Here is a 72089-nt window from a genome sequence, read left to right as displayed (position 1 = left end):
CTTCTGACCTCATACATTAGGGGGCATCTGTTATAGCTCCAAATCTCACTCTTATGGTTTGTGATGCTGCACTTATGGCCTAGGGCAACCCCTCCTTCCAGACCTGGTCCAAAAATTTAAAAAACAGTGTTTTATTCCCTATACGCGACTTTGCCCTGTGTTAAACGCGTGTACACGCGGGTATGTCATACCCAACCCGCGTGTATCTATTAAAACACTTAAAAAAATATAATTTCCTCTTTTTCGGGCGGTGATCGCGGGTTTACCTGCTGGATCACCTGTTAGTGCCCGTGGCCCAACTGTTCCCAACCAACTCCTAACTAAAAAACTACTTTGGAGAGGGTATAAAAAGACATAAAAGGGAAGGGCAAGGGGAGAGAGAAAGGAGAGCAAGATTATTATGCTGAGATTTTTCCCTTAGACCAGGTCTGAAGTCCTTGGTGCATTCTGCACTTCCCCCATTTTGCATAGGAAACCCTTGTTTCCATGTGTATTGGTGATCATTCATCCTTGACATCATCATTGAGTAAGACTTGGAAGGAGCTCTTGTTGGAGGCTGGAGGCTGGAACGAATCCGGGAGGAAGCTTGCTTGGAGCCTGCTGAAGGTGTTCAGGTGATATCTTTCCGATATATGTACTTTATTTGCCTTTATATATAAAGAAACACGTCTTTGTTCCCGAATAATCTTTCTTTATGCTCATGAGATTCTTGTGTTGAATTCTTATGAAAGTGGTTACTTAAAGATTTTTTATAACTAACTTTATAGCATAAAGATGATTTATATATAAACTTCTATACATGTACTGTTGTGTTCTTTGATTTGTTTGTCTTGCAGGTCAAAGAAAGAAGAAGGGAACTCCAAGAAGGGTTTGCACCCTAACGGTCTTCTCGAACGTAGGACCTTAGGTATGTACCCTAAACATTAGAATTTGCTTAAAAGTAAAAAAGATGGCTGTGTGTGTGTGTTTCTTTGAATAAGCAATTTTCAGTCTGGTAGAGTCTTAGCCCAAAGGACCCTAGGGGTACTTTCCCTTCAACCACTAAGTCAATCAAACTATTTGGAATTTCTATCCCATTTATATGTGTCTTGACAATTGGACTATTTGGATCTACATATTTCTGCATGGTAATTTTTCCCATCATGATATCTGCAATTTTTCCTACCAGGTGGATTCTTCTTGTATCTCTTGGTTTCCTTCTTGGTCTTTTGAGACTCAAGTCCTTTATTGTTTTTGCTAGAATAGGAATCTCTCTAATGGCTTGTAGCAAGGGAATCTTGATACAGACATTCTTTAATTCATCTAGAAAATCATAGTTAGGCAACAAGATTTGTTTTTCCACCCCTTTGTCAATTTGTAATCTTTCTAGGAAAGGAGGTGTGGATGAAGATGCAAATTGCTCAACTATAGGAGTTGTGGGGGTTGACTCTTTTTATTTTTATTTTTGAATGTTTGGATTTTGAAGAGATGCTTCCTCGGAATCTTTGTTGGCTTTAAGACAATCCTCTTCAGAGGTATCTTGCTCTTGAACATCTATAGAAGGTTTTTCTAAAACTCTGCCAGACCTAAGCTGTACATCATTAAGAGGAACAATCATATAGGTAGGAAATTGTTGTCCTTCTACCATGTAAGCATTCTGAGGATTTTTATTGTTGGGATTTGGTAATGCCTGGGCTGGTAGTTGATTTGTCTTTTTTTGAAATGGAAGCAAGATTTGAGAATTTGGATTTTGTTGAGAAGGTTGTTGTTGCGGAAATGGTAATTAAAGTTGTGGGTTTTGATTTGGAAGTTGTGGATTTTGTTGATTTTGAAAAGATGGAGGATATTGATAAAATTGAGCAAATCTCCCATAAGGATTTTGCATCCCTTGTGCCCATGATTGGTATGGATTTTGCGATTGGGGCCAAGGTTTTTGCCAAGAATTCCAATTTGGTGGGAGCTGAAAGTTCATAGGATTGTTGACTCCTTGATTTTGTGGCCCGTGCCATGGTCTTCTTGAAACAAAACAAAGGGACTCTACTAAATTTGGATCTTCCTGAAATATAGCTTTGAGCCCAGGAATTGAAGGACAATTGTTGGTCTCATGGCTTTCTGAGAAAATCACACATGTTTCTACAACTTTTGCATCCAAGGGACATTCCCTTAAAGCATGTTTCTTTCTACATTTTGGACAAAAGATGGCTAAGGCTTCGGCTTCTACTTTCTATTTGTTTTGTATTTTAAGTCTGTCTAGTTGTTCACTAAGGCTCCCTAGAATATCAGTTTTGAACTCATCAAGCATATTGCCAATCTCTGCCCTACTTACTAATCCAGTTGCAGATTTGTTTGCTCTAATAAGAGAAGGATCTCTAGGCCCTTTTCCAGTTTTAGATTTTCCCCTTGAGAGATGGACACATAATTCTGCTATGTCATGGAGTGGAAGTTGAGAAATATCTCCCTTCCCCATCATGTTTAAAATATCTATCCATTCATCTCTAATGGCTTTTAATAGAAGGGCTTTCAAGGTTTCCTCATCTAAATTACTCATTTTTGCTCTCTTTAAGTTGTATTGAAATCTTTCAAGTAAATCCTCCAAGTTTTCATCTTCTTTTTGCATCATCTTGAATACCTCATCCTTATGATTGGTGGGCATACAATAATCCAGGTATCTATCCAAAAATGTTTGTTTCATATCATTCAAAGTCCTAATAGATTGAGTGACTAATGCCATGAACCATTTCAAAGCAGCTCCTTTCAATGTTGAAGGAAACAGTTTGAGTTTTTAAGAGTCTTCCATATAGTCATAGGTTCGGCACAAGACTTCAATCAAATAGAAATGTTTCAGGATCCTCACTTCGCAACCCATAAAATTTTGGGAGGATAGATGGTGAAATGTTTTTCATTGTTGTATGGGTTTCCTCATCGGCTATAGGGAATCCAAATGAGTTATCTCCATCCCTATTTCCCCCATTGTTACCTCTACCTCCTCCATTGTTTCCTCTTCCTCTACCTTGACCCCCTCCTCCAAATCCATTTACTACTTCCTCTATCATGATAGTTTCCTCAGAGTTCTCAGAGTCCTCTGGTTCTTCTATTAATGGCGAACGAGGAAGAATTTCTCCCTCCTCTTCTTCAGGTGATTCTACTTCTTTGATTACAATATGTTCCCCTGTAGAAGTGAAGAAAGGTTCTTCTCCTAGGTCAGATTTAATGGATAGTGTGGGAGAGTCTCCTAATTCGGTTGCTGCCCCTTGAATTCCAGGAATCCTAAGGCTAGGAGTGTGAGTCGAAGATGATGGAGGTGTATCTTGTCTATGCCTTGAAGTAGCTGGAGTTGTAAAAATCAAACTTTTGGCCCTAGCTATAAACCTTCCCCTAGAATCTCTTGCTCTATGCATGTCATTTTTTTTTATTCTTCAAGTCGGGCTAATAATTCTCTTTCTAATCTTCCAGGTCACACTAGGTGTAAGAAGAGAGCATAATCAAGAAATTATTGAACTAACAACTCTCTTTTCTGATCCTTCAGATCACACTAGGTGCAAGAGGAGAGCATACTTTAAGAAGTTATCAATTTTCCCTTCTTCTTTTTTTATGTAAGAGATCGGCTACCTAGTTACACTTCCCCGGAAATGGTGCCAAAATGTTTAGTTAATTTAGTGTGTCCTAAATTGCTACATTAATTATCAATCTGGGAGTCGTATACTGATGAAGTGTGGCGCACTATATGTGCAAGACAGCCCCTTTCTTACCTTTTTTTCATTTTCAATTTTTATTTTGTTTTGGGGGTTTTTATCTTCGTTTATCTCCTAATATGAATGGAAATCCTATCCCTGAGTTTGAAGAATACTCTAGAAGGCAAGTATGGATATAGAGTTTAAGACAATTATGTCTTCTATAATGATTTCCAAATTTTAACACTTCAGAGGGTCTTAAAACATATTAGTGGTTAAATTAATACTTGAACAAGAATAAAAATGTGCTACTATTCAAATCAAGAAAATAATGAACTATTGATCATGAAACCATTATCTCTGCTACTGTCTAAATATAGAAAAATGAATTAAGCTACTACACTCAAACAAATAAAAAATTGTGATCTAGTAAAAGTAAAATCAATTCACATCATTCATAATCCGATACCTCGCCAGGTAGTCTAAGCTATGGCTTTCAGAGATAACGTCAATGATATGAGCAAGTTGATGTCTAATTGTAGAAAAGTAAAACTAAAATCAAATCACATCATTCATAGCCTGATACCTCGCAAGGTAGTCTAGCTATGGCTTTTGGAGATAACGTCAATAATATGAGCAAGTTGATGTCTAATTACAGAAAAGTAAAACTAAAATCAAATCACATCATTCATAGTCTAATACCTCACCAGGTAGTCTAAGCTATGGCATTCGGAGATAACATCAATGATATGAGCAATTTGATATCTAAAACTAACAAAGCAAGTGAATAAGACTGAAATCAACAAAACAGAACTGGAATTAAAAAAAACTAAGAAAGTAAAGTCAGCAGAGAGCCTAATTCCATGTCACTAATTATTGCAAAAACTGTATGAAAATGCCCAGGCCTACTCTATCCTAAAACATACACACATTGATCAGTGTTAACAACAATATACAGAACTTGAAAAATCATGCACAGGAATGAAATGTTAATACCATAGCAAATGAAATATACACAGGTGGATAACTATGAAATATGTGCAATCGAAATAAAGAAACAATGCATAAAAAACTTTACAGCAATAAAGAAAATGAAACCTCAGCGTGCAGGGGCCCTCTGCACAGCCTTGGTCAATAGGCTATCAGTCCAAAATTATGCTTACGCAGTCATATAAAAATAGAGTCTTCTTTATAATTCAAAACAGAGGAAGAATCCTCTCGTTACCACAGTGGGATTAGTGTCACGGCACAATAGACTTAACAACAAAATTACATCAACAAAAGACTAACTCTATGCATTTGGAAACACGTTATTTATAACAAAAGCTTCATAACTATTTTCCTGTGAAACTACGTCAACAGAGGACACATAAAAGACAGCGTCCATGAATTTAGCATAATGGTTGCTGAGATTATTCAATCTATCAAAAGTGGTTGTTGGATTCACATCGTGGGGCAGTCTACAATTGTCAACATGACCCCAGGGATCTAAGAACGGCAACGAATCCTTCACATGTTTGAAAACAAAGTCCTGTTGCTGTAGGACTTCTCTGTTTGACCACCGCTTGACCACCGCTGACCATGGCTTTCCTTGATGAATCCGGCTGAACCAATAGGACCTGATCCATGTCTAGGTTATTTCTAACTTGCCCATGTGGCTTGTTTTGCTTGATAACACCTGCAACCTAGAGTTTAACAAAAACAGCTGCGGAAAGTTGAATCAGCTGTAGAAAGTGACTAGATTCTGCAGCTAATGAGCAAAATCTAGTTCAAACAGCAAACACAAAAAAATAGTTAGAAAACCACTTAAATGCTCTTTTAAAATCAATATGCAATGATTTTTATAGCTTATGAGGTCCAGGTGAGGGGAAAAAGTCTGGAAAAATGTGTGGGAGAGGTGTAATTTGAAAGCTCAACACCAATTTCATTGTTAATTCAGTCGTTTGGAAGCTCAGCAAATGAGTAGCACTACCTTGGCCAAAGCAATAAACACAGCAGCGACGACATCAGAAGTACTGCGAAGGCACAAACCCATGAACATCTATCGATGAGGAATTTTCTCATCTTGCGTCTATGTTTTATTTCTCTGATCTCAAACCGAGTCTTCACCTTCATATTTTGTGCTCATGTTCATTGCCAAATGTCACAGAGAGTTGTGGGGTCTACATAGATTTATTTTTTTGATGCCTTAGATCTTGACATTCAAAAATTTCTATATAAATAACATAATTGTCACTCAACTCCCATCGTTTGTGTGTTTTGTCTCCATTGCATCCTAAAGTTCCAAGAAATCAAAGCTAAGCACCAACTTGAATAAGGAACTAGTCTGCTTTGATGCATCCATATAGAGCCTTGACATACTTGAAGGCTCGAACAATGGAGTAGTTTTATCTTTAGTTGTGCATTGAATTCATTGAAAACTATGATTAAAATTGTTTGCTCTTAAAGCTTCACTTTGTTCAAAATATTTTATGTGTGTTTGAAGCGTTGAACTACCGACTGCGGAGCATGGAGTATCTTTGTCTTGAAAATTGAAATCATGTTTATTGTTGGTCTCTGCGATATATTTTGTAACAAATATTGTAACAAAGAATATTGTCAACGAGGCTACTAGTATCTGAAAGCTTCTTATGTTTCTGCTCATGTGGGAAGCTTGCTCCATTAATGAATAGTCGGCGAGGGTCATTGAATTTAGAACTATTTGAAGGCTTCTACTATGTCTGGACCATCAATTGTTGAATTTGGTCTTATAGATTGCAACCTAAGATATTAATTGTAAGTTGAAATGAGCTTGGCTTGGTTTTGATGTACTAAATACATTTGACTGCATCGAGAATTGTGGCAAGTTTTAGAGTGATAGCTGGTTATATTGCCAAATTTGAGTGTATTTTGGCCATTGTGTAAAATTATCTTTATTTATCATTGCAACCACTTTAGCCATCTAATTTGAGAGACTTGCCTGATTTGTTCAATGAAAATGACCAAAATTAATGCAGTATTGGAGTTCTTGAAAACTCCGATACTATGTTCTGTTGATGATATAGTCAAAATAAAAGAAACCACTCTTGTTGACATTCAAACAATTTTGCAACATACACATGAAAAGGTAGAATTTTTGGAGCTTGAATCTCAATTTCAGCAAGAAGAATTACAACAGTGGAGTCATCATTTTGAATCTGTTTCCATTCAAAACATTGAAACGGACTCCATAAGAAGCAAGTCAATAATGTTGTAGTTGATTCAAATCTAGTTCCCAATTAAGCAGCAAAGTTACATGCAAATGCTAACATTCAGTATGCACTTCCCAAGCCCATCATCAGACCTTGGGAAAAACTTGTCCATAACAAGCACAAAACAGGTATTGGATATAAAAGGATGTGTCCTTTTGTATTCCATATTACTCAAAGCCCATTCATTTCCATAGAGTTGAGTTACTTTATGATGGTTCACCTTCACCTGTTCCCGATTCTACTCCTCCACATTCGCAGACAAAAGTTGTTCAATGCCAACACTGTGACTGAGTTGGCCATATGAAAAATCATTATTTTGATCTTCATCTATGTAAGCATTGTGGTCAGTGTTCTAAGCATTCCAGTGTTGGTGGTCATCCTTAAACCACCCCCTTTATACCAACATTTCAAAGATCACATTCAGCCTAGCACCGCCATTCATTTTTTGCACATTTTGTATTACATCTGTCTTCTTGGACTCATATATACCCCTTTAGATTAGGGGTGGGAATGTTGGACACCTAATCCTCTATGGGTTGGTGTGGAATGTGAACAGCCACTAGAGTCCAAGAGACCACTTGGAATATGAATCCAAGTGTCACATCAATGTACTATAAATGTATATCATGTCAACAATATATGCAATTCAATGCTTATATTTTTCATTTGTTGTTTACATTCCATGTGAGTTTAACAATAGCTTTTATAGTTATTCACTATTTTAATAAAAAAATTATTGGTGGTTTTGTTTAAAATGTATTCTCCTATTTTCTTCTGGCATTTCAATTTTCAGACCTTGGTGACCTCCCTCCCTAAGATCCATTTCAGTATTTTAGATATTAGGGGCCTCCCCTAAGCTCTGGATCAATGGTATCAAAGCCAGGTCACGACTCCATGGGAATGAGGGTTTGACACATAATTCAGTTTCATAGTTTTGCAACAATCTTTAACAAACTTCATGCACGTGCTACGACCTCCACAAAGCACGTTCTTGAGCAAAGCAGGAAGATTTTTTTTTCATTTTTTTGCAAAATTTTTTGGGGGGCGAGTTTGCAGATAATATCTGAAACATTTGGTGCAAAATTATAAAACATATAACATATCTATATTCATTGTGAAAAAATACCCAAATTAAAAATAAATAAATAAATCTAGCTGAATCCGATTCCGAATGAGGGAAATATCGTTAATTTAAAATGCGCTGTATTGCAAAAATTTTTCTGATGGAAATTCGTGGACGATAGATCCCCTATAATTTTTTAAAGTTTTGTATATAATTTCAAAAAATTGATTGTTTATCTGATCTCCTCTTGAAAATTCACCCAATTTCAAAAACAAATTGGTCGAATTGGAGTCCGGATGAGAGAGATATCGCTGATTTAAAATCAGTTGTGTTGTAGAAATTTTTCTAATGACAATTCATCGACAACGACTCTCCTATCATTTTTTGTTGTCTTTGTACAAAATTTCAAAAAAATGATTGCAAATCTGAGCTCCTCTTGAAAAAACACCCAAATTTAAAAAAATAAATAAATTAAAATTTGGTCGAATCAAAGTTCAGATGAGGGAGATATCGTTGATTTAAAATTAACTAATTTTTCAGCATTTTTGTGATGACAAATTAATTGCAATGTGAATCTGAGTTTCTAGGGTGTCCAGATAGGGATTTCAAACACATGGGAAGATGCAAAAAGGTCATTCTATCTCCAAAAACATGTTATAATAAATATTCTGAGTTATATTGACTAGTTATGTCCATTTTATATCTAGAGCAGCAATCAGATCAAGTTCCCTTTGGAGATGTGCCCTCCCACCCTGCTTTAGCAGGTACCTGCTTCACATTCATCAATTTCAACATAAAAGCATTCAGCTTGGGTTCCATTAGGGGATTTTTGAGGTCTAAAATGGGTCTCCTAAGAAAATTGTACAACCAAAATAAACTTTATAAGAACCAATAGGATTCAAGATAATGATGTCAACCATGGGGGATGATTCACCATTTTTTGAGTAAAAAAGTAAAAAAATCAATAAAATAATAAAACTACTTTTTCAATTTGTATTTTCAACTTATCTCCCTAAAGTTTTACTCAAATTTCGAGCGGGAGCACTCATTGGATGAAAAATTTAATTCCTCATCCAAGGAGTACCCATGTTACATACTTTTGATGGACCCTAGTACACAGAAAATGAGAAATACATGAAAAAATGTGATTGCAATCACACTTTTCATTTATTTCTCATTTTTCATGTAGTAGGGCCCATCAAAAGTATGCAACATGGGTACTCCTTGGATGAGAAATTAAATTTTGCATCCAACAAGATTTTCTGCTTGAAATGTGAGTAAACCCATAGGGAGATAAATTGAAAAAATAGTTTTTCTTTTTTCTCTCTAAAATTTCATGATGTATTCTAATCTTATTTTATTATTTCCACTATTATTTTATAATTTCTTAGGAGGCCCATTTTAGACCTCAAAACTCCCCTAATGTTTGGAGACATGCCCTCCCAGCCTAAGCTATGTAGGCACCTGCTACTTCATCAACAATCAGCATCACATTTATGGGTCAACAGCACAAAGTCCTTGTCATCGAAGTCCATTTGCTAGGTCACACATTGTTAGTATCACAGTTGGTCACAAGCATTATAGGGTATCTTTATCCTCAGATCTTTGTTATTCATGGTTATGGGTCATCCACAAACCCACACTTCATCGAAGTCCATTTGCTAGGTCGCACATTGTTAGTATCACAGTTGGTCACAAGCATTATAAAGTATCTCTATCCTCGGATCTTCGTTTGTCATGGTTATGGGTCTTCCACAAACCCACACTTTATCGAAGTCCATTTTCTAGGTCGCACATTGTTAGTATCACAGTTTTTCACAAGCATTATAGGGTATCTATATCCTTGGATCTTCGTTCATCACGGTTATGGGCTAACCACACAAAAACCTTCTCTTTAGTGGCTCTTCATATTCAAAAAAGTCTTATCAGGAGGGAACTTAACTTAATGGAGGCCATTGCTTCTTAAGGAGGGAGGGATGATCTGAATGGAAAATGGCATCCACCCATGGTATTCATCCACTCATAGTATTCTTTCACCCATGGTATTGTAAGTGGAATCCACCCATGGAATTTACCCATGATATTGTAAGTGGAATCCTCCCATGGTATTCATTCACCCATGGTATTTTCCCATGCTATTGTAAGTGGCATCAACCCTTAGTATTCATCCTCCCATGGTATTTATCCACTCATAGAATTTACCCATGGTATTGTAAGTGGCATCCACCCATGGTATTCATTCACCCATGGTATTTACTAACCCATGGAATTTACCTGTGGTATTGTGACCAAAAAAGGCTATAAGTAACAAGTTGCATTCTGTAAAAAGACATATTGTCCACCACAATGTAGCTTTTACATTTATTCGCTATTTTAATATAAAAAATCTTGGCGGTTTTTTTTAATGTGTGTTCTCTTATTTTCTTCTGGCATTTCAATTTTCAAACCTTAGGGGCTCCATCCCCAAGATCCATTTCAATTTTTTAGATCTTAGGGGCCTCCCCCAAGCTCCAGATCACCAAGTCTCAGCTAGCCTTATAAAAATTGTCAAAAAAAAAATTCAATGATGGATTTTCTTTATCGTTTCTTCCAAATTCTATACCCTCGAAAGTGCTTCATTCTCAGTTGCACTTTCTTGCTGTAAACTCCATATTTATTCACTTGTTGTTGCTGCAATTTTTCTTTGAATTAACTTTTATTTGTTCTAAGTTTGTCTTCTATAGCTTCCTCTTCAATGATTCTTTCACTGATATACTGCTGCCACAACTCTTCATCTCCAAATTGTGAGCTTTTCTTTGCTTCTTGTGCTTCATATTGCTGATCTTATTTCTCTTATATTTTTTGATAGTAGAATCTGATCTCTTCTTGACTCCATTGTTGAAAGATTACTTCAACATTTTCTTCTTCTTCTCCACAGATTTCCATGTCTTTCTCTTCACTTTCATAATCAGGTATTGTTGCCTTTTGCATGTAATCTGCACACTCGAGATCATCATTAGGCTTACATGTAAAATTATAATCACTCATTTATTGGTGGATTCCTCTTGTAGGTTATGTGCTAAGAGACATTGTTTTCCGGGAGATGTATTGATGGATTCCTCTTGTAGGTCGTGCGCTAAGATACATTGTTTTTCGGGATATGTATTGATGGTTTACTCCTATAGGCTATGTGTTAAGAGACATTTTTGTCCAAGAGATGTAATGATGGATTCCTCTTGTAGGTTGCGTGTTGAGAGACATTGTTGTCCAAGATATGTATTGATGGTTTCCTCCTATAGGCTATGTGTTGAGAGACAATGTTTTCTTGGAGATGTATTGATGGTTTCCTTCTCTCATATTTGTGTCGAAAGACAATGTTGTATGAGAGATGTATTGATGGATTCCTCCTATACGTTGTTCTTTGAGAGACATTTTGGTCCAGGATATGTATTGATGGATTCCTCCTGTAGGTTGTGCTGAGAGAACTTGTTGTCTGGAAGATGCTTTGATATGGATGTTATGTATACTTCCTTATGTTGAGTTTGAAAGAGAGAGAAGCTTATATTGTGTTATCTTCCTTAGGTTGCGGGCATAGAGACCTATAGATTGGTCAGCAAAATGAATCTTGAGAGAGAATGAAAAACTACATCCCTAGCTAAGAGGGAGTGTTGAAATATAAGGTAGTTATGGTCGGCATTTTTCATCAAAGCGAGGAGAAGAAATGAAATTTTGGATATCTACAAGTCGGCCCATCCTAACTTTACAAGTGAGCTCAATCATCTCTTCAAGTTGGCTTCAAGATGGACATCATGTCGAACCTACTAGGGCTAGTTACCCCTCACATGATTCCTATTAATAGGAGGTCATTGGCATTCATTTTACACACCTTCAACACGAAAATTTGGTTTCCAATTGCAAAATGAATTCGGCCTTCTATTACAGGGATATTCACACGTGCGAAGAAGATAAAGAGGTCTCGTTTTGACTGTGATTGGATCTCCTTATAGTGCTCATTGGGACAGTGACTTGGATCAACCACACTTCTAATTTGGTACTTCTTTTGTCGCTGAAAATTGGATAGAGGCTTTCTCTCCTTTCATGATATACTTCTGAAGTTGACTTAGGACTTTTTCAGTATATATTCTAGGTTATTCATTGCTTATTGTAGTGGTGGCTTTGACCTCCCATCACAGTGACTTCAGGACTACAATTTGGCCTCCTTATGCAGACCCTCTCATTGGACAGAAATGGAATCTCTCACTTTATTTGTGCATGCCTTGATTGGGTAACTCATTGTTGACCACTTTGCTTTTGTTGGAACAATTTTGATGTACTATGGATGGACATAATATCTCTCTCATAAGGAAAGAATTTTTGGGTTTTCCTCGTGTGGGTTTTTCCCTGGTTTTGAACCTAATCTCGATGTCTCTTGTCTCACGCTTATTGACTATTGTTCATTATCTACTGTGATCTCTATTTACTTCTCTTGTTGAAGGTTTATTGGTTGAAGTTTTGCATGTATAACTACTTGTTGACTAAAGCATAAAGAAGGAACGATTTATATAAACAGAAGTAGTTATCAATTGTGAAAAACTATTTTAGTCATAGCAACACTAGAAAATCAACATTGTATCAGAGCTAAGATCAAGATTTTCAGTAACTTGAAGATAATTGTTTGCTCCAAGGTTTACACATTTATGAAGTGATCATAGTAAAGAACAAGGAATTGTTTGTACTAGTGTTAAAGGCAGAGACAGCTCGATCAAGAGCCAAATTAGAAGAGATATTTTTATTGGCTACTTTTATGCAAATCACAATAAGATCAAACCTTTGAAATAAGGTCACAGTCTTGGGCTTGGGATTCGAGTTTTTTGATATGTATAGAAGGGTCGAATATGCACACTTTAGGTAGACACGTCATTCTTCAAGATGTTTGAGGTGCATAAGTACAAGGAAGAATGAAACATGTAATTACAAGTTTTGTGGACTAGTAGCATTTATCCTAGCCAGCAAAGAAAAGCACCTTATAGAAGGATCTATACCGCAATAATCAGAGGCATTTTAGGCCTAGTATAAAAATATTCTTACAATCATCAATGCATATTTTATATGGACATCTTGAAGGATGGGTAGTAGCTTCAAGTGAAGCCTTGAAAGCATAAAAAAAAGAAATAGAATAAGGAAAATATACTTACAAGTTCAAGAGAAATTGAGGAATTCATACAATATTGGGAAGACCATCCAAGTAAGAGACAAAGTTTGGTTGCATCTTAGTAAAGAAAGGATATAGATACCAAGGAAGGGAATAAAAGTCCTAAGACATGGACATTTCAAAATATTGGAGAAGTAGGAAACAATATTTGTATACTCAATTTTACAAAAAAAAAAAGAGATAGAAGTATATTGTAGAGGATAATAGAATATCTAACTGTCACTAGCTTCAAAATAAGCTTGGAGATTATTGTAATATGCATTGTACTCAAAAAAAAATAAAAAAAAATGAAAAGTACAATCCTTCATTGAATGATAGATTTAACATATGGTTTCCAAGGTAAATATTTTTTCCTAATTTAATGGCTTTATTATAATATATTCAATATATCATAGCAATTAAGAAAAATTCAATAATATATTTTGATTTATGTGAAAACATTAAAATACAAAATTTGACAAATCAAACATTAAAATATCGAGAGATATTTCCAAATTAGTCACCATAGATAAACTAATAAAATGGTGAAATTTAAATAACCATACAAACTAAACTAAAAGAAACAAACAATACCAATGCATATAATCAAGATTTATAGTAACTTAACAAACAAACAATACCAATGCATATAATCAAGATTTATAGTAACTTAACAAATTGAAAAAATATATTATTTTACAATCCCCTATTAAGAAATTGTAATATCTATCCCATGTAATGTGCGTCCCTTTTACCCCTTCAAATTAAATAAATACAATGCCCAAACATATATTCATAGTTTATTAAAAAAAATAACAAAATAGAAAAAGTATATCCTACCAGGACAAAGAGACACTATCATTAAAATTTTGGAAAATATGTGAAAAAGTATATCCTACCAGGACAAAGAGACACTATCATTAAAAATTTGGAAAATATGTGAACGCGGGTTATAAGTGTCAATAAAAAACCACTTTTAATTAGAATATTCTCATCACTTTCAAGTTCAAACAAGAGTTTCCTTTTCTTTTAAAATGTAAAATAAAAAATTGATATATGTTTTAAGGAGTTGTCTATAATGCGACTTTTTGGAGATTCTGGTTACGGAATCCGATGGAAGAAATTGAGGTTAAATCTTGATTTGTTGTAGTTAAAATGGTTTTTTAACTGCATATTTGGATTCAGCACCCTGAAAAACCCCTGGGACGCTTTCATTATGCAGAAACTAGCTATCAAACTTGCGATTCCAATAAATTCCTACCGGATTTCGACCGGAAAAACCCGCCGGAAAGGCTTTCAAAAAGTCGCGTTATAGACAACTGCATGTTTTAAAACGTTTTTAAGAAATAAAAAATAATAATTTTATAAAAAATTATATTATTATTTTAAAAATAAAATGATTTTTTTAAATTATAAAATAAAATTGTAATTATGGTGAATTATGTTGGTTAAAGTTATTATGCTTTAAGTATGTTTATTTTGGAATATAGCTTCTAGAATTTTAATTTAATTATTAAGTGGATGGTATGCATTTTTTTTTGTAAGTTTGGTAATACATTTCTATTACTTTTTCAAAAATGAGTACGAGAAAACAACATCAGCGTCCATCACCATATGGTCTCAACCTACCCATAGGGAAACCAAGTTTGTTGATCATCTGATAGTGTTATAAGCCATCGAAAATCTAGATAGCTTGAAATTGCCCATATATGAAATTATAGCATGCCATCCAAAATCTAAATAGTTTGAAATTGTCCATCCATGCAATTATAACTTTAGAATCATTTCCCCTCCTTTGACTAATAAACTATACCATATATATCAAAAATCATTTCTATAAATCTATATACTATTGAACCTGGACACCAAAACATCATAATTATCACAAATAGACTAGTCATCAGAAGATTCTACAGGAGTTGGGTCCTTAGCACTGGAACCTGGAAGCTCAATCTAAGGCGGGCAGGGGATATTCTTTTCGATGTGGGTCAAACGCGCATTCTATTGCCGGATCTCGTATTGGAAAAGTTGAAATTCCCCATGTATTTCTTGAATCTCTTCTTTGGCACCTAAGCTACCCTCATTCCTCATCATCATAGCCTTTGCTATGAGGATTTTCACTATCCAATATGTAAACAACGATTGTTGACACTGTGAACAATGACCATGGGTGTAGCCTAGATCCGGGACTGAATTTCCCAGTTCCTCTACCAACTCCTAGTCACTTATGTTTCCATGAGTAATGTTATATGTTTCAATTTACTCCTTGGTTTGACAAGCCCTTGGATGGGTTGATGTTTTGTAAGATCCGACAACTGCTAAGCTAGACTACGACTGAGACTCATTTCCATTAGAGGTTGGAGTGCATGCTCTGCCACCCCCACGATCGTGGCCTCAGCCTTGTCCTCTACTAGCCGGAGGAATACTACAACAACAAGAAGTCGCACAAGCCATATCACACAAAATTGTACAAAATCTTTGAGAAACAGAAGTCCTTGAGTCGTTTCTTGTATTGAAACCCGCACAAAGATGGTTTGGGTGTCTCCTGCAGAGACCTTTAAAACCCCTTAGCTTATTTGATGCACCCACATAGGCTACAGGAGCATGTGAATAGTAAAAGCTTCTATTTAACCATAAACAAAGGAAACTTTCCTCTTTTTCTTCCTGGTCACTAATTAGACCCCCTCGTTCCCCCCTTCAATCATTTGAGATATCATAACATGAAAGTTTTTACATTCTCCCTGCCAAGTGGACAACATATTATTAGACCCAGTCGAATCCAATTTTCCATTAGTTAACATAACATTATAAGTTATAGACCTGGAATTTAACTGATCTTCGAAAACACGACATAGGGTATCATCCTCCCAGGTTGGGCAGGAGACAGTATTGTTAACAATCCCCATGGTTAGGCGGTTCTTGGTATACCCATCTCTAGAGATGGAATTAAATGAGTCAGCTCCGACCCCACCCTTTAGCATGGGACCCAAGGGGGCATAGTGCCACAGAACTAAGAACAAACCGAGTAAACCCAACCAAGCACAAAGTTTAGACTTATCAATGATTAAAGGGCTCATGGTACTACTAGGATTCACGTACCATAATAACGTGATATGGCTGCGATGGTATCCCTCCTCTATTATTGGCGTTGGATCAGTATTGTCTTTGTGAAGAGCGGCCCTGGGCTGGTGCTTTTTGTCTCAAAAGACCCCTGTTGGGTCGTTAATATGCCATTATTATTATCACTTTTGAACACTTATCCCACCCATTTCCACTATTCTTCATCATATCATTTGTTATAATCTATCATTTAAATCCATTTTATAAATGATTTATGCTCTCATGGATGAATATTATTTATTCTCCTTTATTTCTAATAAATTGATGATTATGCATTATTTTATCAATGGCAGTTCTAATAAGTCGGTTATAACATTATTCACCATTTTTAGCCTCCAAGGTAACTTCCAGATTGAAGATTTGATTTTTAAATCTGCCAACTCAGAAATTCGCTGGTTTAAGGAGTGACAGTTTTGCGGTTGAGATTCTGAGCAAATGAAGACGAATTTGAGAAATCTGGAACATGGGTTTTGTCCAGAACGGGCCCAATTAACTTTTAGAAAGAACGGTTTGCCAAAATTCGGCTTGTACAGAGAGAAACGTAGGGTTCTTTGAGCACGATTTTATCAGATTTGCTGTTGCAGCCGTCCTCCAAATCTCAGCTGCAAACCCAAATTCGTCTTGATTTTGTTGAGAGATGAAAGGAAATATATTTTCTTGTTGATCATCTGGTTAGAATCAACCCAAATTTGTAAAAGAAATCATGTTGTAATTATCTATGTTATAACTGCTCTCTGATCTTTCTCTATTTAAATGAAAACAAAGATCAGAGAGAGTGAGACTTCAGGATGACTTTGGGGATTCGAATGATGGCGAATTGATGATTTGAATTAGAGATTTAGAAGCAAGGATTCATGATAGGATAGGAGGAAGGAAGGATTGTTTTATGTTGTAAGTCTCAAAGCTTCAACTATTGTAATGATTTCACTATTTAATGACTAATACATAATTTGGGCGTTGCTGTTCACTCTTTTCCTTCTGAAGTAACCCAGCAGCGTCCGCTGGTGGCTAAGGGCCCAGCCTCTGGTGGAGTACGCTGCTACTGCTACTGTATATTATATTCTTTTGTTTTAGGCGTGGTTTGCTTATCAGTTTTATTTGGTAATCTGATATGTTATGTTATTTTACATCACAGCTCCGTTACATTTGATTTACTGAGTAATATCATTTTTGAAGACAGAACCGTTATATTAACTTTGCAACGCATTGCTGTTTCTTTAAGTGCTGATATAAATGGTTTTTACAGGATACCATTGCTATTCAATTATGGAATGACTGTGTTGTAACATTTGACCATTGGTATTATTGAATTCATCTTAGAAATTATATTTCCTTGCGATTGTTGAATCTATGAACGTTGCTGTTACATTCTAAAAGACAATCGTATTATTTATAACTAAGAATGACAAGTGGATTACCAAGATCAGATTACTATATTCGCGTGTTGCGTGTATATATGATTGATCCCTGTTGTTCCATAAAGTATATTCCATCCAGTTTGCTTGAGGAGTGAAGAATGTTATTTCATAGCAGAGTGTAAGTAAGTTGGTTTTGACTCGCGAGATTTAGTTCTTTTGATTGTTGTTTCATTTACTGCTGTTCTATTTCCTTTTTCTATTTCATTTTACTTGCTGCCATTCCATTTCCTTGCAATTGCTGCTTTGGTGTGAGAGAAGGTCTAAAGCTGTAGTGAGTCAGCAAGTCGCTGCTTAGCTCCCAGATCTTTGGTCCATACTCTATTTTCCTTTCCATCAATTTCTAGAGGAATGAGTTATTGCTACCGTATCCTCGATTGATGGTTGTTTGAATGAATGATTTAGTTTAGAACATTTCAGTTTCTTGTTGTTCCAATTAGATTTCTTTTTCAAGCATTCATTTACTTTTGGGTTTTAAGCACTATACTGCAAAACATTACTCTTAAGTAAATAGCCGCCTCAGACTGAGTACACTCTTGAAATACAAAGTCGTCCCTGGGTTGATAATTGATGTGAAGGTAATTAGGAGTTCAAAAGACACCTTTTTATCGCTCCACATTTTGGCGCCGTTGCCGGGGAGATTGTAGCCATTTCTAAAGAGTAGTGTGAATCTGATGAGTGCCTGCTAGGGAAGAGTTGGATCTTAAAAACGGAAGGTAAGAACCTGCGTACAGAGCATGTAAAAGCCCTGCTCCCCCGTCTGCTTTCCAGCATGACTGTTAAAGAACCTAGAGTAGAAATAGATGTTTGAATTTTTGTGTGAATAATTAGGAAAAAGATAGAAATTTTTAAAAAATGAATCACATGATCTCACGCAAGTGGTGATGTAAGCACCACCCATTTCACTAACCAATTGACAGGAACATTTGAAGAAGGAGCCTTGAAGAAACACATGAAGAACATCTTATATTATGGTAAGAAATGGCTCATGTTTCTACTTTTGAATTTCCTATCAAAGATCTAGGAGAAGTGACACAAATGCACATAATTCCCCCATCTTTACCAAATTTTCATGGTTTAGCAAATGAAGATCCAGATACATTTTTATTTGAGTTCGAAATACTTTGTAGAGGATATGATTATTGTACTAATGATCAAAGATTGAAAGTGTTTCCTCTTACTCTAAAAGGAGCAGCTCTCCGATGGTTCATGAGCCTAGGTGGGAATTGCATCCAATCATGGGAGGACATGGAGAACATATTCTTGAAGAAGTACCAAGACTATTGCAAATCCAATGAAGATATTTTCAGTATGATACAAGGGGAAGATGAAAGTTTGGAGGATTATGTAGATCGATTTCATTATAACCTTCAAAAATCAAAGCATAAGCATTTGGAAAAAGAGATCTTAAAAACACTCATTCTTAGAGGAATTAAAGATAAATTTTTAGAACTTTTAAATCTGATAGGAAAAGGTGATGTTTTTCAGTTGTCATATGATGATGTTTGTGAATTGTGCATAAGGTATTCAAGAGGAATCTCCAAGGCTGGTAAGAATTCTAGAGAAGTTTGTTCCTTATTTTCTAAATCTGCTACAAGAATAGGAAACATAAAAGCTGAAATCAATGCTTTATTTGAAAATTTTAAAGTTGATTTTATTAGCTCTCTAAACGGAAAATTGGATGTTTTGCAGGTTCATAAAAATCAAGAATTGGATGAAGTGTTTTACCCTCAGGACCGAAAGGAGCATCTCATAGATACTCACCCTTCCTTATCTAGGATGGAAGTAGCATATCAAAGAGGTAAGAAAGCTGCAACAAGGCCTACAGGTATGGTTCAAAACACTTTTTCTCCATTGTCATACTTGCATAATCCATTATGGAATGCTAATGTGTTAGGGCAGCCATGTCAATTTCAATATAACCACCTATCTTGTTTACAAGTTGGGCATGGTTCATCTTATGATGGCATGACTACTCTCCCTCATCTTGTAGCACAAGCACATTCTCCATATTCTCCACCAGCTCTTTCACAACACCTTGCTTGCCCATCAAAACCATTCACACAACCCAATCAACCACATCATCAAAATGCTCCATTCCTTACACATTTTCCTGCTCAACTAATTCCACACCCTCACCATAATAAACCAGTACAACATACTTACAATGTTGAACTGGCAAATTTACCCACCCTTCCCACCCATTCTATCTCACATGTGCCATTAAAGAAAACCTACAGTGAGATTCAGAATGTTTCAAATGCAAAAATTGTAGAAGCTATGGAAGAAAATGAGGTTTCTTTTACTATGCATCAACAAACCATTTTAAAAGCTCAAGAATTTCATGATATGATGGATATGGGAAATCAAGAAAATAAAGGATACATTGAAGATTGGTTTCACTCCATCATTTGTTTGCAACATCACTCCATGCTTCAACAATTTTTGATATCATTTTTTCAAGGGAAGTTGGCTTCTCATACCCTAATTTTTATCAACATGCATTTTTCGAATTTGAGTATGTGCATACATGAGGCCTTATTTCTAACATGGTTCCACTAGAAATACTCTTATACATAAACATATTCAATTCTCAAAGAAGAGTAGGATAGTGGAGAAAATAAAATAAATAAAGAAATAAAACAAACACATTTTTTTTTTTATTTTTTTTTGTAAAACTAGTTGTTTTTGTTGCAACATGCTATCGAAATCAACATCGGTGATAATTTTTTTCTTTTCTAATAATTTGTGTATGTAGATGAATCATAATGGAAATAATAAGTTCTACAAACACTCATTTTCATTTTTATCACCAATTTGAAAAAATGCTTGAATTTCATTTTTTTTGGCTTGCGGGCTTGATGAACTTTCTGGAAAAACAGTCGGGACAGTCATGTTTTGAGGGACCAAAAGTGAATATTTTTAAAACCCGTTTCTACCCCAAGTAGCCCTTGATGTCTAATTTCTAACCCAATTTGAATCACTCAATTTGGATTTGAAACGAAAAAGTTAGAACCAAAACATTGACAGGGTGTCTAGCGGGCAGCTCAGGAACAGAGTTGGGACAGTCAGCTTTTGGAGGCCTAAATGACCATATTTTTAAAACCTGTTTCTATGGTAGATTCTCCTATGAATCTATTTTGCAATGCAATTGGAATCACTCATTTTCGATATCGTATGGGGAAGTTATGATCACAATACTGACTGTCTATCGTAAATCAGCACTCTTAAAACTCTGTCTTTCCGGCTGTTCCTTACAATATTTGACCTATCAATTCTTCTTGTCTTCAAAACCTGTTTCTATTGGAGATAAATAAATGAATATATTTTCATTTCCAATTCGAATCATTCAAATCCGACATCAAACGAAAAAGTTACGCTTGAAATATCAACTGTTGGTCTAAGCCGAGTAATCGACAATGACTCTATTATGCAGGTTGTTCTAACTAAAATTGACATATCATATCATTGAATCTTTAAAACATGTTTCTAATGGAGATAAAGCGTTGAATTAGCTCTCATTTAGCTTTGGAATCACTCAATTTCGACGAAAAACAAAGAAGTTGTGATTAAAACACTGCAGGTTAGTATGATTGGCCACTGCTCTCCCGCAAGTAACAAATAAACTTTACTTTGTTATTTTCTCCAAGGATTTGTTCTAAAGAGTAACTACTTGTTAGTTTTTTACATAATTCTTGGATTAGGGGAGCCCGCGCACCTCTCTTTCTCCATGATTTAATGTTTTATTGCAGGTAGATACTCGTTTTTTGCAGGTCTTGGGAAAATAAAGAAGGTCAATTTATGGACGAGTGATTTTTGAAAGAAATTTTAAATGAAACAAAGGAATTTCATCCAACTCATTACCCAACGGATTCATAATAGAAGAAATGAAGAATTGATTTCCATTTGAAAATTCATGTCTTGTCACTGTTGCCAAAACATTTTTCAAATAGATCATTTTTTTGACATAACATCATAGCTGTTGTAACTCAATTTATTTATTTACATACTGCTTTTTGTTGTTTTTTTTCTAATTTCTCTTATATTTTATGTTCCAGGTGTTGCTTCATTCAAAGTGCAACTCATCCTCAGCATCAATGCAGTGAACAGCTAATTCATTCTTTGCGTGTTTGCATTTTATGGTTGTATATTTTGCTGTTCCTTTTCTGAAGGGACAACATTTGTATGCATTTTTGTCGTTCCGGCTGTTCCTTTTTCAAAGGGACATTATTTTTGTTTTGCTATTTATTTTCTAAAGGAATAGCACTTTTTGATTCAGCCATTCATTTTGCTGTTCCTTTTTCACAGTTCATTTTGCTGTTCCTTTTCGAAATGGAACAGATGTTGTTCCTTTTCGAAATGGAACAACACTTTTTCACTTTCACATTTTGCTGTTCCATTTCGAAATGGAACAGCTGCTGTTCCTTTTCGAAATGGAACAACACTTCTGCACTTTCACTTTTTGCTGTTCCTTTTCGAAATGGAACAGCACTTCTTCACTTTCACGTTTTGCTGTTCCTTTTTGAAATGGAACAGCGCTTTTGCACTTTCACATTTTGCTGTTCCTTTTCGAAATGGAACAGCTGCTGTTCCTTTTCGAAATGGAACAACACTTTTGCACTTTCACGTTTTGCTGTTCCTTTTCGAAATGGAACAGCTGTTGTTCCTTTTCGAAATGGAACAACACTTTTGCACTTTCACGTTTTGCTGTTCCTTTTCGAAATGGAACAGCACTTTTTCACTTTCACATTTTGCTGTTCCTTTTCGAAATGGAACAGCTGTTGTTCCTTTTCGAAATGGAACAGCACTTTTTCACTTTCACATTTTGTTGTTCCTTTTCGAAATGGAACAGCTGCTGTTCCTTTTCGAAATGGAACAGCACTTTTGCACTTTCACGTTTTGATGTTCCTTTTCGAAATGGAACAGCACTTTTTCACTTTCACATTTTGCTGTTCCTTTTCGAAATGGAACAGCTGCCGTTCCTTTTCGAAATGGAATAGCACTTTTTCACTTTCACATTTTGTTGTTCCTTTTCGAAATGGAACAGCTGCTGTTCCTTTTCGAAATGGAACAACACTTTTGCACTTTCACGTTTTGCTGTTCCTTTTCGAAATGGAACAACACTTTTTCACTTTCACATTTTGCTGTTCCTTTTCGAAATGGAACAGCTGTTGTTCCTTTTCGAAATGGAACAACACTTTTGCACTTTCACGTTTTGCTGTTCCTTTTCGAAAGGGACAGCACTTCGACACTTTTCATTTTTGATGTTCCTTTTTCAAAGGAACGGTACTTTTGCTTTTTGCTGTTCCTTTTTCCAAAGGAACGGCATTCGCATTCTCACATTTTTTTGTGTGTATTTTTGCTTGTTGGTGTGCATTTCATTTGTTGTTCCCTACGGGGAATAACAATTTTTTTAGTGTTTTTGTTGTTCATTCAAAAAAGCAACACTTTGGGAGTATTTTTGAGAGCAACCATTTTCTTCCTCTTGTAGGATTACTCTTAGTTCATCCTAACCACATTTTACTGATCCCCTTTTATGGCAGGAAGTACACTACTTTTATGAGGACAAGAATTATGGATTTTTTTAAAGCAAAGTTAATATCATTCATGTTATGATCTTTAACAGGACAGCTCCTTGATGATAGATTCTTTTCAAAAGGCACATAATTATTTATATATCACTTTACTGCATTGTTTTCTGTTGAACATGATATTGATTGATCATCTTAATACCATGCTGGTTCCACCCTTCCTGGTTATAATTTTCTCTGTCTGTAATAAATGAGATTATGGGTATATTTTTTTTTCTATTGACATGTTCAACTTCTTCCACTATCCCTGCTCTTAAGGAGTACTGAGCCTCCCTCTTTTTATCATCAAAATGTGTAATAATAACAAAATTTTGTTCGCAGATGGAGGATAGGGGGTCTCATTACGAGCCAGTCTACCATGTTCATAAGGCCGTAACAGAGTGACATTCCCGTTATGGCCATCACACCAGGGTTATGATCCATTGGATAGCCAAATTATCCATGGAACAGGAGGTCTCATCACGAGCCGGCCTGATCACTTTTGCTACATCCCAGTGAATGGCAGTGTGATTATCTGGTTACCACGCCAGCACACTGATCTCTTCTGTAGAACAACACTGTAACTCTCCATTTATAAATTGAGGATCCTGGCTCATATGAGTTAAAAAGCAACCCTGCCGAGGCTATGGACGCCTGCTGGCAGCAGCGGCTCTGCTTATGGTATTGAAGTTATATCTTATCGTCAATTATTATTATAATACCCTTTTCTTATTTTTCTTTTTATCAGAGAAGTTATTTCCTTAACTTTTTCCCTGTTTTGAATATTTATGCATGAGAAATTGTTTTATGATCAATCGCATCATTTTCAGCTAGAATACTATCAGTAAAGCATCTTATTGACATATTGTTGTTCTTTTTCTCTTTTTCATCACTTATCATCAATTCAAAGCGTCCTATCTCTTATTCATAACTATCTTTATACACTCTGCTCTCATTATAACCATAACTCTCGTCGTCCTATCATTGATATGTGTACTCTGCTTCATTTACTATTGTATTGTTCACTCCCTTGCCTTGTCATCAACACCACCCCTTTCATATGCTTTATGGTTATGGAACCCATTTTCCAATTGGAGGGGGGGAATGTATGCATTATGGGATTGCATGTGATATGATTACTACACTCTGCCATAACTTGTTGATTTGATAAGTTTTTCTAATTGAAATTTGTGCATGCATTTTATCTGTTGCTATTCAAACCCAACACTATGGCTTCAAGAACATTGTATGCACAAGTATGATTTGTTTACAGGAGAACAACCAGTATGCGGGGGAAATTCTATTCACAGCATGACCACACTATTGCAACTAACAGACGCGGCTCGAGCAACTTGCGAACATGAAAAACTCTTTAGACATTATGTGCTTACCTGAATTCCACCTTTTGCATCACTTTCAGCACCAAGTTTACCTACATCAGCTTCAACAACTGCCAATACATATATGTCATTCCACATTTTTCTTTTGGAGGTAAAACTTGAGGTAAAATAGCATAATTTTCTGGTTTATTACGAATTTAGGAGAATTTACTGAACATCCATTTTGAGCATTATTTACCATCCTTCATTTCATAGTTTTTACCACTTTTCAGCAGCATATCATTTCCGAGTATGGGGGAGTGTTCCTTCATTTCTTTCTTATGACCATGTCATTCATATTCTTTATCATCCATTGTTCTTCTTATTCATTCTCAACACCTCCCTTATTTCATGTTGTTTTACACCAACCATAGAATTCAACAGCTGGTAGCAACCACCTCTCTTTGTTTTCTAGCATCGCATGAGGACATGCTAATTTTTCAGAGAGGGGGAGGAATTGCTATGCATGATGGATGTTTTCTATTTTCTTTCTCCTATAAGGCATACAATTTCAGTGTTGAAATTGATTTCCCTAATATTTTTAAAACTATGAACTTCATTCTTGTGATCTCTAGGAAACACAGACATACTATTAAAATACACATACCTAGATAAATTCAAGATAAATTGGTTCATAAAAATTTCGGAAATCATGCACTCTCACCTACAACCATTTTGTTTATATCTCATGATCCGTGCATCAGAACGATCTGATTTTTGGATCATAGAAGCCTTCATATATTACAAATCTACTTGCAACATTTCAACAAAATCTGGTTTGTAGTTTTTGGGAAAATGGTTAATGAAGTTTGCTGTTATCCATGTCATATTTTGCTGCAACTTCATACATATAGTTGATTGTCAATGTAAAAATTGTTATGCCTCCATCGCGATTGCTAAAATTGAATATTCATTAATTAAGGAAGCATTCATTTGTTCTCAAATTTTTATTGCTTGGTTAACACATGGTTTTTGTCTTTGGGTTGCATGAAGACATGCAATATATTCAGTTTTCGTTGCATGAGGACATGCAACATATTGAGTGTGGGGGTATGTTGGGTCGTTAATATGCCATTATTATTATCACTTTTGAACACTTATCCCACCCATTTCCACTATTCTTCATCATATCATTTGTTATAATCTATCATTTAAATCCATTTTATAAATGATTTATGCTCTCATGGATGAATATTATTTATTTTCCTTTATTTCTAATAAATTGATGATTATGCATTATTTTATCAATGATAGTTCTAATAAGTTGGTTATAACATTATTCACCATTTTTAGCCTCCAAGGTAACTTTCAGATTGAAGATTTGATTTTTAAATCTGCCAACTCAAAAATTCGCTGGTTTAAGGAGTGACAGTTTTGCGGTTGAGATTATGAGCAAATGAAGACGAATTTGAGAAATCCGAAACATGGGTTTTGTCCAGAACGGGCCCAATTAACTTTAGTGAAGAACGGTTTGCCCAAATTCGGCTTGTACAGAGAGAAACGTAGGGTTCTTTGAGCATGATTTTATGAGATTTGCTGTTGCGGCCGTCCTCCAAATCTCAGCTGCAAACCCAAATTCGTCTTGATTTTGTTGAGAGATGAAAGGAAATATATTTTCTTGTTGATCATCTGGTTAGAATCAACCCAAATTTGTAAAAGAAATCATGTTGTAATTATCTATGTTATAACTGCTCTCTGATCTTTCTCTATTTAAATGAAAACAAAGATCAGAGAGAGTGAGACTTCAGGATGACTTTGGGGATTCGAATGATGGCGAATTGATGATTTGAATTAGAGATTCAGAAGCAAGGATTCATGATAAGATAGGAGGAAGGAAGGATTGTTTTATGTTGTAAGTCTCAAAGCTTCAACTATTGTAATGATTTCACTATTTAATGACTAATACATAATTTGGGCGTTGCTGTTCACTTTTTTCCTTCTGAAGTAACCCAGCAGCGTCCGCTGACGGCTAAGGGCCCAGCCTCTGGTGGAGTACGCTGCTGTTGCTACTGTATATTATATTCTTTTGTTTTATGCGTGGTTTGCTTATCAGTTTTATTTGGTAATCTAATATGTTATGTTATTTTACATCACAGCTCCGTTACATTTGATTTACTGAGTAATATCATTTCTGAAGACAGAACCGTTATATTAACTTTGCAACGCATTGCTGTTTCTTTAAGTGCTGATATAAATGGTTTTTACAGGATACCGTTGCTATTCAATTATGGAATGACTGTGTTGTAACATTTGACCATTGGTATTATTGAATTCATCTTAGAAATTATATTTCCTTGCGATTGTTGAATCTATGAACGTTGCTGTTACATTCTAAAAGACAATCGTATTATTTATAACTAAGACTGACAAGTGGATTACCAAGATCAGATTACTATATTAGCGTGTTGCGTGTATATATGATTGATCCCTGCTGTTCCATAAAGTATATTCCATCCAGTTTGCTTGAGGAGTGAAGAGTGTTATTTCATAGCAGAGTGTGAGTAAGTTGGTTTTGACTCGCGAGATTTAGTTCTTTTGATTGCTGTTTCATTTACTGCTGTTCTATTTCCTTTTGCTATTTCATTTTACTTGCTGCCATTCCATTTCCTTGCAATTGCTGCTTTGGTGTGAGAGAAGGTCTAAAGCTGTAGTGAGTCAGCAAGTCGCTGCTTAGCTCCCAGATCTTTGGTCCATACTCTATTTTCCTTTCCATCAATTTCTAGAGGAATGAGTTATTGTTATCGTATCCTCGATTGATGGTTGTTTGAATGAATGATTTAGTTTAGAACATTTCAGTTTCTTGTTGTTCCAATTAGATTTCTTTTTCAAGCATTCATTTACTTTTGGGTTTTAAGCACTATACTGCAAAACATTACTCTTAAGTAAATAGCTGCCTCAAACTGAGTACACTCTTGAAATACAAAGTCGTCCCTGGGTTGATAATTAATGTGAAGGTAATTAGGAGTTCAAAAGACACCTTTTTATCGCTCCACAACCCCTTGAATTTCCTTCAGTTTCATCTACCGGCAAGTTGAGTTCCCGAAATGCCATATCCCTTGAAATCTTATGAATTAAATTCCTTGTTAGACTTTGCATACTCTAGCTCGTGTGAGTATGGTTGTGCCATGACCTGAGGTGTATAGCCATTAATTCCATAGTGATGGTATGCATTTAATTTCCATAGAATATTCTAGAATATTATTAATAGTGTACACAAATAAAAGGATGAGATTTATCTCCAAAGTAGTTTTTTTAAATTAATTAATTAATTAAAAAATTGTCATATGAACAAGTGTTGAATGGAATAAGTTATGGTTTTTTGGACATGTAGTATCGATAAGCCATGTTATTGGCCCATGGTATTGTAATAAGGCCTATTTACATTAAGAATCTCCATGTTAAAGTGGGGTAAATCACCATGGATAAGAATCTTGTCCCATGTTTTCTCAAATGTATATACGTTTAACTTTCTTTTCATAATTAATAATAATAATAACTTGAGATAAAGTTACAATTTAGTTAGTTTTTATGATTTTTAGTATTTTGATATCTATCCATATTTACCAACTATTTAATTTATACAAGTAAACTAGTTTAAATTTAAATTTAAAAAATATAATAAATAAATGGTTTATAAATTATTTTTTATAATTATTTAAAATTTAATTAAAAAATATTAATTTTGTAGAATTAAATTATATAAAATACAAATCAATGTCATGAAACGAGAACCTTTTCCCAAAATAAATCTCTCCCTTTTTATTTTTCCCTTCCATTGTTATTTGGAAACTATAACAGGCTCTGTAACCATACTATTTTCTTAAAAATGAACTGAATAGGAATGTTATCTTCAAGAATGAGAGTTGTACAAAATGGGCAAATACCCACTCATCACTCAGGTAACGATGAGATGGGTTGAAGCGAAGAAGTGGAGAGATTGGAATGCCTGAGTCCCACAAGCGCAAGCAACTGGTTATCTGCAAAATTGAACGCTCTCTCAAAGCCCTGAGAGCATCAGTCGGTGATAGCCAGTCCAGCACAGAAGTTACATCCACAAAAAAGAGTGACGAAGTTACATCTACAATGTAATCCCAGTACCCATGCAAGCTGTAACCCGCCTCCAGGAAAGTCTTCACCTCCGATTCTTTTCTGTTTTGATTCAGAAGGTATACCAATGTGCTCTGGTCGTCAGGATCCCAATCCCGCGGTCTACTTTTTATAACGGAATTCATGGCCTCCTTGACCTTCACAATGTTTTCGGGCGCCCTAGTGCGCTCCAGTTTTGAAGAAATGTGTAGGACCATTCGCAATTGCGGATCAAGAAAACTCCTATGCTCAGTGCCATCTAATCCAGCTCCTTTGCATAAACCTACAAGATGATAGAGTTCCATGTTAGGTATTATAGGTTGGAAATAGCTCATTGCATTATCTTATGTTTTTATTTTAAATCAATAATAAAAAATGAAATTAGTTTAATTTAAATTTAAATGCAGAGGAGTATAAAGAAGGGTTTTGTTCCAAATTTGGAGATGTGGAGTGAGAATATTACTATGATTATAATAAATATTGTAAAATAAAAAATTTGTATGCATGGAAAAATTTAATTTGTTAATTGATAATAAATTTAATTTGTTAATTGAGGATAAGTATATTTTGATTTTGTAAATAATGGAAAATTAATATCAAGGTACATGTGTATATGTATATGTATGCATATGTATATGTATATATATATATATATATATATATATATATATATATATATTGCACATGAGTGCACGGCTCAGCGGTCGAGGCAGTTGGCCAACTCGGGGTAGTCAGCTAACTTGCACCCCGCCCGCGTTCGATCCTCCATTGTGTTGTTGTGCTCTAGCCTATGCTGTTCCATTGCGAATGTATTCTAGTTGATGTGACAGTTGTCAGCTTGTCTGATATGTATATATGGACAAAAAAGAGCGCCCAATATCGCTTCTTCTAGGAACTAGCCCCTCCCTTTATATATATATATATATATATATATATTGGGCAGATCAATTTAGAAGGGAATCCCACAAGGCAGGCCAAAGTATCAGGGCCTAACTCCAAGGGTGTCGAGGAAAATTGACCCTGTGACCTTCTGATGAGCAAGGTACTTAAAAGTAAATTTATTATATACAAAAAATATATATATATAATGTCATATTATTTTAAGCAAACAATTTTTAAAATTAAAAATTTAAATAAAAATCACATTTTAAAATATTTATTTTTCCTTCGGACATAATATATATTTTTATTTATAAATATAAATATTCAACTTTCTACTAATAATTAGAATACCAAATAAATTTATTTGAAATATATATATATATATATATATATATATATATATATTTAAGGTTTTAATGAAAGATTTTATTTTTTAAAGTTATTAACATGAAAGATGAGTAGTTTGAAAGGGAGTCGTTAAGGAGGCGGAGGATTTGCGTGAATGGCCTAAAGTGGTCAGAATCTGGGCAAAAAAAATTCAAAAAATCCTGTAGATGCAGTGTTTGAATCATGCTTTTGATACTGGAAATAGATTCAGCACCATCAAACATGTCTAAGGCACCTAAAATTTTAAAGTTTATCAACTATAACTTGAATTTACAAAAATCTTTGCCCCATTTTTTCAAAATATCACTGGAATTTCCATTACTATGGCATTTGGAAGTGCCAACAAAGTATACTCAACACACTAACAAACAGAAACTTATAAACTTATTGCTAAATATCTTGTTAAGCATGTTAACTTTTAATTCAATACTTGTAATCTGAAGGTGCCATCAAGGTATAGTCAACACACTAACCAACAAAAACTTATTGCTAAATATCTTGTTGAGGAGGTTAACTTTTAATTCAATACTTTAAATTTGTTATCAATCACAAAGAGTAACACATTAATAAAACAGAAAAATTATCAAATATCAGCTTAAGCATGTTAATTTTTAATTCATTTTTTTTAATAAATATTATATAAAAGTTAAAGGTTTGTCTTTTATATATAAAATCAAAAACAAAATTTCCAAATCATATATATATATATATATATTAAAATTGTTAATAGCTTTAAGGGTTAGTTTAAGTAGTTTAGAGTTTCACATGAAATTTTATTTATTGTTAGTTTCAAAGGTTCAACTCTCTTCAATTCCTTATACATTAAGCTTTATAATCAAAATAACTAGTTTACCTAATTTACCATTAGCAAAATGTGGAAAAATAATGTAAAGTTTCTCATACTTTATTTCAAATAAAATAAATATTTTTAATTTTATTTTATGAATAAATTTTCAAAATATATATATATATATATATATTATTTTTATTTTTTATAAATGATTATTTTAATTATAAATTCAAAAATATTTAATACATTAGTAAAGCATATATATATATATATATATATATATATATATATATATATATATATATATATATATATACTATAATAAAAATGTTAATAGCTTTAAGGGTTAGTTTAAGTAGTTTAGAGTTTCACATGAAATTTGAAATTTTATTTATTATTAGTTTCAAAGGTTCAACTCTCTTCAATTCCTTATACATTAAGCTTTATAATCAAAATAACTAGTTTACCTAATTTACCATTAGCAAAATGTGGAAAAATACTGTAAAGTTTCTCATACTTTATTTCAAATAAAATAAATATTTTTAATTTTATTTTATGAATAAATTTTCAAATATATATATATATATATATATATATATATTTATTTATTTATTATAAATGATTATTTTAATTATAAATTCAAAAATATTTAATACATTAGTAAAGCCAACATTCACTTATTTTCATTGAAATTTCCAACCCTACTTTAACCCATTCATGTTAATCCCTGATCTGTTAATCACAAGGAGGAATAAACTAGTCCAATGAGAAATTCTAGGCTCCTGGAAGAATAACAACCAATTTATGCGCCTTAACGGGGATTTAATCTGTTGAATGACAATCCGCACTCCTTAAAGAAGAGGAAACCTATGCAGCCTAACATTCTAAGATGAGAATTTCCCCACCCACGCTACGTTGTAAATGATAAATCTCTAACTATTTGAAAGCAATCAGATTTGTTTAATTGTATCCAGTCTCTGTAAGCATTCGTTAACACAATGCAACCAAAATCAAGCTTCTGTGTTGATCAAAATGTTAAGCTCCCTTTACGTTTTCCCAACTGCGGTTGACAATTAGGGAAGTAAATTGTAGTTATTTCTTTCATTTACTAAAACCAATTGTAGTCATTTCTTTAAATTACAGAAATCAACTGCAGTTAATTAATTTCTTGTTGGGAGCTTCTGGAGTGGTCCCTTACTCCCTCTGCAGTTCTCTACCATGATCTATGGAACATTTAACACATAGCCAACAGAAGCTTGATGGAAGCTTTGTAGAGCTATAAAAAGGGTCTCTTTCACCTCTAATTACCTCACATTAATATGTCAATCTGAGAGCGTTTTGTTATTTCAAAGAGTGTCTCAGTCTGAGGCTATCATTTGTCAGAGTAATGCTAGTAGTACAGCGTTCAAAAATACAAGAGTAAACAGATGCTTGTCTATAACTAAGTTACGTCAAAAGAATAAATCGCACACTCAGAAAACTAGGCAACTTATCAGTCAAGGGTTCGGCAACGATAACCCATCCCTTTGGAAACTGATGGAAAGGAAATTAGAGAACAGACCATGGGTCTGGGAGCTAGACAGCGAATGCCGAGGCTCACTACAGCCGCAGATCGTCTCTCACACCAAAACAACAAATGCAAGTAAATGGAACGGCAGATAGAAAAATGGAACAACAAATAAGAAATCGAACAGCAAATCTGGAATGGAACAACAATTCTTAAAAGGAACAGCAGTTAAACAACTAAGTCTCGCGAGCAGTAATCAAACTTAATCTACTAACTCAAATGCACTCATCGTAATCAAACAACAATCTTTCACTCTTAAGGCAGATCAAGAAGCACACACTAATGGAACAACACTAATTACTGATAAGTTATGGAACAGTGCTTGGAAATCATATATGCACACAACACGCTTGAATAGTAATCTGATCTAGCATCAATCTTAATTAAAAGGAATACGACTGCGTTTCAAAATAGAACAGCATTACTTCTGAATCCAACAATCGTAAAGAACACCACTTTCAAATGAATTATGTAACATGAATGTACAGCACAAAAGCTCTGTAACAAAATAGTAACAATATTCGGTCAAGACTAATAACATTCAATCAACTCTGAAAGGAACAGTAATATAATGTAGAGTCAATACAACAGTTCTGTCTGTAAAAATCTTAATGAATTAATCTTAACAGAGCATGTGATGTAAACTTATAAAGCATATCAGATTACCAAATAATGACGATAAGCAAATCACACATAAATCAAATCGTAGTAATACAGAAGCAAGTGTCCTCCGGGGTCGGGCCCTTAGCCTCCAAGGGTACACCGCTTTAGGTGAATCCAGACGCAGAGATAAAATAATCACCAAGTTTGTATTAACGCATGAAACAAAAGTACAATGAACCAGTTCTTATCGAGACTCGATGATCAAAGTTTTGATCTTAACAGAAATTACATCAAAGCATAATCCCCCTAACGCTAACAGTGTTGTCCCTTTATATAAGGGTGATGACGGAGATGTCTAAGTAACAAGATAGATAAAGCAGCGATCCCTTAGGATCAAGGATCCTGAGGGATTCACCAAACCGTTAATTCTTAATCATCTATTTTCTCCTGTGCCGAGCTGGTGTCTTCTCCTCCTTTTTCAGGGCCGATTTGCTTTGATCTGCTTAGCCTTGTTTGCACTCAGTCTCCCGTCAAAGGGACAACAGTTACCTTGTCCTTGCCTTTTTCTTTGGAACAACAACTCCTCGTTTTCACCCCTTCCTACATGAGAGAATGACAATTATTAGCGGTTAAGTCTTGCATATTAATCTCGCATGTTTTGTTATAATTCTTTATTGTTTTCCAAGTTCATGATGCAAAAAGTTTTACAAGTTCTACTGAAAAGCCATTGAAATGATCATCAAAAACATACCTTTTTAGTACTCCACACACCCCCCTGCTTACCCTGTTTCATGCCCTCATGAAAACGTTGTAGTTGACATGCAAGGCAGTGAGAGAATAGGCTGGAGAAGGAATCTCATGCAAAGGCCTACAGCCGTGATGAGTAACTAGGTAGTCAAAGAAATGGCCTATTTGCCCTTCAGGCATCTCATACAGGGCTTGGTATCCAGGTGCAGGGTGCCAAATTATCGGACTGCGGAACCTATACCCTAACCAGGATGGCCCTGCTCTCAAAATGCTTTCGCCATAAAGGTGCAAACGATTGGTAGCTAATTTAAAATTCTCATATTTAAACGGTTCCCTGAGCTGGATATTCGGATTAGAGATTTGATACCGAAATTTGGCTGCATCAATGGAAAGGTCTTTGATAGAAAGAAAATATTCTAATCCTTGTCGAATGAGTGCCTCATGCATGGGTCCTAATGTTTCCATGACACCCGAAGTCCTCATGAGGTTTCTATGTGCTTTCCACAACTGCACTGGGTTCCTAGGCTCAGCCCTTATCCACAAATCTAGGCCATTTTCCTACCTCTGGAAAGTATTATAGGCTTTGAGCCATTTAATCTGATTAACCTCGAATGAGATGAACGCTTGCAATTGGATGTCTCCAACAAAAGGGCCAAGGTTCAGCTCAGTCTCCTGATCTAGTACAAGGTTATGCAAATAGAATTCGCACAGCAATCTCTGGACCTTCACCCCGTAGTGTTTACAGCAGTCTATAAAGTCATTGACAGTGTTAATTTGTATGGGGGCACCTGCTTTAACAGCTTTTATTTTTAATTGTAAATACCGTTCCAGTAAAAACAGGGCATAATTTTTGGCAGGGGCCCTACATGCTAAAACGTCATTGTATAAAGAACACAAGGTATCCATCTGCTTGATAACAGTATCTAGCCTACGAGTTACCTTTGCAACTTTCTCTTGTTCCTTCCACCAACCTTCAAAGGCCTGGCTTTCAGATTGATTGACGTTCCTTAGTTGTTGTTGTAGTTCTTCATACTTCTCGCGAGGGACCGTTTGCTCTCTAAGCTTTTCTGCTTCTTGCTGAGCCTGTTTCAACCCCTTGCGCAAGGTTACTGTCTTTGGATCTCTTCTCCATGCAGCAGTGGAGGCCGGGAGTTTTACCTGAACTTTCTTATTGCGTTGCTTTGAGTTCAGAACCCTTATCACCCCTGAGGGTGGTGCCTCTGTCTGAATTTCCTTGTCACAAGTCATCATATCATCCATTTCTATTTTAACATGAATATCAGTTTGCTGCTGTTCCTTTTCAAATGGAACAACAGTCTGTTCTTCAGCATCATTTGGAACAGCAGTTGGATTTTCAACAGGGTTTTGAACAGCAGGACGATTTTTGGTCCTCCGCCTTTTTGCCTTGCGAAGTTTTACTGGAGTGGTCACCTTTTTCTTCCCTGCGGTCTTTCTTACCCTCTGCCTTGCTTTCAGGATCCTAATCTGCTGGTGGAGCTGGGCTATTATGCTCAATAATCTATGTTGTTCCTTTCGCAATTCTTTAATTTCCAAAGTTTCATTAGAAGGAACAGCAAGATGTCTACTGCGGTTTGGGCCGTGACTAGTCCCTGGATCTTCCTCCTGGGGTGTTTCTTCATTGTTCTGCTCTGGCTGTTCTGTGGTAGGAACCTTAACTGGTTCTGTCAATTCCTGAGCAACTTCTTTTTCTGCCCCTACTTCCTCCGAAATTTCTTCCGGTGCCTTAGGAACGGATTGCTCCTGTTCAGTATCTCTTATCTCTTCTTCATCATGAACAAGCAGATTTCCTTCTTCTGCCTCTTTTGCATGTGGTTGTTCAGATGCATTTTCCTCTTAGGGTTTATCGTGGAGGTCTGTTGGACTGGAAGGTTGGCCATACTCACCCATATTGGCCAAAACTGCAGCCAATTCATCTTCTCCCACTGGGTCCTGTGGTGGGCTACCTTCCTGTTGTCCCATTTCCCCCTCCTGCTTGGATTGTTTAGCTTCTGCCTCAGAATTCTCAGCTTCTATTTCAGAATGCTCATCTTCTTCCTCATTTTCTTCTTCGGATTGCTCGGCCTCCTCTTCAGATTTCCCGACCTCTTCTTTCTCTTCTCCTTCAGATTGCTCTGCTTCTTCTTCTAGCCGTGAGGATTGCTTGTCCTCAATTTCTATTGGCTGGCTCGTGCTTTCCTGGAGATTTTCCAGCCTTCCTCGTATCCGAGCTAACCGGACCGATTTCCTGCGTTTCTCTGGTTGTTCGGGTGTACTGGTGGCATGCTTATGCTTTGTCGATTCCTGGCGTGTTTCTGGACGTTCGGATGTACTAATGACATGTTTTTGTTTTACTAATTCTCTGCGTTTTTCTGGACGTTCTGGTGTGCTGGTAGTATGCTTACATTTTGGGGATGGTTCTGTCACCCTTCCCTCAATCATTGCAATTAGCTCTTCCCAGCTGCTTTGCTGCTGAGTGAGGCTACGACTAACATTTAATCAAATTAACCCATGGTGATTGACAACTGACTCTACATGCTGTGCCTTTTTTAAGCTTCGTGCAACGTCATGAAGTAACGAATTTAAAAGTGCAGGCAGATTTACAGAGCATTTCTGCTTTAAAACAGCTAAGAGTTTAAGTTGTCGTGGTCTTACCACGTCTTTTCTACCCTCGCAGGTGATGTAGCTTTGCACGGTTCTTGCTAATTCTGCCCAGGGCTCTCCTAGCGTTGCTGGCAGAACTCCCTTCCCTTTAATCGTCAAGCTCTAGCCTTCTTCCTGGAAGATTTCTATAATCTTCTGTAGTCTCTCCTTTTTTAGCGTCCATACAAGTCCGATGGCTGGTAGTCCCGAGACTTCTGCGATTATATCATCGGTGACTTTTATCTGTCTCCCCCTTACTGTGGAGTAATCCTCATGTATATTCTGCAGGAATTCAATCACCACTATTACGTTAGACTCTTGCAAGCGGTTGAGATAATTCAGCCACCCTGCTCTTTCCAGGATTTCCCGAGCAGCAGCGGAGACTGTCAACACCTGCGGTTCCCTTTGGATTGCCCTTCCTCCCATGGTTTCACTGTGGATTCTCAATGGAACAGCAACTCTTTGTGATGTTTGAAACACAGAGAGGGTAATAATCGTAAGATTTTGAAAAAAACAAAGTATGCAACAGAAATGGCTTATGAATAGCAACTTGTGTAACAAAAATAGAAACAACATGCCGTTAAGCCGTGCCATACCCTAGTACACAAACTTTCCCAAATAGTGAGCTGACACGTAATCTAGGGAATAATGAGGTTAACCTCCCCCCCGCAATGTGATAGGCTATCCCAGCCATCAAATAAAGAAGCAGCACCCGATCTGCAACAAAGTCATAAATGAACAACGTATGAAAATATGCCATGTTTAGAAAAACAAAAAATAACCGAAATCGAGGCGTAAATTTGGATCGTGTATTATGTAAGAGGCTGTTGTGATATGATGCGAGGCTGGGGGGATAGGACGTTTGTCGTACTTGCCAAATCTCAAGTGGTCATTGTCACTTACTTTTCCATGATTGGTGGTAATAAATTTTCATGTGATATATAAGTCGGGAAATGATGTATGATTAGTTCCTAGGATATAAGAAACAAAAGAGTATTAGTATCTTACCTATTGGTGTAACCAATGTGACTTCAATACCATTTACAGTGCTCTGCTGCCGACAGGTGTCCATAACCTTGGCAGAGTTGTTTATTTCACCCCTGGAACCATGATCCTTTATGTGTATATTAAGGAGTGTAATGTCAAAGTGTAGGCCATTATGTTGGCTTGGTAACTAGTTAGCCATAATGCCATTCACGAGGAAGAAGTGAAAAGTGGGCAGGCCGGCTTGTGATGAGACCTCCAGTTCCAAGGTTTGTTTATCTGATATACCTTTTGGACCATATCCCTGGTGTGGTGGCCATAGTGGGAATGCCACTTCACTTCCATCCTCATGATCATGGTAAGCTGGCTCTTGATGAGACCCCCTATCCCGCATTTGACAACTTATAATTTATGTTTACTTTTTTATTTTTCATAAAGTACTTTTCCTTCTTTATACACAAAGGGTGGTTCAACACTCCTTAAGAGTAGGAATGGTGGAATAAGTCTTATCATTTCAATAGGAAGATATAACCCTTTGCTCTTATTCCTAAACAATAATCAAAGAGGATTAAAGGGATTGTCATGATAAAGATAACCAATCAAAGCAAAATTAGTAAGACAATGACAGCAAAAGATGATGAATAAGTGTGTCCTTCCTTTTGTCCTCTTACCAATACAGAGCCTTATAAAGATAGCGATTTATGATTTGCAGATTTCAGTATGTTGTGATTTTGTATTCATTGCATAAGTGCATAGTTGTATCTTAAAGACTTGAAAGAACAAGAGCAAGAAGCATCCTCAATTTAGATCAGCAAAAGGAATAAGTTGTTTCACAAGGAGAGAAAAAGTATGCTAGTGGTGTTCCTTTTGGAAAGAGGAACAACAAAGGAGCATAGATATCAAAAGTGCAAATGTCGTTCCTTTGAAAAAGGAACAACAGAACACACCAATGTCGTTCCTTTGAAAAAGGAACAGAAAAAATTTAAAAAAATGCTATTCTCTTGGAAAAGGATAGCAAAACACTCGAAATGTCATTCCTTTTGAAAAAGGAACAGCAGCCACCAAAAATGTTGTTCCTTTGAAAAAGGAACAGCAAAAGACGCAAAAATGTCGTTCCTTTGGAAAAGGAACAGCAGAAATCAAAAATATGTTGTTCCTTTGGAAAAGGGACAACAAACACACAGCAGTGTCGTTCCTTTTGAAAAAGGAACAACAAAAATCGAAATGTTGTTCCTTTAGAAAAGGAACAGCAGAACAAGCAAATGCCACTCCTTTGAAAAAGGAACAGCACAAAATCAAGAATGTTGTTCCTTTTGAAAAGGAACATCAGAAAATCAAGAATGTTGTTCCTTTAGAAAAGGAACAGCAGAAAATCAAGAATGATGTTCCTTTAGAAAAGGAACAACAGAAAATCAAGAATGCTATTCCTTTTGAAAAGGAACAACATAAACACACAAATGCCATCCTTTTGGAAAAGGAACGGCAAAAATCGAAATGATGTTCATTTGAAAAAAAAAAAAAAAGGAACAGCAAAAATGACAGGAAAACATTAGTTCAAACATATGTACAAGAACGACTCAAAGAAAAGAACTTATGTACAAAAAGAAATGAATTCCTTAATGAATTACAGGTGAGGAAGACTTCTCTTCCTCTCCCAAAATCTCCATATCAGTGTCTCGGCGTAGCTGCTGGTAGAAGGATTCCCGAGTGAGTGGTTTGCGATAGAGACGAACTCGGTGGCCATTTACTTTGAAGGCATATCCAGAATCGTCAATGGTGATTAGAGTAAGGGTTCCATTGTCATGTACCTTCTGGATTTCGTATGGTCCCAACCAACGAGTTTGGAGTTTCCCAGGGAAGTCTTGAAACCTAGAGTTGTACAACAAAGCCCAGTCTCCCTCATGGAAGACTTTGTTTTTAATGAGCGCATCATGCCATTTAGCTCGCTGCTGTTGAATCAATGCTGTATTTTGAAGTGCAGAGAGCCTAATTTCGTCCAACTCATTGATCTACTGTAGTCGATTAATCTGTGCCTCGCTTAGGTCTAAGCCAACTTCCTGTGCTGTTCGTAATGTTTGGATTTCGAATTCTATGGGAAAAATGGGTTGTTTTCCAAACACTAATTGATAAGGTGAGTAACCAGTGGTGCTTCTCCATGTTGTTCTATAGCCCCAGAGTGCTTCAGGTAGTCTGGCAGCCCAATCACGCCTATATGACACAATGGTTTTCGTTAGGATTGATTCTATTACCTTATTGTTGCTTTCTACTTGTCCATTCGCCTGTGGGTGGTATGGAGTAGTGATTTTATGCTGGACGTGATAATTGTTAAGTGTTGCAGCTAATCTATTCCCAGCAAATTGTGGCCCTCTGTCTTTAATTATTTCCCTTGGAAGGCCATAACGTACAAATAGATGGAACAGGAACTGTATGACAGAGTCCTTTGTGGCTCTTGGCAATGCTTCTGCTTCAACCTATTTGGTGACATATTCTGTTGCCACCAAGATATATGTTTTCTGATTTAATGATGGGTTGATGGGTCCAACGAAATCAAGAGCCCATCGCTCAAATGGTTCAATGACTAACTGTGGTTTTAGAGGCATCTCGTCAGATTGACCAGGATGTCCTGCTCGTTGGCAGCTATCACAGGCTTGGACAAATTTCTTTGCATCTCTGAAAATCGTGGGCCAATAATATCCTGTCTGCAGTACTTTATGTCTAGTTCTGCGCTCAGTGAAGTGTCCACCACATGGTCCATCATGACAGGCTTTTAGGATGTCAAAGATTTCATCTTCTCGAACACATCTCCTGATATGCATGTCTACCCCTGTGTGAAACAAATAGCCCCCAATCCACGAGAATCGAGCACTCTTCTGAACAATCTATTTGCGTTCATTAGGGGTTAAGTGTTTTGGTAGTTTACCTACTACGAGGTAATTGGCAATATCAGCATACCAGGGTGTTTAAACGGCAACAGCAAACAGATGTTTGTCCGGAAATTGATCTTCAACTACTGTTGCATCGATTGGCTTTGGCATTCTTGAGAGAAAATCGGCTACAGGGTTTTCTTTACCAGGCCAATTCTTGATTGTGATATCGAATTCCTGCAATAAAATCAACCATCTAGTTATTCTGGCATTTGTGACAGGCTTATTTGCTAAATATTTTATGGCAGAATGATCTGTATACAAGATAACAAGATATCCTGTAATATAATGTCTAAACTTATTGACAGCATGTATTACAGCTAGGAATTCTTTTTCAGTAACAGTGTAATTTAATTCAGCAGGGGATAAATTTTTGCTGATGTAGTAGATAGCATATGGTTTTTTATCCTCTTCCTGCCCAAGGACTGCGCCAATGGCTGTATCTGAGGCATCAGATGATATCTGGAATGGAAAATCCCAGTTTGGTCCTCGAAGGACTGGGGCTGTGGATACGAGCTTCTTTAATTCCTTGAAAGCACGCTCACATTTTTCTGTCCAAAGAAAATCAACGTTACCAGTTAGTGCACATAAAAGTGCAATAATGTGCGAATAATGTTCTATAAATCGTCTATAATAACCAGAAAATCCAAAAAAGCTGCGTACCTCTGTTTGAGTAGTAGGAGTGGGAATAAGCAAAATTATTTGGATTTTGGACGGGTCTACCTGAATGTCGGCTGCTGAAATATAGTGTCCTAGGATAAGTCCTTCAGTCATCATCATGTAACATTTTTCGTGGCTTAAGCAAAGTCTAGTAGCGATGCAACGTTGTAGGATTTTTTCTAGGGTGTCTAGTGCTGGATCAAAATCATCTCCATATGGTGTAAAGTCATCCATGTATACTTCAAGTCAATCATTTATAAATCTGCAAAAATGCTAAGGATAGCCCTTTGGAATGTGGCAGGAGCATTACATAAGCCAAAAGGTAGAACTCGATAGGCAAATGTTCCCCAAGGACAAGTAAATTAGTTTTGTCCTGGTCTTCAGGGGCAATCTGAATCTGATTGTATCCACTGAAGCCATCCAGGAAAGAAAAGAATTTCTTTCCTGCTAAAGTATCTAATACTTGGTCTATGAATGGGAGAGGAAAGTGGTCTTTTTGTGTTGCTTTATTTAGTTCCCTGTAATCCACACAGATTCTCCATTTCCCATTCTTTTTTGGTACCACCGCAAGTGGAGAGACCCATTTACTATTGGAAATAGGATAGATAAAATTGACATCTAAAATTTTCTGAAGTTCAGCTTTTACCACATCTTTTAGATGAGGATTAAGTATCCTTTGCGGTTGACGAACAGGTCTGGCATCTTTTTCTATGTAAATGTGGTGTGTACATAATTGGGGATCAATTCCTTTCATATCAGGGTAATCCCATGCGAATGCTTCTTGATATTTTCTTAACAAATGGATGAGCTTCGTTTCTTGTTCAGGTGTGAGGTTGGCATTAATATTTAAGGTTTTTCCCGGTTCAATTTCCACAATTTTACTATTTGCAACAGAAGTAATAGGTATTGTTTGATCATGTGTATCTTTCAGAGGATCTTCTTCTAATTCATTATCAAATGTTGCTTCTATCATGTGACACTGTGTGTAGGATCCGCATTCAGTTTGACTAATGAAGTTATTAATGGCATCATCTTCTGTTTGGTCTTTAAAATCAAGTGCCTCTTGTATAGTTAATGGAGATATAATGTTATCAATAAGGTATGATACAGGGTGCTTGTTAGTTTTAATTATTGTGACACTTAGCTGCGCTGGAGGATATAGAACTAAATTCTTGATATTTGGTCCTTTGGTTATGGTCATATTTCCTTGCCGGCAGCCAATGTAAGCATCGGCAGTGGCAAGCCAAGGTCTACCTAGAATTAGCGGGTGTCCATCAAGTCAGGTTTTTGGATTAATTATCAGGAAATTGGTTGGATATTCCCAGGAATCTACAGAGACCATGACATCATGTAGAGTACCCTCCGGTCTAACCACAGATCGGTCAGCCAATTCTAACAAAGTAGAGGTGGGTTCTACAAATGTAATGCCGAGCTTTTGGCAAGTAGTGGTTGTTAGAATATTAATTGCAGCTCCTAGATCAACTAAGGCATTAGACAAGGTCTGACCATAAATTTGAACAGTTACAATTGGATTTCCTGGGTCTTCATATTTAATGGGTGTTTCTTTCCCTGATAGTAAATCAGATAAGGTGCTGCCTACTTGGACTCTTGGATTATTTGTTATATTCTTCCTTGGTTTCTTTATGCACAATTCTTTGATAGTTTTTGTGTATATAGGAATGTCTTGAATGGCTTGGAGGAATGGAATTTTTATGTACAGATTTTGTAATTCTCCCAGAATGTTGAAGTCAGGGTACTGTAAAGGTCGAGGTATGACTAATCGTTCAGGGAACGGAGGAGAGGATGTGGTTGCTTGATTATGAGTCTGCTACTTATTCACATCCTCTTGTTGCAACAGATGTTCTCTTGGTAACTGATCTTCAATATGAACTATTTTATCTCCCTCAATTTCAATAATACGTCCAGATCGTAACTGAAGATCATTACACTCCCTCAGGTCGGGTCCTATTTCTGGTGATTCTATGATTTGGAGAGATTGGACCAGTCTGTTATTTGGATTGGGGTTGGGTTGGGCTGGGAGTTGCGGTCTCAGATTAGACTGGGGATTTTGTTGTAAGGCTGGCAGTGTAGGTTGAGGGAGCGGAATAGTTCCTACTGGCTGATGCATCGGTCTCTGCCAGTTTGTCTGCCAGGCTGAACTTTGTGAAGTAGGGGGAGTCCATTGTGGAGGATATGGGCTATTTTGCCAATATGGTGGAGTCTAAGTGAAATTCGGCCAACCAGATTGGCTTGCATGATTCAGCCACGGGTTTGAAGAAGGAAACGACTGTGGTGACCAGTTTGAAAATGGGGGTTGGGACTGACTTTTCCACATACTATATTGTTGAGCATTATACTGTGGAGGCTGAAAAGAAGAAGTTGGTTCTGGAAACATACCAGATTGTCTCGGTTGCCACTGGCAGCGCTGGTTGATCAAGTACACCGATTTTGGTTCTTCTTCCGCTTCCTTATATACCGCTTTCAATCCAGGAAGTGAGGGGCAGCTCTCCATAAGATGTTCTTTTGTACAGATGGTGCATGTTTGGACTGTATCCAGTGGACATTCCTTGTGACTATGCTTTTTCCTGCATCGGGGACAAAAGATCGCCAAATTCTGTTCTGCCTCCATCTGCTTCTGTTTAGCCTGCATAATGTCAAGTTGTGTAGTTAGTGTCCCTAGAATATTAGTTTTAAAATTTTCCAATAAATTTCCAATTTCTACACGTGTTACTCCTTCTGTTGATATTTTGTTATCTCTTACAAACCGATCATGTTCTGCCGGTTTTACTCTTGTGCTGCCTCTCGAACTCTTGATACATAAATCAATGATGTGAGCAAAATTCTCTTGATAAATATCCCATTTTCCCATGATGTTTAATGTTTCAATCCATTGTTCCTTCATGCCCCTTATCAATGCAGTTTTTAACACATTATCAGGTAAAGGTAGTGATGCATAAGGAGATCTTTGTAGATTGTACTGAAAACGTTCCACATACTCCTCTAATGTTTCATTCGGTTTGGCTGTCATTTGGAATATTTCGTCCTTTAATTCTCTAGACCTACAATAATCCTGATATTTTTTTAAGAAAGATTCTTTCATTTGATCCCAATTGTTTATGACCCCACCACCTAACCCCATAAACCATCTTAAAGTAGCCCCTTTTAATGTAGAGGGAAATAATTTCAATTTCTGGGGGTCAGTGGTGTAATCATATCCCCTGCACAACACATCAAATTCAAATAAAAATGCATCTGGATCTTCTTATGTGAGACCATGAAATGTAGGGATATGTTGAAGAGGGATTGCTTTCATGGGCGCATTTGCTGCAGAATCCACTATAGGGTATTGTAATGTAGATGTTTGAGCGTTTGGCTGATTCTGAGCCATAGGATCGAATATATGCCAGTAACCTTCTGGGATATCTAGGAAGGTATTCCTAGGTTGAGAGGGAACGGTTTTGACAGGGATAGTTTTAATAGCACTTCCTCTATCTGGGATAATGAGGATGTCTGATGTCTGAGGAGATTGGGTTCCTTCAACAATGATTTTTGCAGCACTCCCCTTATCTGGGCTATTTAATGGCTGATTTGTTCCAATAGGAGATCTTGGTTCCTCGGTTTCCCCTATTTCTCCTTCTCCTTCACAAAGGTTGCTGAAATTCCCTTCTTGCAATAGTTCTAGAGTAGAATTTTCAATTTCTTGAAAGTCCTGCTCTTCAGTTTGACTATGCACCTCAGCAAAGGCTACAGATGGTGATCCTGTGGCCTGAAGGGAACTAGTAGGCTGTTTAGAAATGATTTTCCTGGGGCCTACTGATGGCTGAGATTCTGTTTTCTTATAGATTTCGTCTATGAAGGTCGTTCGGCCAAGGGTCACCGGCCCCTTAGCTTTTTCAGGTTTGGGTGGAGGTTTAATATTATTTTCTGGTTTTTTCTGCTTAGTCATGCACTCAAATGAACTACTAAATTCTATTCAAACAAAGCAACAGCAAATCTGTTAGGAAAGCGGACAGTGGAGCAGGGCTTTTACATGCTCCGTACGCAGGTTCTTACCTTCCGTTTTTAAGATCCAACTCTTCCCTAGCAGGTTCGTACACTACTCTGAAAAAAAGACAAATGGCTACACTCTTTCCCTGGCAATGGCGCCAAAATGTAGAGCTATAAAAAGGGTCTCTTTCACCTCTAATTACCTCACATTAATATGTCAATCCGGGAGCGTTTTGTTATTTCAAAGAGTGTCTCAGTCTGAGGCTATCATTTGTCAGAGTAATGCTAGTAGTACAGCATTCAAAAATACAAGAGTAAACGGATGCTTGTCTATAACTAAGTTACTTCAAAAGAATAAATCGCACACTCAGAAAACTAGGCAACTTATCAGTCAAGGGTTCGACAGCGATAACCCATCCCTTTGGAAACTGATGGAAAGGAAATTAGAGAACAGGCCACGGGTCTGGGAGCTAGACAGCAAATGCTGAGGCTCACTACAGCCGTAGATCATCTCTCACACCAAAACAACAAATGCAAGTAAATGGAACGACAGATAGAAAAATGGAACAGCAAATAAGAAATCGAACAGCAAATCTGGAATGGAATAGCAATTCTTAAAAGGAACAACAGTTAAACAACTAAGTCTCGTGAGCAGTAATCAAACTTAATCTACTAACTCAAATGAACTCATCGTAATCAAACAACAATCTTTCACTCTTAAGGCAGATCAAGCAACATACACTAATGGAACAGCACTAATTACTGATAAGTTATGGAACAATGCTTGGAAATCATATATGCACACAACACGCTTGAATAGTAATCTGATCTAGCATCAATCTTAATTAAAAGGAATATGACTGTGTTTCAAAATAGAACAGCATTACTTTTGAATCCAACAATCATAAAGAACACCACTTTCAGATGAATTCTGTAACATGAATGTACAACACAAAAGCTCTGTAACAAAATAGTAACAATATTCGGTCAAGACTAATAACATTCAATCAACTCTGAAAGGAACAGTAATATAATGCAGAGTCAATACAACAGTTTTGTCTGTAAAAATCTTAATGAATTAATCTTAACAGAGCATGTGATGTAAACTTATAAAGCATATCAGATTACCAAATAACGACGATAAGCAAATCACGCAGAAATCAAATCGTAGTAATACAGAAGCAAGTGTCCTCCGGGGCCGTGCCCTTAGCCTCCAAGGGTACACCACTTTAGGTTAATCCAGACACAGAGATAAAATAATCACCAAGTTTGTATTAACGCATGAAACAAAAGTACAATGAACCAGTTCTTATCGAGACTCGATGATCAAAGTTTTAGTCTTAACAGAAATTACATAAAAGCATAATCCCCCTAAAGCTAACAGTGTTGTCCCTTTATATAAGGGTGACAAAGAAGATGTCTAAGTAACAAGATTGATAAAGCAGCGATCCCTCAGGATCAAAGATCCTTAGGGATTCACCAAACCGTTAATTCTTAATCATCTCTTTTCTCCTGCGCCGAGCTGGTGTCTTCTCCTCCTTTTTAGGGCCGATTTGCTTTGATCTGCTTAGCCTTGTTTGCACTCGGTCTCCCTTTAAAGGGATGGCAGTTACCTTGTCCTTGTCTTTTTCTTTGGAACAGCAACTCTTCGTTTTCACCCCTTCCTACACGAGAGAATGACAATTATTAGCTGTGAAGTCTTGCATATTAATCTCGCATGTTTTGTTATAATTCTTTATTGTTTTCCAAGTTCATGATGCAAAAAGGTTTACAAGTTCTACTGAAAAGCCATTGAAATGATCATCAAAAACATACCTTTTTAGTACTCCACAAGCTTGGCTATAAATAATTATGTTTGGTCCCCAAGCTCACTAACTCAATGGCCGTGTAGAAATTTTGAATAATTTAACACATATTCAATAGAGATTATCCTGATCATGTACTATTGTGGAATACATACACAATACATAAGCTCCTCTACGTTGATCATCAATATAGCAGCATCAATAACAATAAAACATCAAGAGCATTCACACATTAACATAGTATGTAACCCGGGGAAAGCATCTCGCTAAAAACCCCACACTATTTGTATATTAATGATTGAGAACATGTAACATTACAAAGTACAATGCTTATCACAAGCAATCCAGTACCAGCTCCACCTGTTACACACAATACAGCTCAGATCTGATCTCCAAATCTATTCCACTGCTTGCCTGCCTCTCCAGCTCAATACTTGCTCAAGAACTGATGGGAATGGTTTACCAAACTCGTATTTCACCTGCAAAGAATCACTCACGCTCTGTTGGACGTGAGCTTAGGCTACAATTCTTGATATTGGCCAATTCATTGGCATACTCAATCCCTCTGATTGTGCAAATCATCATGCACAACTATAGTCACAACTGATAGCAATCTGATCCTCTAACGCCTGTCCCTGCTGAACTGAACATGCACTGACATGCAACTGAGTTAACTAATGTATTCTATAGTTTCATTATGAGTTAATAACTTGTGAATTAATTAATAACTAATTCACCCAACTCATCTCTAGTCTATTTTCCAGTTAGACTAAATACAACCAGTTTAACAAAGCTAAACTGAACACAACTCCATCAACTGCACCTCCAGTCCACTAAACTCAACTCACTTGAGTTCTAACTGAAGTCCTGCATGAAAATATTAGTCATCCCATAGGTAACCATGTATTTCCCTCTGGGATCTGCATGTACCACATCCGTAGCTCATCCTGAAGTGCTCTAAGAGAATAAGATCAAGTTTATAGTCCAATATTATTATGAGACAATAATATTTGACTTTTCTATTTTTGACAGCTAGTCTAAAAATAAACATTGATCACTCATACTGTGATCACTCACACTGTGGTCACCCACACTGTGATCACTCATACTGTGGTCACCCACACTGTGATCATCCCTGCTGGGATCAAAAATAGAACTTGCGCCATAATTTGCCTGCGGGCCCACTCAGTGAAGGCGACTCTTTTCACTAAGCTCCATCATCTTGTTGCAATCTCAACACTCCCTCTCGACAAGATATGGATTATCAGCAACCCCTATCTAGCCTCGGTGGTACTCGAATTTGCTCCTGGTGAGAGCCTTCGTCAGAATATCAGCATCCTGATCCTCCATTGGAATGTATAAAAGCAACATGATCCTCCGCTGCACACAATCTCTGATATGATGGTACCTGATGTCAATATGCTTAGATCTATCATGAAATACAGGATTAGCCGAGAGCTTATTGCAACTCTGGTTATCATAGTAAATCACAGTAGGATCCAAATGAGAACCGAACAAACCAACCAGGATCTTCCTCATCCATATAGCCTCGCATGCAGCCAAACTTGCTGCCATATACTCGGCCTCCGCTGAGCTGAGTGCCACGGATCTCTGCTTCGTGCTGTACCAAGAAACTGTTGTCGATCCAATACTGAAGACCCCTCCTGATGTGCTCTTTCTGTCAGTTGGGCTCCCTACCCAATCTGCATCTGTGAAGCCACATAGCTTCACCTCATCCTCCTGTCTATACCATAAACCATATCCCGATGTGCCTCTCAAGTAGCGCAATACATGCTTGCCCGCCTTCCAGAAGAGCTTGGTAGGCTTAACCATAGCTTGTGAAAGTTGGTTAACTGCATAGCATATATCGGGTCATGTATTGACCAAATACATCAGCGACCCCACCAACTGTCGATAAACAGTGGCATCCACTTCTTCTCCCGAAGTGGCATCCTCCTTCCTCCAACCTCCAGGAAGAGGAGTATCAACAGGCTTGCAGCCATGCATGTTGAACTTCTCCAGTATCTCCCGAGCATACTTGCCCTGAGAAACAAATAGTCCACCACTGCACTGCCATATTTCCAATCCCAGGAAATAGTGAAGGAGGCCCAAATCCTTCATCTCAAACTCTATAGCAAGATCCTTCTTGCATGACAGTATCAACAGCTCATCACCCGTTAGAATCAAATCATCAGCATATAGTACAATGATAAGCAACTTACCCTCCACCACAATCTGGTATAGGTTAGGATCCGCCTCGCTCTTGGAGAATCCAAGTCCTATGAAATAGCTGTCTATCCGTGTGTACCAAGCACGTGGTGCTTGCTTCAACCCATACAGCGTTGTCTTGAGCCTGCACACATGCGACTCGCTACTAAAGACCTCAAAGCCTTCGGGTTGCTCAATGTACACCTCCTCCTCAATGACTCTGTTGAGGAACGTAGTCTTCACATCCATCTGATGGATGTGCCATCCCATCTGCGCTGAGAGAGCAAGAATCGTCCGTATGGAAGAATACCTTGCGACAGGTGCAAAGGTCTCCTCATAATCGATCCCCTCTATCTGTGAAAAGCCTCGAGCAACAAATCTTGCCTTGTACTTCTCTACACTCCCGTCAGCTGCCTGCTTAACTTTGTAGATCCATCTCGAACCCACCACTGATTTCCGTTTCGGTCTAGGAACAATCTCCCATGCACTGTTTCTGACAATAGAATCATACTCTTCCACCATCGTGTCTACCCATGCGGGATCCTCCACAGCTTCCTCGAAAAAGGATGGCTCAGTCACAACACACTTGCTCATAAGGGCCATGTATCCAGTGTACCGATCAAGTGACTATCTCTGCCTGCGTTGGGCTGTAGGTGGTCCTACAACTTTCTCTGCATCTTGAGCCAATCGCTCAGCTTCTGTCAAGCGCTTTTGCCCTCTGATGGTTGGCGCTGCATGAGTGGTCTCTTCCACTCCATGAACCTCATCCTGTGGCTGATCCACGTCCTGAAGCTCATCCTTAGGAACTAATAGCTCCTCATCTGCATGCAAGTGTAGCTCCCTCTCAAGCGAACACTTCATGACTTTCTCCTCCTGAAATTTTATATCCTGTCGCACGACAGTTTTACCACTGTCTGGAAAATACACACGATAGTTGTGGGGCGTATCAGTGTACCCCACAAATATCCCAACCTCTGCGGTCAGTTCCAACTTCTTCCTGGCATCCTTCGTCACATGCATGTAAACGTTATCACCAAAAATCCTCAGATGAGAAAGATCAGGCTTCTTACCAGAATAAGGCTCCTCGGGTGTACTCATGCCAAGTATCCTATGAGGACAACGGTTCTGCACATAAACTGCTGTATTGCATGCTTTTGCCCACAAGTGAAGGGGTTGGCCCTGATCATGCAACATTGCCCGTGCAGCACCCACAATCATTCTGTTCTTCCGCTCAGCTACCCCGTTCTGCTGTGGGTTATGGGGAGCTATGAGCTCTCTTCGAATCCCTTCTGCCTTGCAGAAATCCTTGAACTCGTCTGAGATGTATTCACCACCATTATCGCTCCTAAGAGCCTTCACCCTCTTCCCCGACTCCTTCTCGACCAGTGCTTTGAATTCACAGAACTTTGAATATGTCTCGCTCTTCTTCTGCATGAAGAAGATCCAACACTTACGAGAGAAATCATCAACAAAAATCACATAATACCTGTGTTTTGTTGTCGAAGAAACTGAGAAAGGTCCACACACGTCTATGTGAATTCTCTCAAGGATCGTCGTGCCGCGACTATCCTTCTCATGAAAGGTGGCTTTCATAAACTTCCCCAAAGTACACCCCTTGCACTGATCTGACTGCGCAAGTGTGCCTTTAGGAAGCCCTGTAGCGATCTGCTGCAGTATCTTCAAGGCTCCATGGTGAAGGTAACCCAATCTCCTGTGCCACAACTCGCCATCATCCCGGCTCACCAATCCTTCTGCCTTACCCGCCATTGCTGCGCATCCATCTACATGCAACTGATAAAGGTTCCTCACTCGAACCCCTATCTCCCGGGTCTCACGAGTTGTCTTGCTGCGCAGGAAAGCTTTTCCCTCGCTGAAAACAACATCATACCCCTTGTCTTCTAACATCGCCACTGAAATAAGATTCTTCTTCAATCCTGGAACATGCATGACTTCCTTCAATACGAAGGGTTTACCAGACTCCCTCTCAAAGGAAATGGTACCGATACCGGTCGCACTATATCTACCATCATCGCCCATCTCGATGTGCACTCCAAGATCTTTGTCCTCCAGATCAGAGAACAAATCTCTATCTCCCGTCATGTGAAAAGACGCACCACTGTCCAAGAACCACACTGATCCCATCACACTTGAAACCAAGCATGCAATCAATGAAAAATCAAGCTCAAACTGTGAGGCTAGAGCCTCTCCTGCTGAAGATCCAGCAGCCTGCTTGTTCTTCTTCTTCTGCGGACAATTAGTGGCATAGTGTCCATGCTGGTGACAATGAAAACACTTCACCTTGTACATATCCTGCTTCTTGCCTTTCACACCAGACTGAGAAGCTTTCTTGCTCTTCCCTTTCTTTGCTTTGGAAGCCAAAGCACAATTCTCTTCATCAGCTCCCTTTGACGAAGATCCGTCCCTGGTACTCCGCCTGATCTCCTCCTGCACAAGATCTGACCATAGTCTTTCCCATCCTGGCAATTTCTCCCGACCATTGACAGAGTCCTAATAGGAATGCCAACTCTTCGGAAGACCAAGCAGAGCCAAGCTCACCAAGTCCTCATCATCAACAGTAACCCCCACACTTCCCAGCTCATCTCGACACTGAGTGAACTTCGTGAGATACTTGGGAATACTGTCACCCTTCTCGAATTTGATGTTTCTGAGTTTATCTTTGAGCGCCAGCTTCCTCTGATCGCTCTTGCTTTGGAATAATTCTGTTAATGATTTCCACATCAAATGTGGAGTAGCCTTTCCATGGAGGCTGGACACAATGTGATCCTTCACGCCCTCCAACAAAATCCTTCGACATTTTGCGGTCTTCTTTTGCCAAACTTCCGCCTCAGCAGCATCAGTAGGCTTTGGGATATCCATATCTGTGAACTCCTTCAGCCCGTTATCATCCAATATTGCCTCCATCCTGTCCTTCCATGCAATATAGTTTGAGCTGCCTTCAAGAGCATACTCCAATCGCAATCCGTTGAAAGACATTGTTGCATTGTCACCAAGAAAACACTGCTGCAAATTCGAATTCCACCAGCAACCAACTCAACCGCCTCGGATCTAAGATTCGTGAGAACACAATATTTCTCGTACAGAGATTGACTGTATGGGCATTCACTGGATATCTCACCTTCCAAAGGAAGGATGAATCCAGAGGCTACCTGGCCCAATTACAGACTCTGCCTGAAGAAATAGAATGTAAACACTTCCTAAATAGTAGATCTGATGATCAACAGCTTTGATACCATGTAGAAACTTTTTCTACAATTATCTAGCTCGCTCTGATACCATGTAGAAATTTTGAATAATTTAACACATATTCAACAGAGATTATCCTGATCATGTACTATTGCGGAATACATACACAATACATAAGCTCCTCTACGTTGATCATCAATATAGCAGCATCAATAACAATAAAACATCAAGAGCATTCACACATTAACACAGTATGTAACCCGGGGAAAGCATCTCGCTAAAAACCCCACACTATCTGTATATTAATGATTGAGAACATGTAACATTACAAAGTACAATGCTTATCACAAGCAATCCAGTACCAACTCCACCTGTTACACACAATACAGCTCAGATCTGATCTCCAAATCTATTCCACTGCTTGCCTGCCTCTCTAGCTCAATACCTGCTCAAGAACTAATGAGAATGGTTTACCAAACTCGTATTTCACCTGCAAAGAATCACTCATGCTCTGTTGGACGTGAGCACAGGCTACAATTCTTGATATTGGCCAATTCATTGGCATACTCAATCCCTCTGATTGTGCAAATCATCATGCACAACTATAGTCACAACTGATAGCAATCTGATCCTCTAACACCTATCCCTGTTGAACTGAACATGCACTGACATGCAATTGAGTTAACTGATGTATTCTATAGTTGCATTATGAGTTAATAACTTGTGAATTAATTAATAACTAATTCACCCAACTCATCTCTAGTCTATTTGCCAATTAGACTAAATACAACCAGTTTAACAAAGCTAAATTGAACACAACTCCATCAACTGCATCTCCAGTCCACTAAACTCAACTCACTTGAGTTCTAACAGAAGTCCTGCATGCAAATATTAGTCATCCCATAGGTAACCACGTATTTCCCTCTGGGATCTGCATGTACCACATCTGTAGCTCATCCTGAAGTGCTCGAAGAGAATAAGATCAAGTTTATAGTCCAAATATTATTATGAGACAATAATATTTGACTTTTCTATTTTTGACAGCTAGTCTAAAACTAGACTTTGATCACTCATACTGTGATCACTCACACTGTGGTCACCCACACTATGATCTCTCATACTATGGTCACCCACACTGTGATCATCCCTGCTGGGATCAAAAATAGAACTTGCGCCATAATTTGCCTGTGGGCCCACTTAGTGAAGGCGACTCCTTTCACTAAGCTCCATCATCTTGTTGCAATCTCAACAGGCCGGAGGTATGTTTTCTTGGGTATTAAAGTTTTCAAGTTTTTTACGAATCTTTTAAGTATTTATTCCGCATTAAAGAATCATTATTTAGCTATCATTTTGTATCATAGTAGCTTTTATCTCTGCCTTGGTGTAATTTTTGTGCAAATTTATAACTATGCTCATATTTAATTTGCATGAAGCGGTGCTTTTATTTTATTTTATAGCGGTTTTTACTCGTACTCTATCACTTTCACTTCTGGTTATATTCATGCTTACCTTTACACTTTACTTCCAGCCGAAGCCTTTTTGTTTTTGTAAGAAACAGACATATGGAGTTTATTTAAGATGTCATTTTGACTTATTCCTTTCACGAAACATTGTTTTTGACTCTGGTTAAGATTTGTTTATAATCTTATCAGTGAATTTTAAGTGCTTTGTCAGTGCAGTGAGTGTTTCTGCTTTCCATATTTTTAATTGCTTCATATTAAACTGTGTATACGCCATTTCACGTAGCATGCAATGTGAAGCACTGTGTAAGTTTTGTTTATGCAATTTATAATAAATAGTGTCTGAGTGATCTATATAATTTTTAATTAATTAGAGAATAGCCACAGCATCTCTAATTAAATAATATTATATATTATGATTGATTGGGATCACATAAAGAATATTTAGACATTAATTGTAATTAATTATACTAGATATAATAAATTCTATCCCACAGGAATTTTTGTTATATTTATATAATTAATTAGGATAAAATATTCATAACTTACCCACAGGAGTCATGAATTAATCGTTTTATCATAAAGTTCAAAACTAAGATAAGTTTTTTATCAAATTATAATCATAATATACCCTTAGAATTATGAATTAAGTGAATAATTTGATAAATTCTATTATAAAAAATAATTGAATCTACTTGAATTGGAAATTTAGCCCACAGGGAATTTTTATGTCAATAGATTCAATTTTAAGCATGATTTACATTGGTAAAGCATGAAATTTTATTTTTTAGGCCTCAATTTTAACATAAGCATGTGATCTTTAATTTTATGCTATTGTACAACCTGCAAATTTCTCTGAAATTCGTTGTGATATCCCTGAACTTAAGGGAGATAACTATAAGGTCTGGAAGGAGAGGGTTCTCCTTCATTTGGGGTGGATGGAAATAGACTATGCTATTAGGAAAGATGAACCACCGGCACTCACTAATACCAGCATTGCAGCAGAGATCACACTTTATGAACAATGGGAACAATATAATCGCCTAAGCATGATGTTCATTAAGACTAAAATTTCAGCTGGTATTCGTGGTTCCGTTGATCAGCATGAAAAGGTCCGAGACTTGCTGAAAGCCATTGATGATCAATTCGTCACTTCAGACAAGGCACTAGCAAGCACCCTAATCACGAAGTTCTCATTCCTAAGGCTCTCCAGTTTGAAAGGTGTGCGCGAGTACATCATGCAAATGAAGGACACTATGGCTTAATTGAAGAAAAGCGAGGTTGAAATATCGGAGTCCTTCCTGGTGCACTACATTTTGAACACCCTTCCACACCAACACGGACCCTTCAAAATCTCATACAACACACATAAGGATCAATGGTCAACTAATGAACTCATGACCATGCGTGTTCAAGAGGAAGAGAGACTGATGATGGAACTGGGAGAAAGTGCAATATTGGCAACACGTGGAAAGGGAAAATCTCAAGCCAATAAGAAATGGAAAGGTAAAGTACCTCCCCAAGCTAATATCAAGAAGGATTCCAAGTGTTTCTTTTGTAAAAAGAAGGGACACATGAAGAAGGAATGCACCAAATTTCAGAGATTGCTAGTGGACAAAGGTAATCCAATCTCATTTGTTTGTTATGAATCTAATATGGTTAATGTCAATATTAACACCTGGTGGATTGATTCTGGATCAACAATTCACATTTCTAATTCCTTGTAGGCTTTGCAAAACCTAAGGAAGCCAGTGGGAAGTGAACAAAGCATCTTATCAGGAAACAAGATGGGCTCGCATGTGGAAGCTATAGGAACATGATATTTAACTTTAAGTAGTGGCTTTGTTTTAGAATTAGAAAAGACCTTTTATGTTCCAAGTTTTTCTAGAAACTTGATTTCAGTTTCAAAACTTGTACCTTTTTGATATTCTTTTAACTTTTCAGAAACATCCTTCAGTTTATTTTATAAATATGATTATGTTGGGAATGGTATTTTGTCTAATGGTATTTACTGCATTAATTTACAAAACAATGTCACTTATGATTCAATGCATGTTCACACTGGCACTAAAATATGTGTTATTAATGAATATTCCTCTAAATTATGGCACTGGAGACTAGGTCATATCTCCATAGAAATAATTAAAAGATTGGTAAATGAAGGGGTACTTAATACTCTGGATTTTTCTGATTTTGAGACTTGTGTGGACTGCATAAAGGGAAAGTAGACCAACAAGTCAAAGAAAGGTGCCAATAGGAGTTCAGACATGTTAGAGATCATACATACTAATATATGTAGTCCAGACATGGACTCACATGGTCAAAGATACTTCATCTCTTTTATAGATGATTACTCATGATATATGTATCTCTACATGCTTCATAAAAAGAGCGAAGCATTAGATGCCTTTAAGATCTTTAAGGTTTAAGTAGAGAAACAATGCAGCAAGCAAATTAAGATCGTGAGATCAGATAGAGGTGGAGAATATTATGGTAGATACAGAGAAGATGGACAAGCACCTGGTCCATTCGCAAAATTTCTTCAAGAGCATGGAATTGTTTCCCAATACACCATGCCTGGTTCACCCGACCAGAATGGTGTAGCAAAAAGAAGAAACTGAACATTATTGGACATGGTGCGGAGTATGCTTAGTGTTACAGGGAAAAGTGTCTACATAGAATTGCTTATCCCACTAAGGTGTGATAGCTACCTTAGAAACAAACAAAGTAAAGCTACTTTCATTTTTCCTTTATGAATTATAGATGAGAGAAGAACAAAGAAGACCAACCTCTGTCTTGCGCTAATCTCCTAGTTCGATTCCTCTCTCTCTTGATAGTCTTTCGCTACTTGTTCCCTTGCATGCCCAGCTTCACAGAGTACCTGTAAGATCACAGTAGCATAGCACTATACAAGAACAAGGATCTATAATCATAAACAATCGAGGATCAGATGTAAATTGACCACACAAATGTAGCAAACGTAAATGACACAAGAGTATGGAGGAAAACTTGAATAGCTTTTATTGATAAAAAAGAAAGAGCCAAGGGAGTTAAAACCAGTTGTTCTAACCCAGCATCATCCTCTCAACAAGGAAGCCCCTCTTCACCTCATACAAAGCTTAGATCACCCAACAATCTGATGTTGTCTCAAGAAACCAGCAGCAATTCCTTACAATATGCAAAATTCCAGCCTCTGGATCTCTGGGATGAGGGATCCATATATAGATATCTGTAAGGGAGATGAGTCAGCTTGTGATTTGATCAGTGTCTTCTCTCTGATAGTTCTTGCTTCCACTTGGAGATTGATGATCTCTTACTCATCCTTGGTCGAATTCAGAGAGGCAAGTGTCACAGGAGAAGTTTCTGGAAGTTTCCATGCCTCTCCACCTCGCGGAATGACACTGCCATTTGTCACTTCTCGCCCATCGCACCCCATAGAAGGGCTTTTTGAAATGCAACACACCCACACAGTGTGTTTAGGTGAGATGCAACGCACTTTGCCTATGGAGCAGCTGAAATGATCCTGTTTTGACCAGTTCTGAGCAGTTTTTCATGGAGAACTTCTGGGAGAAGCTGTAATCAGTTGACCTTGTTCCTTTAGGGGTTAGAACAACACTTTTAGGGACTTAGGAGCCCTTGGTTTATGGACATTTCATGCTTGGGGTTGTAGTGCCAAAAAATGTCTATAACACTTAGCAACTCCAATCTTCTTAAATCCTTATGGACTGAAGCACTTAAGACGGCAGTGTATATATTAAACCGAGTTCCAACCAAGACTGTTTCTAAAACGCCATTTGAATTACAGAAAGGTTGGAAACCGAGTTTGCAAGATATGCGCATTTGGGGATGCTCGTCTGAAGTGAGAATATATAATCCACAAGAGAAGAAGCTGGACCCAAGGACCATTAGTGGGTATTTCATTGGATATGTTGAAAGGTCTAAAGGCTACAAATTTTATTGTCCATCTCACAACACTAGGATTGTGGAATCAAGAAATGCAAAGTTTCTTGAAAATGACTTGATCAGTGGAAGCGATCAAACCAAGAACATAGTTTCTGAGAAGGATCATTCAGAATCTCAACCTTCCACCTCAAGTGATAGATTGGTTATTGTTCACAGCACCCCTCAAGTACAAACTGGTGTTGAACAACCAATTGTTGAAGTTCCACAAGCTGCTGACGAAATTCTAGTAGATCAAGTAGTTCAAGAGTTTCCAAGAACTTTTGAACACCGAGTTGAACCTCATAATTCTCAGGAAGATGATGGTACAACATTAAGAAGATCTACTGGACCAAAGAGATCAATAATTCCTTATGATTATGTTGTGTATCTGCAAGAATCTGACTACAACATTGGAGCCAAAAATGATCCCGAGTCATTTTCACAAGCCATGAGTTGCAAAGAATCATAATTATGGTATGATGCCATGAAGGAAGAGATGAATTCTATAAAGAGTACGAAGTCTGGGATCTTGTTGAGTTGCCTAATGGTGCAAAAGTCATTGGATGTAAATGGGTCTTTATGACAAAGAAAGACTCATTGAGCAACATTGAGAGATACAAGGCAAGACTTGTTGCTAAGGGATTCACTCAGAAAGAAGGAATCGACTACACGGAGACTTTTTCTCCTGTATCTAAGAAAGCTTCCTTGTGCATTATTATGGCATTAGTAGCCCATTTTGAGTTGGAGTTGCAACAAATGGATGTGAAAATAACTTTTCTCAATGGAGATATAGAGGAGGAGGTTTACATCAAAAAACTTGAAGGATTCCCCTCTAGTAATGGTGAGCAATTGGTTTCCAAGCTCAAGAAATCCTTATACAGTTTAAAACAAGCATCTCGCCAATGGTATTTGAAATTCCATAAATGTAATTTCTTCATTTGGTTTTGTAGAAAACATTATGGATCAATGTGTATATCTAAAAGTCAGTGGGAATAAAATCTGTTTTCTTGTTTTATATGTGGATGACATTTTGCTAGCAACGAATGATAAGGGTTTGTTGCATGAGGTGAAACAATTCCTCTCTAAAATTTTTTATATGAAGGATATGGGTGAGGCATCTTATGTCATTGGCATTAAGATCCATAGAGACAGATTTCGAGGCATCTTGGGTCTGTCTCAGGAAACCTATATTAATAAAATTTTAGAGATATTTCGGATGAAGGATTGTTCACCAAGTGTAGCTCCCATTGTGAAGGGTGATAGGTTCAATTTGAACCAATGCCCGAAGAATGACTTTGAAAGGGAACAAATGAAGAACATTCCATATGCTTCTGTTGTCGGAAGCCTAATGTATGCTCAGGTCTACACAAGACCTGACATTGCATTTGTTGTGGGAAGGTTGGAACAATATCAGAGTGATCGAGGTTTAGACCACTGAAGAGCTGCAAAGAAAGTAATGAGGTACCTCCAAGGAAACAAAAACTACATGCTTATGTATAGACAGACGGAAAATTTGGAAGTAATTGGCTACTCAGATTCTAACTTTGCTGGATGTGTTGATTCATGCAAATCAACATCAGGATACATTTTTATGATGGTCGGTGGAGTTGTATCATGGAGGAGTGCCAAGCAGACCTTGATTGCCACTTCCACTATGGAAGCTGAGTTCATCTCCTATTTTGAGGCTACTTTACATGGTGTATGGCTTAAGAGTTTCATTTCTAGGCTTAGAATTATGGATTCTATCTCTAAGCCATTGAGAATATATTGCGACAATTTAACTGTTGTTTTTATGGCTAAAAATAACAAAAGTGAGAGTCGAAATAAACACATCGACATTAAGTATTTAGCTATAAGGGAACGTGTTAAAGAAAAGAAAGTGGTTGTTGAGCACGTTAGCACTGAGTTGATGATCGTTGATCCTTTAACTAAGGGCATGCCAGCATTTAAATTCAAGGATCATGTAATGAATATGGGACTTGGTTCCATTATGTAGTTTCTCATTGTATGTACAATGTTATTTTAATGAAAATCTTAATTATTGTGATGTTTTTCTCATATTTATGTGCACCTTAATTTGATTTGAAAAAATTCATTTGTGTAGGACCAAGGATAAACATAGGGTTTATTCATTAAGAAATTGTTGCCACATAAATTATAATAAGAATAAATACATATTAATACATGGAAGATAATACTCGTCATTAGAGGACTTATCACCATGATTCATGTATCTATTACTTAACACACATTATCAATGGGTTATAAGATGAGACATTAAAGATTGGAAGTATGGACCAAGTGGGAGAATGTTAAGCTCCCTTTATGTTTTCCCAACTGCTGCCGATAATTACGGAAGTAAATTGCAGTTATTTCCTTCATTTACTGAAACAAATTGCAGTCATTTCCTTAAATTGCAGAAATCAACTGTAGTTAATTAATTTCTTGTTGGGAGCTTCTGGAGTGGTCCATTACTCCCTCTGCAGTTCTCTACCATGATCTGTGGAACACTTGACACATAGCCAACAGAAGCTTGATGGAAGCTTGGCTATAAATATTTATGTTTGGTCCCCAAGCTCACTAAATCAACCCCCTTCAGTCTTACACCATCAAGTTAGAGTGAGCAGATCTTGGAAGTGCCACACAAATGAGAGATTTTGGGTGATTTTTGTAAATCTAAGGGCTTTGTAGTTTCGCTCTATTTTTGGTGCTGTTGCTTCCAAGTTTTTGTTTTAAGGCGACCACTGTTTTTTCCAGTAATACAATTTACATTTCATTGTATACATGTGAAAGATATATGTGTGATTAAAACCTTCATTATTTTATTGGCCTTTCCGGCAGAGTGTTTTCTGTCGAATTGTAGAATTTAAATATCTGGGTTGGACTGGTACTGCCAGTGTGCCACGTAGCTTTTGGCTAGGATTCTATCGTGGATTTTCTAAATGCCCACTGTGAGATCGAGTTTGACTTCAGGGATTTGTAAATGGGGCCTTGCATCCAACGCTATAGCATGGTCTTTGATTCTGTTCTATTGCATTTGTATTTTTATTAGCCAGAAACTCTTTTCACTTGCCTTGTCGTGTTTATTATTAACGCGGGTTCTCTGTACAAACAAGTTGGGTGCGGGTTTTTGCAACCAGCCACTTGTTTCTTTCCTTCATCCATCCAAGTTCTGCGAGACTACCAGCTGCCTCAAGCATAGTAGAAAGTCTGGTATCAGAGTGTGAGTAGCATCAATGGCCAGAGGTATGTTTTCTTGGGTATTAAAGTTTTCAAGTTTTTTACGATTCTTTTAAGTATTTATTTCGCATTAAAGAATTGTTATTTAGCTATCATCACAAGCCACTGAACAATTTGGAAAAGCCTACTTCAATACAATTGTGGGTTAACAAATGATAATTGAGAGAGTATAAGTATCATACCTTTTCCTAGAATCCAGAGACGATGAAATTCTTATTCCACCCATTGTACGTTTCAAAGGGGATGTAAAAATTGAGATCTGTAAAAATGGCATCTGAGTCCATCCACATGAACCACGTAACAGAAGGGTTGGCTTTCATAAGCCGAAGAAGAAGAGGGTACCTAACCCATGTGCCAGTGAATCCTTTTTCCCAGACCTCCGGTGCATACCAGACCTTGCAACCATGCAGATTGCAGTAATCCACTTTGTTTTTATAAGTCTTCATCATGATATTGGAACCAAGAGCAGTTTTGCAGGGAGAAGATCTTTCCCCAGTAACTATCATGAACGACAGAGGGTGTTCCTGTGCTTGGCCAAGCCGATTTAGCAGCAGCCTGGACGTTGCTGACTGCATCCTTTTCTCCATTGACGCAGCTTCTGCAGTACTGACAATTTTGTCATCAGCGTCATATTCCTGAAGTTCTGAAATCTGTGCAGATTCACTGCCAGATTTTTCCACCTTAACGACATTTACTTTTCGTTGCAACAGATGATCGGGATTTTCCAGATCCTATTGGAGCTGTTTGGCCACCATACTGACCCAGACACTTTGAAAATATAGCAATAGCGAGCAAATTTTGAGACATCCCAATGCCAATGCCATCAACGACATACATTTCATTGGCAAGCGGGTTTTCCCCCATGTTGGGTTCGTTCTATTGTTCTGCCCAGCCATAATTCTCATCACTAGCTCCTATGAGGAGGAAATGGCAGAATTTTGTAGGGCAATATGTAGGTGATGGGAATGGGTCAATGTGTGGACCAACTCGATTTCCGTCATCAGATACTTTTCTGTAGCCAAGGTTGATTTAATTTTTTGGGAAGGTAAAGTCTCCTTCGATTCCTAGGATTATTTTATTTTTTAAGATGAGAAGATAAATATTTTTAATGTGAGAAATATGGTGGTGGTGGTGGCAGTGGCCGCGATAGCGCCAAACTTTGGTCTGACGTCGTGGTGGTGGTGGTGGTGGTTAACATCTAGTGAGACCAAACTTTGGTCTATCGGACCTAAAGAAACAAATTATTTAGTTTGATTTAAGATTTTATTCCTATGCTCAAAAAGCTTGGAGAGAAGCCTCCCGAGCTCATTATAATTTTGACATCGTAAAAGGCTAGGAAGGTCAGTGTTGCAACAAATATTATGAAACTGAGATCTAATGTGGTTGTACGCGGGGCACTCTAAAATAAGGTAAAAATTTGATTGATGAAATGTAAGTAATATTTTAGTGATTTGAATCATATAAAATAAGTTAAGAATTTTATCAATTAGACCAAATTATTATAAAATAAGATAAAAAAAATTATTGATGAAATGTGAGTAATATTTTAGTGATTTGAATCATGCAAAATAAGTTAAATTCGAAGTTCCGGAGGGCTTGCGCTTCTGAGGGCAAGGAAGATAAGTGCTACTGGCCTGGTGACACTGGACTGTCTAGGTCTGCCTTTGTTGGGCAGGTTGGAGCCCATGGTGATACTGGTGGGAGGTGTGTTGGTCCTAGACTGGTGGCGTTTTGGTGTAGGTTGTTGGTAAAATAGGGTATATCAAGAATTTTATCAATTAGATTATGGTCAACTTTATTTTTAATGTGATATTTTATTGATTTCAATTTTTGTAAAATGGTTAAAATTTTAATGATATTTTGGGATCAAATATCTAATTTTGTTGTAAATAAAAAAATAATATAAAAAATATATATTATTTTGTTATTTTATTAAATAAGAATATAAATGACAAGTTTTTAAGGCGTTTAGTATTGTGTAATAGATAATGAATTAGATTGTATTTATAAATCAAAAAAATATAGTTAGTTTTGGTTTTTGGGTATATTTTTTATTTGATTTTGTTTTAAATTTATTAAAGATGTGTTGGAATAGTAAGTTCAAGTTATGTAATTTGTGCAACTAAAGTATTTTAAAGGTTTTTGAGAAGACTAAATTTATTTATAAAATTAAAAAAGTATTTTTAATTTAAAAAATCACAATCTAGCAAAAAGTTATATGCCTGGGTTACAAAACATTAAAAATTAAAATGTTTCAAAAAGTCCAATTAATGGACTCTAGGTAATGAAAAGGACAAGTTTCCCATAAAACTAAATTGTTATTAATAAAAATTGTCATTAATAATGATAAATTAGTAAGGTTACTCAAATCCTCTCACTTTTTGTGAATTCTGTTTTTCAATAAATTTTATGAGTTTTATTTTTCAAAACATATATATATATATATATATATATATTAATTTTTTTAACAAATATTATTAATCATCCTAAAATTTAATCAAAATTATAAATTTAATTTTTATAAATAAAATTTAAATTCAAACTCAAACTCATCCTTCTAACTTAATTCGAATAAAATTTAAAATCAAAATTATCCAAAAATTACCATTATTCTCACAAAGTTTTAAAATCAAAATTACCCACTAGAAAGACTCAAAATTGACCCAAAAAAATTTAACAGCTATTTATTTCATTTTACACTACAAATTCAATGCGCTTAAAGTATAATGCAGATTATGGATAGGTTGGTAAGATATTACCTACTAAATTGGAAAGTAATTGTGGTGTAAATTCCCATGTTGTAAATCCCTTTGACTGATGCTTGGTAATAATGTGATCTTTACGTCGTTGTATTTAAAAATTTATTTCTACATTCATAGTCTCCTCAAATTTTACGTCGTTGTATTTAAAAATTTATTTCTACATTCATAGTCTCCTCCTCATTACATAAAAGAGTTATGGTAGTCTACGTACGATCATGCGATCTCTTAGCAAGAAAGCACACATGTATTCATAGTTTTATGTATTCATATTTAAAGCAAGAAAGATGTATGCAACTACACTCGATGCTAACACCCGTAAGTCAACAAGAAAAGATGAACAACGCATTGCATGGATGGTACCGCTTGGGGAAGGGCTATCTGGTTTGGAAAGAAATGGCATGTTACGTGTCTCTACTGTCATCGTCTGCCAAATTGCCACAAGAGCCTCCGTTAACTTTATTTCTCTGTCTGTGGGTGCAACGTCTTCATCTTTCTATCATCCAACGTCTTCCTCAAGTCCGAAGCATCGAGAATTCTAGGTTGACAACGATGGTAGAAGCCTTAGATGTTACAATAGAACGTTACCATGTCCTACGATAGTGACTTCAACTTACCATTTTAACAGTGAATATTATATTTTCCTTTGTTCAAGTGGACCCAATCATGTCCACTAGTTGTTTCATGCAAAAATCAAGGTTCTGTAATTCAGTTGTGCCAGGCGAGGAGGTAACTCCTCAAATGAATTGTAATTGTGCATTAAGGTTGTTCATAGATATATACATGGAGGGAGAGACTCTTGGGATTCATCTCCTAGTGTCTCTTCATATTCCAACTCTCCTTATTTTCTATTTACATTATTTTACACATATTCACCCAATCCCAAGGATTAGCTGTAAACATTCCCCCCCTTAATCTGAAGCGATGTTGGTGAGTCTAAGCATTGTTCTGAACGTTTTGAACATTTCTCTTCCAAGTGCTTTAGTGAATATGTCTGCAATCTACTCATTTGTGGAACAATGGCGTAGATGGATTGTCTTGGCCTCAACATAATGTCGAATCAGATGGTATTTTGTAATGATGTGCTTCTTTCGATGATGGAGTTTTGGTTTCTTGGCCAACTTTATTGCATAAGTGTTGTCAATCATGAATGGAGTTAAATACACTTGTTTCACTTGCAGATCTTCTATAATTTTCCTGAGCCACACAATTTCCTTTTTTGCTTCTGCTTCTCCTACATATTCTACCTATGTTGTGGAATCAACTAGAACTGATTATTTGTGTGACCTCTAGGAGACAACTACTGATCCAAGAATCGTAGCATAACCTGAAGTAGACAGCCCAGTTTCTTTATCTTCATCGAAGTCTGAATCAGAGTATCCAATCAAGTTGAAGTCGCCCACCTGTGTATACTTAATTACAAAGTCTTGAGTTCCCTTCAAGTACTTTAGAACTCTTTTCACAACAGACCAATGTCCCTCACAAGGCGTTTGCATAAACTTGGAGAGGATTCCAACAACAAATTAAATGTTTGTTCTTGTAGTATTCAAATAGTTGAGACTTCCTACAAGATGTTTGTACTTTTTTGCATCATCAAATTCTTTTCCTTCAGTGGATGTGAGCTTTAATTTATGTTTCATTGGAGTAGTCGAAGGATTGCACTCATCTATGCCAAACTTATTCAACAGATCTCCAATGTAACTCTTCTGAGAGAGGAATATAAACTTCGGATGTTGAGTTACTTCAATACCAAGATATTAGTGAACATATCCCAAGTCTATCATTTCAAAACCTTTCCTCAATTCTATCTTTATGGATGTAATATAGCTCTCATTGTTCCCTGCCACCAAAAATCCTTTACATACACCACAAGATATACAATTATTTTTCCAACTTTCTTGACAAACAAAGTTGCATCGTCAGGATCATAATGTTTGAAGTTGAGTTTCAGAATATGCTCAGTTAATTTCTCGTACCAGGCTTGTGGTGCTTACTTGAGGCCATGCAAGGCTTTTACAATATTGCATATTTTATGTTCTTGACCCTTCACAACAAATCCTTCTGTTTGGGTCATAAAAACATTCTCTTTCAAATCTTCATTCAAGAAAGCAGTTTTTACATCCATTTGATGGACTTTCCAACCATTTTGAGCTACCATGGCAAAGAGTGTTTGGATGGTAGCCCATTTTGCTGTGGGGGGGAATTCTCCTCATAGTTGACCCATTCCTTCTGTGTAAAACCTTTTTCCACAAGCCTAGATTTGTTCTTGTCAAGTGAGCCATCAACTTTATACTTTTTCTTGTAGACCCATTTGCACCTATTGGTTTGGTTCCCAATGGAGGATCAATCAACTTCTAAGTTCCATTCTTTATCAAGACATCATACTCTTTTTGCATCACTTCTTTCCATTCATCATGAGAAGAAGCTTATTTGAAGGAAGTTGGTTCAAAATATGAAGACAAATTCAATTCACAATCTTAAGAAACATATCAACAAGTGAATCAAAATTGTCTACATCACCTCCATTTTGCCTAGTTGAATTTCTTGTTCCTGTATTTCCAACCTCATCAGGATGAACACTTTTAAGTGTCTTTTTCAACCATTTTGGAGGACCTTTCTGAGATGGCCCGGGTTTCTCATTTTACCGAGTTGGGGCTTAACCAATATTTAGTCTCCCAATTCTATCAATCACATCACTTAAAGTGTCATCAATGGTTGGAGCTTCATGTGGGGGAGAGAGTGCCTCAGAAGAAGATTCCATAGATTGATCTAGTATAGGAATCCCCCCTTCAAGATGTGAAATCTCATTATCAAATTATTGAAAGGACTTGGCATGTATGAATCTATCCAAGATATCAAGATTTCATTCAACAACATTGTTAGCCATGGAAGATTCAAGAAAAACCGCATCTCTAGACACTACAAACTTCTTATTAACTTCATCATAGGGACAAAATTGTTTGGAGGTATTTAAATACCCCAAGAAAATACAATTACAACTCGCACCAATTTTGTTTCTTTTTTCCTTAGGTATCAAGGAATAATAGGTTGACCAAAGACCCTAAGATGCTTTATCGAAGGAATGTGGCCATACCACATTTCATAAGGAGTCTTGTTTCTAATATCATTATATGGACACCTATTCTTTATATATGCAGCACATAGAACTACATCATCCCAAAACATTAGTTTAACATTCTTGAAAAACATCATGGAACGTACCATATTTAAGATTGTCATGTTCATTATGTCAGCTACTCCTCTTTGTTGGGGATTATAAGGCATAGTTGTTTGACGTTTGATCCCATGCCGGTGAAGATAGTTTTCAAATTCATTTGAAGTGTATTCTCTTCCATTATCAGTGCGAATAGAGCCAATATGAGACTGTGCATCATTTTCAGTCCATGCATGAAAGTTCTTGAATGTTTGAAAAGCATCATATTTTTTCTTCAATAAATAAACCCAAAACATTATGGTGAAGTCATTAATAAATGTCATCATATATTTATTACCATTTACATAACGAATATGCATTAGGCCACATAAGTCTGAATGAATGAGTTCAATTTTTGTATGTGCTCTCGAATTAGAATCATGAAAATATTGTTTTCTATGATTTCCTCGAATACAACATTACATTCCTTAAGTTTTCTAGGAATTGTAGGAAAACCAGTAACACCATTTTTCTTCAAAACTCTAAGGTCGTTATAGTTCAAGTGTCCAAATCTAGCATGCCATAAAAGACTTGATGGAAATGTACGTTCATCACAATGATAATTGTATGAGAAGCTTTGTGCATGAGTAAAGGTACCTTGCAGCTTCAGAAGTCTTTCTTCGTATATTCCCATCATGACAAGTGAGCGATTTGATGTTTTTCTAACCTCAACCTTGCCATCAAACATATGAATGGAGTGTCCTTGTTGGTGGGTGTGGACCAAAGACAACAAGCTTCTCCTCAGCTCCGGGAGATATAGAACATCATGCAGAATAAAGTCTAGAAGACCAAGTAGTTTGAGCCTAATTGTGCCAAGCCCTGATGGCTTGAGTTTTGACTTTTCTACAAATTATACTACTCAATCAACATTATCCATAAATTATTGAAAAAAATATTTTCTAAAATTCATGTGGAAAGTAGCCCCTAAATCAAGAAACCAATCATTTTTCTAGGAAGCAAGTGAAGCATTAAATAAGTCTTCAGTTACTCCAATATTACAATGTGCCACAATATAGTGAGTGGATTCAGGTGCTTTACCTTTCCCTTTGTCATTGGTTTTACCTTTGGCTTCATTTCTTTCCTGGTAAATTATGTCCCAAGGCATCTTACATGTGGATGCATCATGTCCATCTCTATTGTAACGTATGCAATGAAGATCAAAATTTTCTCCTTGGAACTATTTGCCCCCCTACCTCTAAAATTCCTTCTTCTTCTTCCTCTTTGGCCACCTCTTCCTCTAGAAGAATATTTTGCATGATTCTTCTCTTTATGTGCAATACAAACAACTTCTTCGGAAGACTTAGAGTTGTCTTCTTCCCAAAATCCTCCTCTCTCTCTAAAAACTTCTTCTCAAGGGAGTCAAAAGTAATCTCCTTGAGGTTTCCACTTGCTTGCAATGCCTCAAGATAATTTGAATAAGTGGGATATAGTGCCTTGACATAATCTATAAGAGGAATGTCTATTTGAACACCAGTGGTTTTTATATCATGCATAATGGATCTTACTTTTGATGCTAAAGCAAGAGGGTCGTCATTTTTCAATTCAAGACTCAATAATTTAATCATCAATTGGACAACTTCAAGTTCAGAGTGTGAGTCATACAATTCCTTCAATTTATGTAAGGCTTCAAAAGCATTTGAAAATGGTGAAATATGGTGTCTCGCCTCTTCATTTACACATGTTGAAATCAAGGCATAGGCCTTGTTGTTCTTATTTTCCCAAATGCCAATCTCCTTATCTGAGGTTGGATTTGTAGGTTCATTATCTCCTTCTCCTTCACAAACTCCTTTCCACAACTCATTAAAAATGAGTGTGTTTTATCTTTCGTGACCATTCAGGATAATTCTCTTTTCCAGTGAGAATTACTCCAACAATAGATTTCAATGAATGAACTTTAAATATGTATACTATGTAAAAATGTACTCTGTTGCAATATATAAAGAAAATTTGCACTTCTGGTGGTAAAAACTACAATTATGATATATATAGAAGAGGTATATTTGGCGGAGGGGGTATATGGGGGAGGGAATGTATGGGGGAGGGGTCAATATGGACTGAGAGTCGATAGAATTATACCATTCAACGTAGGGATTAGAGTTGTATGTGTCGGGGTGGTATGTAATATATGCAACAACGTATATGTAATATGAGAAACAAAGGTATGTAACATATGGACAGCAGTCAACATAATATGACATAATAATACCACAAACATTAAAAAACCTGGAGTTGGTATGGTATTAATGGGCGGTGGTATGGGGAGAGAATTTAACCAAGAAACACAGTAATATATTGAAATGTAGTTATATATTGAAACTACATGCATTAACAATTGGGAGTGGGAGCAAAGTGGTATGGAAGTGTGGTATTGTAGAGCCATGAAGGGTGGTTTGAAATGAAGTGTGGTATTTCATTTGTTTTAAATCACAAACGAAATGAATTTTTATATATTCAATGCTTCAATATTCAACGGAGCCACAGTTATATATGTAATGGAGGTGTTATATGTTGGACAGTGTGGAGGTGAGGCAAACTGTGGTAATATAATTATGATATATAGATATATATATATATATATATATATATATATATATATATATATATATATATATATATATATATATATATATATATATATATATATATATATATATATATATGACTATGTAGACAACAGGGATATATGATATGAGAGGCATTAACTAGAAGTATTATATGACCACCGGAGGAGGCGATGCCACAATAGAGAGCAACGACAGTGGAGAGCAGTTTGGAGGGCCACAAAGGATGGTTTCAAGCCTGTAAAGGATTCAGGAAGGAGATGGTATTATTAACCAAATAATGTAACCAGTGAGGATAGCATAACCCAATGTCTGTGTGTGTATATATATATGCAGTGATAGTCACGGTAATACCACCACCGAACTCAATGTAATACACAGTCACAATCATGATGTAATTAATACCACTTAGACTTCATTCTTAAAAAACAATAAATGTTTCAACCCAAAAAATTTCTAGTTCACACCATCGAAAATACCATTCATGCACAGAGAATCACCAATGTTTAGAGTCAATTTGTCACTCGTTCTCTACGCATCAGTCTCATAGTCCTAAGGTCGAGAGTGCAGGTAACACACTGCCAAAAATGAGTGAGGTTTTGTTCTTCGATGAGAATATGAGGAATTTGTTTTGGTAGAAGGTAGATGTGTCAGGCTGCAAAAATGCAGAACATGGGAACGAGGGAGTTACAATAGAAAGAAGGGAGCCAAAAGTAGTGGTTGGGACCTAATATTTGATACCATGTTAGGCTAGGAGGTAACTCCTCAAATGAATTGCAATTGTGCATTAAGGTTGATCATAGATATATACATCAAGGGAGAGACTCTTGGTCTTCATCTCCTAGTGTCTCTTCATATTCCAACTCTCCTTATTTTCCATTTACATTATTTTACACATATTCACCCAATCCCAAGGATTAGGTGTCAACAAGCTATTTTGAACCTTTATTTATCTTTTTCCTTCTAATATTTTTCAATAGACCATTAAGGCTAGAAACACAAAGTACAATTAAGAGAACCCACTATGATAATTCAGGGCACAACCTAGAGCAGAATAATCAAAAGAAAACCAGAAAATTACATTTTAAACATGCCTCGCCTATGATTTTTCTCAATTCCTTTCTTGAGGTTTGCATTCCACTCTATTCTAGTACTTATTAATTAAGGTTCTTGGGGGTCACATGTGCTCCCACTTGTTTTTCAAGTGCAACCAGCTATCTGAGCACACTATATTAGTGTGGTTACCTTGGCAAAAGGATTTTGTAAGCATAAGTTCATTTTAACCAACTATTTAATGAGACTTCGTTGTGTCTATAAAATAATTTTAAGTTCTTTAAGGTACTTATCTAGGGTACCATTGATTAGTGACATGTTTCACTTTCCTTGTTAAGACATCATACGACAGTAGGTATAAGTAATGCTTATTTTTTCTTTACCACAACTTATATATATATATATATATATATATATATAGAGAGAGAGAGAGAGAGAGAGAGAGAGAGAGAGAGAGAGAGAGAGAAAGAGTTTTCTACACTCCTACTAGATTTCCCAAGGTAACTCGCTTGCATCTCTTCCTATTCATCTTATTGCACTAACAATCATTTCTATTAATCAAAATCCTCTTGTCATTTTGATTTTATTAGACTTAATCTTTCAAATTGTGGGGTAGTTATAAACTAAACCAATTAGCGAATCATTTCATGGTTCGAGGTCACAAGTTTGTAACTCACACCATCTTGAGTAAAACCATTTCTAAGGCTAGTCTCCTTTTTGTCTCAAATTATTACGACAGTTTATCACATCTCTGCTTCTATTTCGCTAGTTTTTATACAAGTATTTTATCTGGTGATTCTATTGCAATTCTCAATTACTTGACTTTTGCAATCCTTCATGAAAATTTATGCCAATTATTCTACAATTTTAACCAGTCTTTATGTGGCTATGCTTTGTTCATGAAGAGACTTTTCACTGAGGGGGTTCATTAATTCTCTTATTAGTTTGTTAGCTATCATGAAATTTGTACCAACCATATATTATTACATTGGACTCATTTATACCTGAGTTATCTAAGTTTTATCTTTTATTATCATCATTGTTGATGTTTGTCATATCATTTTCTAATGCTTAGATGGGTGGAAAGGATGCCAATTACTCTCGCCAATCACCTAAGATAACTCCAATTGATTCAAATGTATGCATATATTTGTAATCATAAATGATCTAGACCTTCATTTAATCTTTTTCAATAGTTATGAGTAGGTATGCCCAAGCATCTTCCTCGGGAATACCATTACACCGCATCTTTCTCTTAGGTATTATAGGGTTTTCAATCCCCTTCAATTCCTTTCTAATTCCTATATACAATTTATTATGTGTATACTCTCCCCCTTTTTATTTGATGACTTGCTTCCCATACACAGGTATTAGGATTTAAAAATTATTTTTACTACCAATTATTTCCTTTCATTCACTCTCTCATTTAGATTCTTGGTCAATATCTAGTATATGTGTGAGGAGGTAGTTTATACCAATCAAGTAACTACTTAACAATAGTATCTTTACTTCCTTTACACATGTCTCTTCTTCAACAGTCCATATTAGAGGTTTAATTTAAAACATCCTTCTGTTTATTAACCTTAAAAATGATGTATCAAAACATAATTTTCCTTGTTTTTTTTAATTAACAAAAGGAGCTTGCAACTACAAACAGGTAATTGTCAAGAGGATAACTCTAAACTTTTCATGGTGATTTCATATACAACATATTGCCTTTGCATTTAACATACCCATATGATATTTGAATACTTTATTTATATTTGTATATGTCTACTTATTTGTCTAC

The 72089-nt window shown here is 36.7% G+C and overlaps 1 pseudogene; it reads right to left on the bottom strand.

Moving 5' to 3' along the window:
* Positions 1-28488: 28488 nt before the first annotated feature.
* LOC149175789 (putative glycosyltransferase 3) lies at positions 28489-61609 on the bottom strand (annotated as a pseudogene).
* Positions 61610-72089: the final 10480 nt, after the last annotated feature.

This window comes from Pinus tabuliformis, chromosome 4_1 (assembly GCF_031772625.1).
Source record: "Pinus tabuliformis cultivar Carrire ecotype Pingquan chromosome 4_1, CPIR1, whole genome shotgun sequence".
Taxonomy (NCBI): Eukaryota; Viridiplantae; Streptophyta; class Pinopsida; order Pinales; family Pinaceae; genus Pinus; species Pinus tabuliformis.
The sequence above is the reverse complement of the archived record's forward strand: the minus strand, read 5'-3'. Positions and strand labels throughout refer to the sequence as shown.